Source organism: Rutilus rutilus (genome assembly GCF_951802725.1).
Source record: "Rutilus rutilus genome assembly, chromosome: 24".
In the NCBI taxonomy this organism is placed as follows: Eukaryota; Metazoa; Chordata; class Actinopteri; order Cypriniformes; family Leuciscidae; genus Rutilus; species Rutilus rutilus.
In genome coordinates this window covers 25,097,827-25,169,915 of record NC_140228.1, presented here as the reverse complement: position 1 = coordinate 25,169,915, position 72,089 = coordinate 25,097,827, and the positions used below count along the sequence as shown (strand labels likewise).

The following is a 72,089-nucleotide window of genomic DNA, read 5'->3' as shown; positions in this document are numbered from 1 at the left end:
TTTAATTTGATATAGTAATTTGCAAATCACTAAAAAATAACATCCCCAATAGTTATCATTATTTATTTTTTCACCAGGAAAATATGTTAGATACATTGTAAGGTTTTGGTTTCTGTTTGATAAGGTTTAGAGTCATTTTGTGTCCAGGACCAGTATTCCAGAGAGATATGGAGCTGGCAGCTGTTGGACAGATGACTGTAAAAAGTAAACCCTTCAAGCAGAAAGAGCCTCTCAGGATAATGTTCTAGCTGCAACTCTGAAGTGTAAAGTTCACACTCTATCTCACGTTCCTGAACTCCTGAACTCCTGAACAACCAGATGGTAAGAATGGGATGCTGTTGATCTGAAGTGCAACACTAAAATCAGGTGTAAACAGGGTCAACTTTTGATCAAACTATCACTCAAAAGTTGATTAGGACCACATTGCCTTTTTAATGTAATAATAATCAATCCATTCTCACTCCCAAGGCTTCAATAACTGAAGCATCGACACACGCCTTTAGTGTCACTATTAAGATCCTAGAGCTTCCCCTAGGTCTCTGAGAAATCTTTGGCATCAATATACAGACTCGAAGGGCATGGGGATTTTTGTCATCATTTAATTATATACTGAGGTATATATATATATTTTTTTTTTTTTCATTATAACATACAATATATACTGGGCTATGATTTAAACAGGAATAATTGTATTGACATTACACTGTTTAGACATGTTTTGAGCACCGAAACCTAACTATTGTCAATATAAAACAGCATAAAACAACACGCAGGTATAACAACAGCCACTATTCAGAAATTACAAATATTCCATGTCTTCCAAGACCAAACGTTTGCTTTGTGGGAAGAACAAACCCAAAAGTGATAACCATCTCTATCTGCCGAAACGCTCAAATCACAAAAACGTAAAAAAAAGTGCTGCCTGAAAAAGCATTACATCAGCTTTGATTGCTAATTGATATTGTCTTAATAGCGACACTAAAGGCACTTGACCATACTTAATTTTTAGATGCCTTGGAAGTGAGAATGAGTTGTAATAATCTGTCCTGATGCCTCCTGGACAGCTTGTAACATGTTGAAGCAAAAACGGGTTTAAACATCAGAAAAGAGCATTTTAACACAATTTATTTAATTATAGCTGCATAGAATTGACTGAAATTTAAGTTTTATTTACTGAAAATCAATAAATGTTGCATATAGTCCACATACTGATTCAGAAATGACGTGACAATAACTGATGTCATATTATAAGCACTGGATGTGATGTTTGGTAAATACACAGACATGTATGTACAGTATATACAGTATATACAAAATCTGGATGAAAACTCGTATGCAAGCTTTGAGGCAAAAAAGTGACATCGCCAACTACAGCGGATCCGTTTTGACAACGTTGTCGTCTGTAGTCAAGCCATCTTTATTTATATTTGGCGCTTTTTACAATACGGATTGTTTTAAAGCAGCTTTACAGCGATAACAGGAAAATAATGCGACAAAGTTTGTTTCTAGAAGAAAATAGAATCATAGTCTAGCTTAAGTGAGTTCAGCGATGGTTCATTTTTGTTGTAAAAAGTTATTTATTTAGTTCATTTATATACCTAGCCGCTCTGGAGAAAACCGTGATGTCATTGTCCAGCTCAGTTCAGTTCTCACATAATGGTGTCAATGCAGGTAGATCAATAATATTGTTGAATATTAAATGTCCCCAACTAAGCAAGCCAAAATCCAAAGGCGATAAAGGTGAAAAATGCAAAGGAAAAACCTTTCTGTTTTTAGTACATCACTGTTGAGTAAACAAACCCTTAGTCTGGCAGATCTGTCACCTTTAATGGCAACCAACTAAATATTAAGTGCAAGAATAAAACTATGGTGGGACCCCTGCCTGTTTAATTTGCACACTATTAATCCTCTTTTACACACTCTGACACACTGGGCACCGCTTACAAGAATAAGCATACTGATCTTATTTTGATCAGAGTATTATAATAATCTTCTCACATTCCTGTGCTTTTGACTCATTTCTACAGTGGAATCCATTAGTGCTGTTAGGGGTAATTATTATGACAATATGAAAGGTTGAACTGATACCAGGACCTTTCTGAATGGCACTTTATCAAAGCCTGGCCACACTGTAATGGAGCTCTCTTTCACAGACTTTACACAGACCACATCTCTTTCTTTGACCCGCCATGTAAGAGGATGCCTGTCAGAAGGATGTGGGTCAAGTGAGCTCCACCCAGATGATACCATCAGGCTAAGTGGAGGGTAAGGTCTATTTCCTGTCCAGTCTTTGACAGTAGATATTTGATGTTAGAACAATAATAATAGCATTTTCTTTGTGGTTTAAATATGTGAAAATGGCTGAGTAAACTATAGGCAATGTAATCAGAGAAGAAAATGCACCTCAGGGACATGGCATGTTCGAAATAGCACACTACCATTGCACACACACCAATTTTGCAGTATAGGTAAGTGGTGTCCTGCAAATCCTAGGGAACTGCCACCAAACCCTAAGACAGGGCCCCATCCATAAGTAATAATGTGAGAAGTGCTAAAATACAACGTTTCAAAACATTGCTAGAGTACAAGCTAGAACATGGAAGAAAGAAATTGTGAAACTATAGTGTTTTTGTTGTTGTTGTTGTTTTAGATCAATATTTTTGTATCATATCTCAAGACCAAGATCACAATTTTGAAAATGACTTGCCATCATGTTAACTCATTGACAAAATTCTCCCCATAGTACATTTTTCCTTCTCTCACCTTTGCATTAAGGGTCAAAAGACGTGACTGTGTAAGGTAACAAAAACACTGTATTACAAGCAGAAAGAACCATCCCTCTTGGTAACATTCAGATGCATGCTCTGCTGCTTAAAGCTGATTCTCTATACTGCATATACAGACAAGCAGATGGGCTGTAGTGACCCTGTCTAACCCTTGGATTGACCTATGTTCACAATGACCTTCAGTGGAGGATTTAGGTAATCCAGCGAGTAGCTGGTTTCAGTCATGACAGTGTGTGACCCACATTCACTGCATGTAATCCTTTTGTTCCTAAGTTCCTGATCTAATCCTTTGTGTCCATATCTAGTGGGCATCATCTCCACTTACACATGTAACAAAGAATTGCAGGTTTAACTACTGTTAGCTAAATATTTTTTCAGCAAATTTTATGTCATCAAAATCCCATTGTAGCAAGAACCCAGAGAGATGAGAGATTATCTCCAAAAGCTTAAAGCGTGACATCACAATGCAAGTCTACTTGAAGCTAAAAATATTTTCTCAAATGGACTCAAAAGGAACAGGAAGATCTGGAAGGCTTGGCAGCACTACACACAAAACAGTCTCAACAAATGTATGTCCCCCTTGCAATGCAGGAGCCACTCAGACAATATTTATATGCATTGAGGACTTCACGCTCCACTTTGATGGCAACCAGGAGTGGTATAGCAGTTTCACATTTTCATCTGCTTTTCTGCTAACAGAGATTCCCTTTGTGGTAATAGCATGGCACTGAACTTCTGAAATCATCCTTGTATTGAGAGGTGACAAAAGTTTAGAGAACGGGACATGCTTCCCACCGTCTGCCCAGCAGACATTTACCCTGCGAGAGCACAGAATGAAGTAGAAAGACAGGAAGCTCAATCACTGCAGAGTCAAGATGCATTAATGGAGCAAATCGAGACCTCCAACTTCACATCATCATCACAACTTTTTAATCTCAAGAGTAAGAATTCAGTGTCCAAAGCTAAATCTTCGACACGCACAGTTTATTGTTCAACTCTCAAAGAGCATCACATGTATAAGCCGACAGCACCGAAACAAGTCTCATCTTGTGGTGCAAGAAAACAACATTACCAGATCTTTCAACTGAACACTTTTTGAGGTGCCAAAAACATTTTAGCAGCAACCGTCATTGCATATCTTCCCTATGTGCCACTAATGGATGGGAAAAACTACACTGTTATGGTGCAAGACTCCTAGGAGGACACCAAAGGGGGTGCTAGGCAGATGTGAAAAGCATCTAGTGTCCCTCTGGCAGGCATACCATTTGGGGTCACATCAGTGTAAATATAGCCCAGGAGGGGTGTGAGGATGAAAGCCGTATGGAGCTTGAGTGTGAAAAGGGGCCGAGGATGGGGTGCACATGGTGAATGCTGCACAAGGCCAAGTAAAGGGCAGCATACAGGGGTCAGGGGCCTCTGCTACATTTCTCCCCTGCTCCAGCACTTTATTGTCTGCACATGTCTGCAACATCTTTTCCCTATACATTTCCAAAACCTGCAAATACAACATAGCTCACTGACTAGCCAGTGCAGGTAATGAGACCCTTTGTAAATGTATCTTCCATAGATTAGCTCTGCCACAGGATTTGGTTACCTGCATTTCCTTCATTGTTATTCTTCACATTAGTGTGTGTTTCCTCCAGTGTGAGCATTGGATCATATATTGTTTTTGGCTGTGAGTGAACACTCTGGATAAGGGCACACGCTGAATAAACGATGTTTATTATAATGAAGCAGGGTGTCTGCTAATGTGCCTCGGGAGATAAGCGAGGGAGCAGGAGATGGGGGAAGGGGGCAAGGGGGGCTCAAATCATCTGTCTATCCAAACCCCTCCGGTGTGGATGATAATGTGGGTTTAAGCTGCAGTGCGGGTGAGTAATGGAATTGCACTAGGGCCTGTGAACCCCTGCTGGGTAAGCTTCAGACCTCTCCCTGACAGCTAGCCGGAGCTGGAAATCCAGGATACGGGATGGACAAAATCATCTCAGAGGTGGGGAAAGTGAGGTGTTGCTGGGGTAACGAGCGCAATAGGGAAATCATTAACAAGATAAAGCACCTAGTGTATATGATAGAAAGTTGTTTACAATGGGTTCGTTATTCAAACTAACAGTGGATGGAAGTTTGAACAGACCTGAGCTCTGTTTAAACCCTAGTGAGCTGCTCCTCTGTCTACTGTCTACATAAACCTTCTAAGGCAGCAGAAATGGAACCTGACAAAAAATGCTCCTTCTGGCTCAGCAAGGACTTCAACCAGGGGACCATCTTGCAATGTCATTGCAAAGTATTCTGGAATTGCCTAATCTGGAGATGGTGTTATATGTATTTTTTGGGGGCAAAATGAACTTATATGGCTGTGTAATTAGTGATGCTTATACTTAGGGTTAGAAGTTTGTTCAAATTCTTTACAAATAACTCATCCGTTTTGTGTTGCCGACACAAATTCTACCAAATAAAAATAAAAACTCATACGGCTTGTTGAGGAAAGGTATGCTAATACTTTTCTAAGTGATCATAAAAAATCCTGTAGACATACTTTGAATGAGGAAGTCAAGCCATACATTGTGGCAGAATATTAAAATGGTCTTTTGATTTTATGACATTTGGTATTGACAAGAACTAGTCATATTTTTCATAACATGCACAAATCTAGGTTTGCTTACTACTGTTTGGAAGCCTATGGTGCCAAAAAAGCTTGCTTAGGTGAGCAGTCACTAGGTACAGAACTTTTATTTAATGCTTTTAGCATTTGTATACAGTCAGGTGACCTGGCTTAAATACCTCTACTTATAAAATACGTGGGATGTCATCATCAGCTTCACTTTGAAGATGACCACTGATTACGGCTTTCATTCGTTGTTTGACCCTAACCTTTCAAAAGGAAAGATCATTTACAAAAGCAATCATTTTACCACTGGCTCGGTATGTCACCCCATCAACTACTGCGTATCCTCTGTTAGACCACAAGACCTCATGCACTGCCAAAACACATACATAGATGGATTTAGAATAGAACATCAGAGTAAATTCTCCTTACCGGCCTTGACAAACATCACAACCTTTCCTGAATATGCTGGCCAAAGTTATTTCCCAACAAATACACCCAGAGTTCTCTAAAAACGCTTTCTCTCTAGTGCACACACACACTCTCTCTTTCTCTGGCTCAGCCTGACAAGTACTAAATAGACTTTTTATCAAGTTAGCAGAGCAACGGTGAGCTGGGAACATTTCCTTTTGTCGCTGTTCATTTTTCTTTCCGTTCTGGCTCCGTAATGGAAGCCAGGGAGGTTTCTCACTTTCTGGTCTAAATGAGATATCTGGGCCTTAACACAAGCCCTGCTTTCTGACAGGCAAAGCTGGAGTTATGTTAAGATTAAGATAACATATCCCAGAACCTTACCAGCATGCTTCTTATTTAAAGTACTTCCACCGATAAGCGAGAAATACGTGATTCAGAGGTGGGAGATTTGAGTTGCCCTGTCGTTATTGCTGGGGTGAGATCAAATGACAAGCAGAACATTTACAGAGGTGCAAATCATATGGCTGGCAACACAACCAGACTTTTGACTGCTGGCATGGAGGCTGGTACACTTTGTAGATTATTTTGGCCAAGAACCGCAGACTTAGACAGAAATACGTGTGGTTTAGGAGCGCCTCATCTGAAACAGTTGATAACACAGTAATACACCACATTGGAAACAACAAATAATCACACAGCAATCTGTGGCCAGCAATACATAAAACACAAAAATAGTGAAATGTGTTTTTGACTTTGTAATAAAAATGTCTGTCCATCTAATGTAACATGTATTAAACTGTTAAATTATTATTTTACACATAACACATATAAGTGAAAAGGGCAGTTGTGCTAAATTTCCTCAAACAAAAGTAAGATACTAAACACTATCTTTCAAACATATTAAATCACCTACCTGACAAACTTTGACAAATCTGAAGATCGGTTCCTCTAATGTAGTCTAGTACTCTTTCAAGTGCATTCTAAATAGCATAAATGATGCCTACACAGGGCACTACAAAGGAAGAACATTAACAGCAGCCATCTTTAAACCTTTTATCTTTAAACCCTTTAAACATCTGTATATGTATTGCTTTTTTAACTAGCCATGGCTGCTATTGTTATACTCTAAATTAGTTTGAGCAAAAGGAGAAAAAAAAATTAGCATTATTAATAATTAATAGTTTTTGTTATTACAATTTCACTACTAATGTCTTAACTGATAAACAATTATTAATTACTTCTCAGGGAAAAAGCTGTAATAATTTTAATAACATAAAAATACAAATTTGATTGGTTGTCCACAGTTACAATACCTACCAACCACATAACCACATCTCTTTAAACTTGAAAAATATGTTCAACCCCTACACACTTGTAAGCCCGTATATCGGTCAAAATGGTGGTCTCCAATAATACGGGTGAAGGTTTTTGCGTGTGACTGTCTTTCCTTTTACGCAACACAACAAGATTAAATGAAATACATTTTCTCATATGTATATTTTACCCGTTCCAGATTAGGAAACTATGTCGCTCAGAGGTCTTCACGTCTTCTGTTTAACGCGGGTCTCTCACGTTCACAAGCTCATCAGTTTTGGTCACAGAACAGAGGTATTTGCTATATACCTGAGATCGGTCACATTGCATACACTTGAATTTAACTTAACGTTTACTTCAGTAGAGGTATGGCCACTATTACAGATATAAGCTAACCAACATTACTTCTCTTATAATAGCTTTGGATTGGCCATGCCGTGGTTTCCCACGTACACTAAAGTAACATTAAATTAAAACAGAGGTAAGACACACCAAAATTTAGATTGGTCAAGCAGCATTTGCTGTTCTAAACGGAAATTCACTTCTTGTCTTTGCAAACCAAGTACACTTTAATCGGTGCCAAATATTAGTCGTCACTAATCTGACGCAAAACTTGCGGGAACATACGAATCCGTTCAATCTACTTGAGAAAACTATTTCTGAGTCAGTCGGAATAAAACCAAATGTAACAATTTATTATGTCAGGTAAATGTATCATGCCAATTTCATAATCAGTTCAAAGATAATCAATACAATAACATCAAATGCTCAGAGACAAAGAGTAAAAGATGTAGGTTAAACCCGACATTTTGAAAATACACAGGCTAATTTGAGCTACAAATCACTACAAGCCTTCTGTTGCATGTCTTTATATAGACAGAAACTTCTTTCACATGGAAACATTTGCTAACAATGGGAATTTGCATTCAGAGTTTTCACCTTTTGGGAGCAGGATGTCGTTTGCCTGGAAGGCACTCCTCTGTGTGCGAGTTATCTCTAAACTCTTAAATACCTTATTACCTTTTGGTTTACTTCATTGGGAATGAGATCTTTGTACCAGTCACACTGAGACATTTCAAATGATACCAAACGTGTAATACTGTATGATAATTATTCACATTAAACCAAATCGATTCTTGGTTACATTTTGGTGACCTCAGCATGAGAGAGAAGGAATGGGGAAGAGAGAGAGAGAGAGATGCAGATTAGGATGATTCTGAGGTAAGAATTGCGTCTCGAATGGTGCACAAGAGTGAGTTCAAATGTTCATTTCCTTTGTTCTCTCAAAGAGTTGCCCCCTCTTCCAGTTTTTCCAGTCTTACACACTTCTATCACACAGTGGAATTGAACACACCCCTTGTAAACACGATTTCTAAAAGCCTGTGAACCCTGATTATCAGCCAGTCCATCAGATATGGACTTCTAGATCAGAGACTATCCAGAAACTGGGCTTTCTGGACAGCTGATCATGTAAAAAAGTGATCATGTATCACAGATCATATTTAAGGAATAGAATTAGCCATAAGAACCATTCTGAACGATTCTCTGAGATACCGTATTCGACTCATGGGAGACAGCAGGAGATTTTAAACTTCCTCTCTTCCTGTGCTCTATCGATAAAAACACGCGGGCCTGAGTCATTTCAGGCTTGTGTTTATTTCAACAAATGAGGATGGTACAGGCCCCTGGAGTCAGATCCATTTCCTGCAGTGCTCCCCTGTAAGCGCACACTATTGGAATTATTCTGCTCCGTAAGGCACTTTAAGAAGACAATTTGTGTCTGAGTGTCTGTTTTATGATGAATACCGACAACAATGTATTTGTCAAAACAGAGAGGCATAATTATAGACTGACAGACAGTTACAGTACGTCCACATCTCTCTCTCTTTTCTCACACACTCACAAACACATAATTTAGCCACTTAGCAGTTCCACCCTCTATATGCATTGAGTCTGAAATGTGTTTTGGCTCAGGGGATCAAGTAATTCTTTTAGCCAGTGAAACATCTTTGAACATACACACAACTTCTGAAATGGTGATTGCTATCAGAGGAGCTGCTGCAGTAGTAATGAAGCTGATCTTAATAGCTGTCCGACTCTCTTAGCTGCAGCACAGGGACTCATTTCAGCCCGTATATGCTTCACATTAGCCAGAGTTTCCCATCCCCAACAGAGATAGAAAAGGGAAGACCATTTGGATGTTAAAAAAAAAAAAAAAGCCCAGTGTGCACATTAACATATAAACAAGAGTTTAAAAAAAGTTATTGTCTAATGTAAGGTTACATGTCAAAAAAATGTATTGTCTAATGTAATTAATAATGTTAAGGCAGGTGCACACTGTACGATTTATAATGGTCCTTTACAACTGTTGCTTAAGCTTTATGAACATGCTGTCACACTGTAGGATATCAGATGTCATTAATGTCAGACTATACGGCAGTCAAAAACAGACGCATGCATTAAGACTCACATCAGTCAATCATCATCAATCTGTGACACGTTCAGTGACTGTGAGCTGCATTTACATGCGGGCGAGAAATTGTGGCTAGCAAACAAACAATATCTAGCATTCATTTTTATCATAGCTTTTCCTAAAAAAAAAAAAAAGTGAGATGTGGTGGTTCGTTGTTGTCTCACTGGTTCTGCGCTCCTATTGGTTTTTGATATGATAGTTGTCGTAGGAGAAACTACTGTAGGACTGTGCATCAAAACCTCTGAACCTGCCAGAATTTCGAAAGGCTGCTCACTGCAGAGTCATGGGTGGAGTGTGAAGGTTCATACTCTCTGAATGTAGTTTGGGTGTAATGGGTGGAGCAGAGCTAGAATATCCAACCACACCTTAACCCTAACTCCACCCATGACATCTACAGAGGTGGAGCTGGATGTCATTTGGCTCTGCAGTGACCACCACTTGAGAATTTCGTCTGAGGTCAAATTTTATCACAAGTTTCATTAATCAGCTTTCGCAAACTTGTCAAACAAGCGATTAGGATTCTCAAAATATCTCAGACAGCAAAATATTGGCCAAAATTGTATGCAAACTCGTCTTTAGTCCTGTGATTTTAAATGATTATATAAACAGAATTTCAGACAATTCTTATAAAAAATGTGCTCTAGGAACGTATAATAGCATATCCTAGCAGATGTAGCAGTGGCACATGATAAGAAAAACAATCACCTGAGACAGCAATACAGGATGAGTGACGGAGTATTACATTTTTGCAGTGATTTCTATTTCTACAACCTCGTAGATGACAGCAATCTCAGGTTATTATGTGTTTAGTATAGTATTAAAATGGATTGATTTGGGTTTGAATATCATTTTGAGTGAAATTGTGCTTAAAACGCTTAATGAAAGCGGCATAGAATAATTCACCCCAGATCTTGAAAATAACTTAAAAGAAAACCAGAACGTTTAAACTGTGAATTCTTTATGAGCAAGTGTGTGTCCAATGGCAAATATGTAATATAATATAATATAACATAATATAATATATAATATAATATCATTATATCAATATTATATGTGAATAATATATATATATATATATATATATATATATATAATTTTTTTAAATTGATTTGGTTTTATACTTACCCAAAGACTGTAAAAAAAGATGGACGATGCACCTTCATTCTCTTCCATTGTAGAAAAGTGAAGCTGCCAAAGTCCCAATATGACACAGACATCTTGCGCTGATTTGGGACCTGATTCTGTGGGCAGTAGTGAACGCAGTCCCACACTCTCGCAGAAACTTCGTTTAGAGAAGGTGTCAATCACAGCTGTCAGTCATGACGTCAGATTCCCGTTTTTTATAGCATCAAATAACTTAAAGCAAACTTATTTAAAAAACAAACACTTAAACTTACATCAGCGTGATAAAAAAAAGTGCCTAAAATGACAGAAAACATATTTTGAAAAAAAATTATTTGAAGTGTAATTTGATTGTTTAGTTTCCCTCGCGTCCCATTGGACTACATGGATAGGGCGGGGTTTATGACCTATACTAGTACCAACCACCTGGGGGCGATCGAGACACTTTGGCTTCACTTTTCAGGACTTGTGCGGCACGCTTTTATCCATGTCTTTGCGAGTTCGAGACAGAAGTGCGCTTGCAGAGAAAGCCCCGCACACACGCTCTTCTGATTGGCTATGATTCGTGATTTTTTTGAGGTGGAAATAATTAAAAAATGTCTTGAGCCAGCATTTGAAGTGCAAAGTCTAGTCCAAATGTTTGATGTGATGGGCGCTTTCGAAACACTGCTTTGTGAAGCTTCAAAACCTTTGCGAATCATTTGCGTGTTCGTTAAGTCCACAAGACCGTAGGGTGTCCCATTTGTTATTTCAGGTTTCAGAAGGGTGCTCACTAGCGCCACCTTTACGGCCGATATGCAACTTCGATGCGTACTTTTGCAGAGCCCGCAAGCCCACGAGCTCCACAGCAGACTTCTACCTGGCAGTCAAAGCTGAATTACGTCACAAACCTGTGGATTTGGAGGAAGATCGCCAGGGCTTATACGTTTGGGACAGGGCCAAAGTCACATGATTTCAGTAAATGAGGCTTTGTTACATCATAACTGTATGGAAATTTCAATAGAGAATGTGTAGCTACGTCATGCTGCGTTGCATGCTGGGGATGCACCATAATTTGGGAGGGGAGGATCGCCCTCTGCTACTTATAAATTCATACCAATAAATCTGCTGACATTTTGTTTAGTTTTTGCCTTGAGAGTGAGTATTCACATTCTTCATGGTATCGTTTGCAGGAAAGAGAGGCTATTTTATCGCACTGCATGATAATGTGATGTTTTCACCATAGTTTTGCAGAATTCAAAGCTTAATATACCAGGTGAAACAAGCGTCACGTGCTGGGTGCTCGCTGCTGCTTCATCCATCATATGGTAGAAATGTCCAAATAAAAATAAATATTCACTTTCACCAACAGTTTTTTTTTTTTTTTTTTAATACTGCCTTAAACTCACTAGCAGAAAGACAGTGTGATCCTCACAGTGTGGCGTCTAAACAACAGAGTAAAACATAACTCAATAAAACATTTGCAACTGATTTGTAAAAGTTTTCCTGCATGTTTGGGTTGAGTTTTCGTTGGATTTACACCATTCTGACCAGTAGGCAGCAGGCATTTGTTTCTCCCATCACTACGGCAGATTGAATATAAGAAATGAACCAGAGAATATTGCTCTGTTCACACCATGTCGTAATTATGAGATGACAACTCGCAACGTTCTACTAGCTGTGACTCAGAATTAGGCATTCCTGTGGCATATGCTATCAACAGCAATATGAATCTGCAGTTGTCAAGTTGTACAGTGGTCATGTGGTACTAGTGGGAGCTCTCATAAAATTCAGTTTATAAGATGTAATTACGAGTTCTATGAGGACGAGAACGCTTACAAGATTCCGCTTTACAAGTCGGAATCTCGTAATTACGACATGGCGTGAACTCACTTTATTTCAACCTCAAAGGCAGCGGAGCTCAGCACACACTTACCTGATTACATTATTGCCACAGTTCCAGTGGTAGGTTGAAAATGTTTATCAGTTGGAGCGAACTTTTCCAGAGAGTTCACTTTAACAAGCTGTTTTGAGCCCATGAAACAAACTCCAAGCAAATTCCTTTTTTGGCTTGATTTTGTTCAAAATGAAGCCACACCAGTTTGTTCTTTGATTTCGCTTTAAGTATATAATGGCTTTACCAATCTATTTTAAAAAGTGTCTCTACCTATTACCAGTGCATAGCAATCATTAATTAGAGTAAAAAAAATTAGTCACGTATCCTGTGTGCCACATTTGAGTTTCTTCTCATGAAAAGTCAGTCACTCAAAGGATTAGTTCACCAAAAAATAGATATTCTGTCATAATTTACTCACCCTTATGTTGTTCCAAACCTGCATTAGTTTCTTTTTTCTGATGAACAAAACCAGACAGTTGAGAGAGAGAGAGAGAGAGAGAGAGAGAGAGAGAGAGAGAGAGAGAGAGAGAGAGAGAGAGAGAGAGAGAGAGAGAGAGAGAGAGAGAGAGGAGAGGAGAGGAGAGAGAGAGAGAGACACACATACATATATTGGTTTATTTGATATTTAAACAGACTAAAAAGTTGTAAATACAACTTCTGAATGAAAGGCACAGTAAAATCAGACATGGCTGAAAAAGAAGTACAGTACAAAAGCAGACAGTTACTTATGCACGCGATAAAATCTCTCACGTGCCAACACCCAAAGAGAGGCCATCCAGTCACTGGTTTAGATTTGACAAGAGCAGAGGGATCTTCAGTGATAATGGCTGATCGACGCTTATTGCTTTGACTCTTCAGGGCCTGACTGGCCAGAACCCAAACATGGAAATAAAAAGATTAATTTTAATTAATTTCATTCATTTGCTCTGGCAGAAACATCAAGTTGAAAGTGATTAGCTAGCTTTCAAAATCCAGGCTCAATGGAGTGATGCTGTCAGTCAAGCGCTAGCGTACTTCATTATCTAACGCATACTCATTAGCATACTGATCTAATTCATTGGTCCACCAAGTGCAAAATCAAACTAGGGAGGGGGGAAAAAAACAGCAGGCTGATGGCTTAAAGGTAAATGATCTTAAGTGTTAGAGACATTTGATTAAATTTTGATTAATTCAATTGCAGAGCTGTGAAATTGAAATGTTAAGATGGATTTTAAAGATAGAAAGTTAATTTTAGCCTGTGCAGATGCATGTTCAGTTTGATAGTGCTGCATCACACCATGTGCCAGTACATTATTTATAGTTAACGGCCGATTAGAGACCTGGACCTCTCTGATTCAATAGTGCCACCTAATTTGGATTCATTGTGGCCCTCTCTGGACTTTGCTTGATTAATACAAACAAATCTTTGTAACAAGTCTAACCACATTCATGAATCTGCTCTGGAGTAATTCTGATGGTTTGACAATGCAAAATTTTTACTGAAAGGCTCTGCCCTTTTAGTTCAGAGGTTTGAGTTATATAGAACCAGACTCTTTGGTATATGCAAAGCAATTCCAACTCATTTCCCCTCCAATCTGCTCTAATTATGTACAGATTTCCACATCCTCTCTACCATCTCAAAATTATGCTTTATGCCAAACTCATTCTTTCTGGAATGTAAGCGATTCAATTAGGCAGAAGACGTTCACTAAAACGTTTTGGACAGAGTTAATGCTCGTGTACTAGCATTCCCAAGCTGCCTTTCCCAGTGTCACCATTTTGCAAGTAAACCTCCAGCGAGAAACCGGAGGATGTTGACAATGATGATGTAACCGCTGCCTTTATTGCAAAATAAACCATTGAATAAAAGCAATGAACCCAAGTCTTTTCAATAATTTAAAGATTTAGAGAAACAAAATGTACACATAACAGATTGTAGTGATGGACGATTGGTCTGAGATAGAGTTACAAAGGACAGAGCTTCGTCAGACCTTAAGTCTCTTTGTCATAAGTCTAATGGGGATCCCCAAACCCTAAAGACATCATCGGACATTGATGAGTGAACGTTGAGCATTGACAGGTATGGGCGGTCATTACCTAGCAGTACCGCTGAGCTGGGTTAAGTACTCGCGCAGTTCTTTAGCTGCTTGGAAGCGGCCATACCGCTTTTTGGGGTTGGCGCACTCATCCAAAAGAGCTTCAAGCTGGCCGTCTTTGGCTATGTGTGGCGGGGGGTCATGAAGAAGTCCACCGGAGCTGCCCCGCCATGTAGCATATCGTGAAAGCAAATTTTGACAGATGGCGTAATAGTTGTGGTCCACTGTGACCCGTGAGCACAACATGTCTTTAGAGAAGGAAAGGCAGGCCTCCTTGTCGCACTCCTCAAACTTGCTCTCGTACCAGACGTCGTAGTTCTCAGGCTTATCTAGAGGAAGATGACAGAAACATGAGTAAAACTGCCGCAGTTGATGAAAATGTAAAGACACTGAATTTGCTCTTTCATTTTTTGTAGGTTTTTGTAAAGAATAAGTTTCAAACTAACTGGGACAATTATGTTTTTTATCTTTAACTTTATATATATAAAAATAAAAAAATAAAAATAAAAATACATGAATGCAATTCAAACATCCAATGACTTGGTGATACATGTCATCTTAAATAAACATGTTTTTAAACACTAAATAAAATTTCATGTTGATATCTGAACAAAAAAATGTGTCGGGGTGATACAACTGTCCTGAGATCATAATGGAAAATTGTATATCACTCTTATCATTTCTTAGATTTTGTTTTACAAAACTACTTCTGGAAAACTACCACATCTTGAAAAATATTAAGCCTGGGTATTGACATAAATTTCACAATTTTATTCGATAATTTTGATTCAATTTGGATATATATCAGGTATAGTAAATGACAAATTTTCTCAACTAATGGTCCCTTCACATACTACGTCTGTTTCTCAGTCAGATAACCTTATTGATGCAGTTGCTTTAGCTCTTCTTCAATTATGTCAATGGATTCCAAGAATATCGGCTTGTCCAACGGTCTATAAAACTCCCCATCCTGCAACTGCCGCATAGCCTCCCTAAATGTACTGTTCCCTGTTCATCACTACTACCACACTACCCTTATCCGCTGGCTAAATTACAATTGTGTTGTCCCTCCTCAACCCTTTCAAGGCCTCCCAATCCTCTCTGTACAAATTACATTCTTCTCCTGCCTCTGTCATTCCTTTGACCACCCTCTCATCCTCCTCTACTATCTTCCACACCAATTCTGGCACCTGACTCTTTCTCGGCTCCCACCCCCGGAGCTGGTTATAAATGGCGGCTTCACTCCTCCACCTTTCCCCCCTTCCTCCCCTTCAAAGATGATGTCGCAACAGTGACATTTCATCTTTATTAAGCGCTCTTGTTTTGGAGAGGGTCACCACTGTACCATAACAGGGTACCTCTCCCTTAGCAGTTTGAATGCTTTGCCCAGTGCGGCCACATCGCCTCTCCTTCACTTGTTCCTGTACCCCGGTTACTTGGTCTTGCATCTCTTGTTCTTGCTCGACCTCCTCCGATTGTTCTCCCCTCACTTGTTCTCTTTGCTCTTGTACCTCCTGTGTGATGTTGTTCTCTTGCTGTGATATTGCCCCTTGTTCCTCTTGTTCTGGTCCTTGAATATTCCTCAAGTTTCTTCTGGCCCATCTGCTGGCCACCTCCAACACTCTCTCATCCACGGCTGGATCCATCCTCAACAGCTGCGCTTGCACTTCCCCCTTCACCGTCAGATATTGCTTCTTCAAAATCTACAGGCTCTCGCACAGCCATCTCCTCCACCGCCATTAGTTGCCACCCTGCCATTGGTGTTGGGGCTGCAGGAACAACCGCCACTCCCAGCCATCTTGCAACCTGCTGCAAGGATCTTTGACCGGTTCTTCTTCGGTCTCCCTCAAATTTTTCAGATGATGGACCATCTTTATTTACATATGTATCAGCCATATAAGTCCCATCTCTATCCATTTTTGCAGTCTAAAACAGAATAACTCCTTTAGTTCCATCATCTCTTTAAATAATTAGATATTTACAAATGAATTACTACAATCAAACTCATACTATCAATATATATTATATAATGATTAAAATACCAACCATATTCATATTTTATCCAGCCCAAATCTCACTCTATGAACTTGAAACTGCAAAAAAAAAATAACCCTATAAAAAAATAACCCCATATCCCTTCCCAGGAGTACGAAATTTTCAATATGAATTTACTCCAGACCAGCAAACCAAACCATAACCCCAAGAGTTACGCTCGATAATCCTGGGCAAGTACCGTACTGCCAAGAGAATGTCCTCTTTCTCAGCTCTCCTCTATGCCTAACCTTTACATTATTGAATTCTAATTAAAACGGGAAACAGGAAGTGTGTTATAACTTCTGCATTCATTGACTGATTTTGATTAAACTATATCTGTATGTTCACTGAAGGATGCCAATCACATGGATGTGACTATTGTGAGTCCAAGTCATAGTGCCACCAACTGGCAGCGGGAAGTTTGTCATTTTCACAATTCTTTGAAATCGCTCTTATTTTTACCCAATTTACTTCAAACTTCATCAGAATAATGTTGACATGGAAAATGTAAGACTAGTGAAAAGATTTTTGATATCTTAAATACAGTGGTGTAGCACAAATCCAAGGGGCCCCCCTGCAAAACGCAAGTCCTATGTGGGGAGACTCGGACTTGCGGTTCGCAGCGGATCGTCACCAAACTCGGTCAACATGAAACAAATTTCTATTTTTTATAGTCTAATATTTTTTTTCTATAAATATTTTGTAGTTTGGGGGAAATTCAAGGCATTCAACAATATTCACCTCTAAATTAAACACCATTTACTTTTATATAAAATAAAACATCTATATAAAAAAATAAAGTTTATTCTATTTTTTAAGTAATGCAGCATATTCAAGTTAAAATAGGCAGATTGGTGCTACCTGGAAGAAATAAATTAAAATGGAATACATAGTATAACCATAGGCATATTTTAAATAGGGTTGAGCAAACTCTTGTTGCTGAGAAAAGTATTTTCAGACATAATTAATTACTTTTATTAGCTATTGTAGGGGTGGGCAATAACCAAAATCTTATATCACAATAGGAGTCATTTTATTTTATGATAATAATATAGATCTCAATCTAGTTTTTTTTTGCTTCAAATAAGGTTGTTGTGATATCAACATTTTTGAGACCATTGAAATTTTATAAATTCCTCACCATTTTCTATATATATATATATATATATATATATATATATATATATATAAATAAAAAAACTAATACTAGCCCAAGTAAAAAAATAAATACATAAAAAAGTGTCACACTTACTGAAGTCAAGTAAACTGTGATAACATGAGTATAAACTAAAAAAAAAAGAAAAAGAAATGGCTGAATTGTGGTCAGTGGACGAGGTGCAGACGTTCCTCTCGTTGGTTGCCGAGGAGTGGATGGGGAAACACGGAATGAAAAATTTGCATTTAATATGATGATGTCATGGTAGACGGCAACTATAACGATCAGTCCACTTTGAAGCGGTACTAACTGCAGTGGAAAAGCAACCGAGCTAAAGCGAGCCGAACCGTGCCGTACTGTGTCGAGTCGTACCACGCAGTGGAAAAGCAAAGCGAGCCGAACCGTTCCGTTCCGTTCCGCGCCGAATCGAACCGTACCGAGCCGTACCATGCAGTGGAAAAGCGCCATAATGCTGTCTGTCATTAATCAAAGAACAAAGGTAACAGAGAAAATTACTCACTGCTCTTGACTAAAGACATTTTGTAGCTTTAATAAGGATGAATCTATATTTAATTAAAAAAATAAAATTTCTGTATATTTCATATTACCTGTTAGACAGGTAGGAAGGACACAGGTAAATATGACATTTATTGCGGGTTTATTGTGAGGATTGTTTTAAGTTCACTTAAATTAAAAGATGTTATTTTTTTTAAGCATAATATATATATTATATATTATCGGCCAGAGCCATTGAAAGCTATAATGTTTTTATATATATAATGTGTGTGTGTGTGTGTATTATATATATATATATATATATATATATATATATATATATATATATATATATATATACACACATATATTATATTTTTATAATATATATATATACACACACACACACACACATTATATATATATATATATATAAACATTATACCTTTCAATGGCTCTGGCCGAGCGGTGATATAAACTAAACGCTATAGGCTATTTAAAAAAGGGGTGGAGCTGTTCAATATGTCCCGCCCTGTCTTTGTTTCAGTGGAAATTACGTCAATGCATTGAGTAATGCTGTGCATTTCAAGTTACTTCAGCGGGCCTTTAAAATTGAAAACATTTTTGAGTTTTTTTATAAATCATATTTGAACACACTCATTCAGTTTGAACACAATGAAAATATCAGTCGGTGGACCAAGAGAGCAATTTGTGACTTAGCACAGAAGCAATCAGGTGGACATTTCTGAAGTACAGCATGTTCCTTCCTTAATAAAGGGACACAAATTGGCAGTTTTCTCTACCCAGAACACAGACCACATACAACCTTCATCTCCACACTTATTTTTCAAGACCCTGACAACCAGGGCAAATAAATAACATACTCTATGATGAGAAACTCTTTGGAGTTGCATTAATGATCAAATTGATTAGAGTGAAACAACCCAGGAGATGCCAACCCCTAATCATGTTTGAGAAACAATGCACTCCTGCCACTCCTTCCTCCACTCCAATGACTCAATCTACGTTTCCGACATCAGCCTCAGGCCCCAGACCATTGCCTAAACTCAATCACCGCTCAACACAGATCTACAGACTCTGAGAGCCAAGGTGAAGAGATGTCATTTACTCTGGTAGACGTCGGTCTGCGTGACTGATGTGTGATCAGACCCTGTTCTTGCCTCTAAATGCACAAATCGGTTACATACGTCTTTGATATAATATCAAAAAACAAATGGGGGAAAGAAATGTGCGATTGTGGGTCTGTGTTTTTGTGCAAGTTTACATAGGTTTAATATCCACGGAAGACTAAGCTCTTAAATGATTATGCCCGGTGAGGTACATATTAAAATCCATGTACAGTCTCTGTTGTGTGCTTTTAATTAGCTCAGAAAAATGTTTTTCTGTTTCACTTTTCCCCCATATGCATTAATACCCTTACATTAGAAGCCAAGCAAGAAAGCGTGCAGCACCACAAATGAATGCTATATGCAAATATGGACACAGGAAATTACCATTATTATTACATATATTGTAGAATATATCCTGTGGAAGCGGAGAATACAGTGCTTTGGGTGATTATTATAGCACTGGATTTTTAGAACACTGAAAATTCAATTAGCAAAGCTTTGACCTGTCTTTATTTTGTCAGAGATATGTCTAGACGATACATTTTATGCAAACTGGACAAACTGTCCCAAACGATTCCTCCATTTTTCATGTTGCAAATGTTTTGTTAATTGGTAGATTGTTAGTTAATACATTAACTAATGTAAACTAATGCAACCTTAGTACAATGTATTAACTAACAAACTAACAATGAACAAAACATTGCTTACAGTATTTATTAATAAAAATTGAGTCGTTCATTATTTGTTCATGTTTTTGATTGTTTGTTGATTTTAATAATGTATTAGTAAATGTTGAAATTAACATTAATGTTGATTAATAAATGCTGTAGAAGTATTGTTCTCAAGTTAAACCTAATTAAACCTTATTGTAAAGTGTTATCAAATGTTTTAAGCTGTATTTTTTAATTATTAATTATTAATATAAATAAATATTTAAAGGGGTCATGACACGAGAAAACATTTTCCATTTTATCTTTTTACATCGCAAACCATAAGTAAACAATTTCATAATGCTTTGTCTGTAAATAATAGCGAGGGGACAGTGATATTTTTTCATGTCTTGACACCTTCAACAGTTATTCAATTCATTTTTTCTACATCAATGTTTACTTAAATGAAAAAAACATTTGACCGCTACATGAGCTACAATGCATTATTTACCAACAACAGTAGCTCGAGAAATTGTGTGTAACTGGTAATAAAAAAATAAAATAAAAATTAATATCAGAAATTGATATCAAATTTGACCAACAGCATGCCAAAGATGATAAACATTCAGTTTAATTTAACCTTGAACATTATTAAAAATAGACAGAAAATGATCTGCATTCAAAGCAGTTCCCTATAACTATATTGAAGGTTGTTCCTCTGAATCCCCTCCCTCTCTTCCCTTCTCCTTTGTCTTTACAAACACATCATCTTAATCTGTGCTGTATTATGTCTGGACAAGACATCCGCCCATTGCAAGGCTTGGAAGGAAGCTACTTGATCATTTTTAGCAGGCCAAGGAGACAAATGTGATTGTGATGTGGTGCGGAGCCGTGCTTCAGATCGAAATTCATTTTAGGCAGTGGCTTTCCCTGCATCGCTGGTCTAGACACACATTCTGTTTCCAAGACTTCTGCTGGGCTCTCTCCAAAGCACTGCAGATAATTTCATTACAGATCTGTGGATCAATGTTGCTTTGTGCTCTTTAAATACTGCACTGGTGAACTTGCAGCCTAATTGACTGGCCTTTGCACCATCAATTGTTCATAACAAAGGGTCTTTTTAGTCGCAATCTAGTTGCACAGCTGTCGAAATGTGTTTCTACGTCAAATTCTTGCTGCAATGCTAAACTTCCTGTTGAGTCTGAATACAATGACTGGAATTTATAATCAACTGTGCATACACACTTAAATGTGTAAAATTATGATTCATCAGTAAGTTGGCATTTGAACTGGATTTGATTAAAAACATACAATAAATAAACAAAGCAAATGTAATAAATACAAAAATAAATATAAATGGATAAATATAGCAGATAGATAAATAAAAATAAATAAAAAAATATAATGAATGGATAAATATAATGGATGGATAATGGATATATAAAGGATAAATAAATATATGGAACAATAAGTTTCTTTATTTCTTCTTCTTCTTCTTCTTATTATTATTAACATCAATAACGAGGGTAACGCGGAAATGACATCATTGACAGGTGATGCAATGACATGGGCCGTGACACTGGTTAAAATTGCTGATTTTTAAACATTGTTGGAAACATTTGGGATAATGCAAGTACACAAGTCAACAAAACATAACGGTGTTCTAGTGGTTTTTGGAAATTTTTATCCAAAAATCTAACATATTGTGCTTTTAAAGAAAATGTAGACAATGTTGCTTCTCAGGTAAATTTATCTTGTTTTAAGTGGGTTTTTTTCTTCTTACTATTAGGGTTGTGCAAAACAACCAATTATCATAATCGACTAGTCCGTGTTGAGGGAGCCTTGTATAATTAATTAGGCTGCGTCAGGTCCACAAAACCCCATTCAGACACATTTTTCATGGATATATGGACACTAAGCCCAGACCTCCAACGAGATAAATCAACAAATAAGCAAGCACAATAACTATAACCATTTGTTGTACACTATCAGAATCAAAGTCCTCTCAAGAACAGCTCATATTGAGATTGGCGCAGAGGATGCAGAATGATGCACTTCAATAATCTCAGCGCTCCGACTCACTGGGTGATCAAAGAGAAGATTTGAAGTCTGACACTGAGTGTCTTCATTTATTGTTTTAGGCGGTGTATTTATACACAAATGGTGTTTTGATGGCTGTAGCGGTGCTGCTTTAAATGAGATGAATTAAGAGATGAGAGGGTTTTACCATGCTGACCAGCATTTCTTACAGATATATTTGATTCATTTAAAAACATCTGTGACAGAATAAAGAACATAGACGAACCATACTTTGTCTTGTATTTACTGGATTTATCTTTCATCTGTTAAAGTGTTTCTCACTGTTTCTGTGTAGATGGATGAACAGCAGCATGCTATTATTCCTCTATGAAATCCTCTGTGTCATCAAGGACATTATATCCATCTTTTCACTCATAAAAGCACCTACTCATAGAAATTTAACATCCATGATAAGACCTTATATTGAGATGGCTTGGGTGTGTGTCATGCTACTATTATAATAATACAAAATCAAATGGATTTGTATCATTTTATTGGATCCGTGCATTCAATCTTAAAGTGACAGCGGCAGGAACATTTGGCTGCTGTCACTTTAAGATTGAATGTACGGATCCAATAAAATGATACAAATCCATTTTATTTTGTTTATATTATTATAATAGTAGAATAATACACACCCAAGCCATCTCAATATAAGGTCTTATCATAAATGTCAATGTTATTCAAACAACAAAATGCAAAGTGAAAATCACTTTTGTAGCTTTAACAAAGATTAATTATATTTAATTTATACAGTGAAGGCTATGCAGTTATTTTACATTTGATCATTCAATTTCTGTAAATGAATACTGTTAGATAGGCCCAACAAACAATGCACTGTTTCACTCAGTTGTATCTTGGTTCTATTGTATTTATGTAATGCTTGTAATTTGTAAAAAAAAAAAAAAAAAAAAAAGTTTATTATTTTCTATGCAGATTCACTCCCCAACAAAATCACCTTGATCTTTCTAGAATGATTAACTCTTTCCAAATAGAGCCATTCAAATCATCTGGTGAAGGAGATATATATATATATATATATATATATACACACGCAACAAAATTATAAACGCAACACTTTTGTTTTTGCCCCCATTATTCATGAGCTGAACTCAAAGATCTAAGACTTGTTTTCTATGTACACAAAAGGCCTATTTCTCTCAACTATTGTTCACAAATCTGTCTAAATCTGTGTTAGTGAGCACTTCTCCTTTGCCGAGATAATCCATCCACCTCACAGGTGTGGCATGTCAAGATGCAGTATGATTATTGCACAGGTATGCCTTAGGCTGGCCACAATAAAAGGCCACTCTAAAATGTGCCGTTTTATCACACAGCACAATGCCACAGATGTCGCAAGTTTTGAGGGAGCGTGCAATTGGCATGCTGACTGCAGGAATGTCCACCAGAGCTGTTGCCCGTGAATTGAATGTTCACTTCTCGACCATAAGCCGTCTCCAAAGGCGTTTCAGAGAATTTGGCAGTACATCCAACCGGCCTCACAACCGCAGACCATATGTAACCACACCAGCCCAGGACCTCCACATCCAGCATCTTCACCTCCAAGATTGTCAGAGACCAGCCACCCGGACAGCTGCTGCAACAATCGGTTTGCATAACTTAAGAATTTCTGCACAAATTGTCAGAAACCGTCTCAGGGAAGCTCATCTGCATGCTTGTCGTCCTCATCGGGGTCTCGACCTGACTGCAGTTTGTCGTCGTAACCGACTTGAATGGGCAAATACTCACATTCCATGGCTGTACAGGGCAGATAGTGTGTATGGCGTTGTGTGGGTGAGCGGTTTGCTGATGTCAACATTGTGGATCGAGTGGCCCATGGTGGCGGTGGGGTTATGGTATGGGCAGGCGTATGTTATGAACAACGAACACAGGTGCATTTTATTGATGGCATTTTGAATGCACAGAGATACTGTGACGAGATCCCGAGGCCCATTGTTGTGTCATTCATCCACGACCATCACCTCATGTTGCAGCATGATAATGCACGGCCCCATGTTGCAAGGATCTGTACACAATTCCTGGAAGTTGAAAACACGTTCTTGCATGGCCAGCATACTCACCGGACATGTTACCCATAGAGCATGTTTGGGATGCTCTGGATCGGCGTATACGACAGTGTGTTCCAGGTCCTGCTAATATCCAGCAACTTCGCACAGCCATTGAAGAGGAGTGGATCAACATTACACAGGCCACAATCAACAACTCTATGCGAAGGAGATGTGTTGCACTGCGTGAGACAAATGGTGGTCGCACCAGATATTGACAGATTTTTCGGACCCCACCAGACCCCCCCAATACAGTAAAACTGCACATTTTTGAGTGGCCTTTTATTGTGGCCAGCCTAAGGCACACCTGTGCAATAATCATGCTGTCTAATCAGCATCTTGATATGCCACACCTGTGAGGTGGATGGATTATCTCGGCAAAGGAGAAGTGCTCACTAACACAGATTTAGATTTGTGAACAATATTTGAGAGAAATACGCCTTTTGTGTACATAGAAAAAAAGTCTTAGATCTTTGAGTTCAGCTCATGAAAAATGGGGGCAAAAACAAAAGTGTTGCGGATATAATTTTGTTCAGTATATATATATATATATATATATATATATATATATAAAGAAAAAACAAAATGTCGCAATGTCAGTTTTTCCAATATAGCACCTGTTGTGAATTCAGTGAACATTTAGCATGAGGATGTTTTCTACTCGCATAATTACGCAACTTAAAAGGTAATTAATTGTGAATGAAACCCGATGTCCTTAAGCTAGTTTGTAAAAACAGTGCTTTAGTACTTCTTCAAAGCTGAGCTAAAACAATTTAAATTCATCCTAGCTGAGCTGTTTGACTGGTAAAAGGGGACACCCTCCCCTCGAGGGCTCGCTCCCACTTCAATGACAGAGCTTCTTCTGTGAGGCTTTTGGCACCATGACAAGTCGCCATTTAAGAGAGAACCAACTGGCGTCATTCTGTCCTCACGTGAGAGTCTCTCGCACACACACACGCACATAGACATGTATTCTATCTGAGGCTTTCAGGAACAAACCTTGTTCTCTGAATAGTGTTCTATCTGATGTTGGGTATCTCTCCTGAGATTCTAGGCTAAAGGCACATGTCTCTGTGTGCTGGTGACGTACTTGATATAACAGCACTTCTTCATTCTGAGTTCTACAGGTGTTTAGCAGGGTTTACAATGTACCTTGAGCAAATGATTGTATGTAGAACTTCAGCACAACTGGTTACTGCCTAATCATCATTAATGCAAAAATTAATGAGACATTTTTAAAAAAAAAAATTATATATATATATATATTTTTTTTTTCATCTTTATTTTATTTTATTTCCGTAGTAATAGTATTACGTAATCATTTTTAGTAGTTTAAGTTTTAGTTAAAAATAGTAACACTGTTCCAAACTTATATATATGCATTTTTTTATGAACACAAAAGATGATATTTTGATAAATGTCTGGAAATGTTTTTTTGTTTTTGTTTTCGTTTTATAGGTCTCATTCCGTGTGTACGATGATTCACAAGGATACACAACACCACAAAATTATCACAGCAGTAGTCTGTATGCATTGAAAATTTGAAATATAGTCTGTGCATTAAATTTAAGTCTTCTGAAGTCATTTTACAGCTTTGAGAGTAGAACAAACCAAAATACTGATGCCTGGTTCACAAAAAAATAAAATAAATAATAATTATTATTATTATTATTATTATTTCGAGCCTCAAGTTTTAACTAACAATGTAATCCATTGCACAGAATCACTGACTGTTTCGTCTCAAAATCAACTTAGTGTTCTAGTGGCAGCAGTTAACAGCTCAATGGAGAGAATCACTTAAAATGTTGGTTTGTTCTGCACACAAAGCAATCGTATGGCTTCAGAAGACTTGGAATTTAGCACTAACCGTACTGACTATTATGGTGTATCTATGGAGAAAGCTCCAGTCCCCATTAATTGTAATTGCATGGGGAAAAAAATGATCAGTGGATTCTCTAAAATGTCTCCTTTTGTGAAAGAAAAAGTAATTAGGGTTTGGAACAACATGAGGGTGTGGAATAACAACATTTTTGGGGGAGAAAATTAGAGTGTAGGATGCAGTTGTAACTGCGGTAAATCAAACACTGTGTGAAGAGAATGAGATTTACTGAACATGTAGGAAAGGGGCAATCTATTTACTTACTCTGTTTTATCAACCTCTTGTCAGCCACCACAACATTCTCCGCATCCACAACAATGACCTTCCCGTCCCGCGGGCCCACAGCGAAGTTGTCAAAGCTGACGTCCAGCAGGTAGAGAGCAAAATCGAAGTCGTTGTTGGTAAGCTGCTCAGCAATGTCCATCAGTTGCTTGGCCAGGTCTACCCTCTTTTCCCAAGGAGCATTGAAGAAACTCCACAGCTCCTCACCCACGTAGTTCACTGCCACCATCCGCCCACAGGCACCCAGGTACTTCGCAAATGGCCAGCCTTCGTCTGAAGGGAAACTCTGAAAAGAGCACACAAGGGAACGATTTGGAGTTTATGTACAATGACAGTTAAAAGACCATACTGAGTGAGTTTTCAAAATTCCCATCGTACCCCTTCAACAGTCATCAAGTTCAAATGAAAACGTTTCTTCGGCCAAACTAAGTTGGCTACTTACTCCATATGAACTTCAAATACCTTCATAGAATAACAGTAAATTGGACTACGGGGAATTGTGATTGGTTTCAACGCTGACGGTAATGCTTCTGGTGTCCAGACGTCGGAATTGAAATGTTTTGAGATGAAAGCTAACAGCTCTGGTAGGAGGGCTACTTGAAAGAGGGGGGAAAACACGACATCAATTGCATGCAAAACAGCAGGTTATTATTTTAATATGATGCTTGTTTTGTCTGACTCACATCGAGGCAGGAAAATTGTGGATGCTGGGGAGGCATCTGTCAGTTGTGACTTTACTTTGCTATCCTCTTCAGATATACACAAATGAGGCAAGTAAAGCAGCTGTACCCCAGTAACTGGGTTGGTCTCTCAGGGCCTTGAGTGGGCACGTCTCATTACAGCGACTCTGTCTATTCCATCTACCGCAGCATGGAAAAGCAGAGTCAATTAGATATGAAAGAGCACAAATTAGAGCAAAACAAAAGGAAAAACCAAATACATTCACTGTCCAGAACACAACATCTGGTTTATTCAATCAGAGTGCCACTCTATTTTAATGATTCATATTTGAAATGTACAAAACCTTCATCTGGTTTTGCTCTGGGAACTTCGTTGATATTCAGCAATAATGTCACCTGCTTTATTTTTCCGAGCTACTCAAATGACTCACACGGGCTTCATTGATATTGACAGACAGCGCTGCGCAAGGGAAAAAAGGCGTACAACTGCAATTGGATTCCCTTTTATTTCACAGTCAGAGAAATTTAATAGTCTAGTTTAATCTGCCTCAGAATCTGGTTAAAGTTTAATGTAGAGTCTCATTAATATTTCACTATACACATATTATTTAAAAACATACAATCAGTAAAAGGACGCAGAATAAAGCGGCTGCAGTTCAGTCCGAGAGCTTTTTGTTACACACTCTTAGACTGGTAATACAGAACGGTAGAACACAAATGGTGCATTCAGAATGCCATACTACCACACTGCTTGAGCTATTTTTGCAGTATGAAGTATGTTGAGCACAATATCTTAATTAGGGGCCAAGCCCCGAAGGGGATAGCTTTAAGAATTTTTGTTGGTTTTGAAAATTTTAAATGACTCTAAAAATGTCATGTGGTGTAACCATCAAGTAAAATATATTGTCCTCATACCTTGAATAGATGTGAGTGTTAATGTTAACCTAATTCATAAATATATAACACCGAAATTAATCTGCAGAAGTCAGGTGGTACAAGTCGGATCTTTAAAGTTGTTTACATTCATCTCAATAATAGTGCCCGAGATCTTTTAAAAATCTTAAAATGCATGTGCCAATTTCTAAGAAATCTTTCATAATTTTTGTATTTATGTTGGTGTCATATGGTTTTGAAAATTTTACCTTTTTAATGACTCTAAAAATGTCATGTGGTGTAACCATCAAGTACAATATATTTTCCTCATACCCTGAATAGATGTGAGTGTTAATGTTAACCTAATTCATAAATATATAACACCGAAATGAATCTGCAGAAGTCAGGTGGTACAAGTAGGAGCTTGAATAGATGTGAGTGTTAATGTTAACCTAATTCATAAATATATAACACCGAAATGAATTTGCAGAAGTCAGGTGGTACAAGTCGGAGCTTTAAGTTGTTTACATTCATTATTATTGTAATGTTCGAGACATGAGGTGTTTTGGAGGAGGTGTGGCTTTGGAGCATAACAACGTCATGGCAACAATGTAGCCCACTACTGTATGAACCTGTCTTGTGACCAAATGACCAAACACATTACATTGCACTTGCTCTCAAAGTAACAATGTCATTGTCCCTCATCAGTTCTTTCGTGTCAGAACCTTGTCTTCCTCTCCATCAGCAGTGTACATGCAGAAAGTAGACAGCTTTGATTATTGCACTAAGCCTTTGACTCTTTAGCCGTGGCCTCTAAGAAGGGACATATAACATAAGACTCAAACTATCAGGCCGCGCTCCAGTTAGACCAACAAATCCATGCGGTAAACACACACTCCCCCTCTAATCAGTGCTAATACCGTGCCAACAATTTCTACAAATTCAATTTGTTCCAAAGCACTATAAAATGGAGTGTGCAATAATAACAATATTAGCCCACTCTGATATTAGTAATTAGCATGAGGCAGAGCTGAAGCGGGCATGCAGTCTGCGAGTAAGGGCGGTCAATACTCTTAGAGGACTGGGTCAATCAACAGAGAACAGCCCAGCCTCAAAGCGCTGCTCACTCTCAGCACACTTCCTGTGTTTGTTCGATCAGGGGCTCTCCAGAAGGAAGGGGGAGAAATCCATGGAGAGGGGAGGAATACACCTCCCAAACCTCAAAGAGAAGGATTTGAATAAAGAAACAGCAAGCCAGTAGCTTTTGTGTTGGGATTTGTTGAAGTCTTGCTCTGTTAATGAGGGTTAAGAGTGGCCTTTACCAAAGAAAGACATACATAAGGAGGCCCGGAGGCTGTTCAGCAATACAGCATATACAGGCGCATTTACATAGCTTAGTTCATGCAGCAGCAGCAGCATCTGTCAGTCTAGGATTAATTAAATTGATCAAAAGCAACAGTAAAGACATTTACATTGCATTATATTGCATTGCATATAATGTGTGCTGGTCAACTAGTCTAAAATTAAGAAACCCCTAGAAAACAGTTTAAAAAAAAAACAACAACATGGGAATATTGTGTGTACATTTAAGATAGGCTACTTAATTTAATTTTTCCAATATCCAAATATGATACTAAATTCCACAGAATAAAGGGCTTCTGTTTTTGACATGCTGTCTTTGCATTTGAACATTGCACATTTTAAACAGGACACGCATTAGCTGAATAAATGTTAGCCAATACAAACATATTTATAGAAAACAGTTGACAATGAATAGACAGGAGTCCAATAATAGCAAAACGAATTACTTATTCTAAAAAGAATATCAAATAGAAGTTAGACGAATCCGACATAATGAGGGCTGTGTTAACAGTAAAACGTCTGTCATTTAACAAATTTTAAAAACACGGATGGATAATACAAAATGTTTTGAGATTTTAATAGAAAAAAAAACAAAAAAAACAAGCAAGAACAAAATTTAAACTTAGCCCGTCAATTTTCATTTTAGGCTACAATTATCTTCTCTCTGTGTGTGCGCGCGTGTCCGTGTTTGTGAAAGAGAGCTAGCGCAGCACTGATACAACGGTACTGTTTAATCCATAAGTAACTAACACGCTAGTTTTCATACAAAATAAATATGTAACATAATTAGGTACTTTAGCTATTATTAACACAATAACGTAACATGCAGTCTACGTTTCTCAACAATGAGAAAGAATAAATAAACGCCTGTTTCTCCAGACTCGCGCTTATCAGTGATCCATAAATCACAGCACTTTCATAATCACTAAGCCATAGCGATATCAAATTTATTTAGATTTATTGTTCAGCATTACTTGAGCATTTTATAATTTGCATGGCTGAATGATGTCTTCCTCTTATCTGAGTCACCATGAATAACGGAGTATTTTAAGATAATTCATGTGATCACTCCCGTGTGATCATCAAATCCAGAGGATTAAGTTAACTCAATATTAAGAAATACAATATTTCAACTTTCCACATCCACCCCAGGCCGTTTACCTTCAGGAGTTAGAAGTACCATGACTACTGTAGCCTACTGTCCTCGCTTATGAAATCAGTCAGACGGCGGGCCAAGGGAGTGGAAGGCGGATCGAGCGGGATTCTTTATTGGTGTCGACTTTCAGTCTCTTTTTAATGATAGGCCTTACGCATCTGTCAATCATCCCCGCTTGCTATTTGGGGAATGAACCCAGCGCTATGATTGGTCGAACTCTTCTTCTTTTGCTGTTGGTTGATTTGAGGACTGCGTGCACACAGGCGTCACCAGGTTTTTGCGTAGTTTAGAGTGACATATCGTACCAGCGTCAAAATGCGTATCCACTACGCAAAATGCGTACAGGTTGGCAGGTCTGAGATTAACCGTATTTTTGATTGAGAGTTGTCATGATTGATTATGCATTTATTCAAAGTAGTTTTGGTGTGTTAATGAATATAGCAATGCAAATGTATTAGGTCTGCAGAGCAAATATGGACTAGCTACTGCCATTAGATACACATGCACGCTGCTGCATATATCCTGCATGAATAGACGTTCATAAATCCCATAGCAGGTGGAGCTGGGGGAGGTAGAGGGTTACAGAGGAACTGTCTAAGGACTAGCAAACAGCAAACAGACTATTTAACAAGACTATTTAAATAGTCTGTGTTGAGCAAGCAATCGCATTGGCTGCTGAATCAGCAAAGGCCAATCAGCTAGGTAATGGTGACATGGCTTGCATATTGCATGTAAAGTTTCATGAATGAACTAAATATTGGTATTGTAACTATTATAATTATTATAACAGCTTTTGGAAGAATGACGTTATCTTAAACGTTGCCACTGCCATGATGATTGGCACATATTTTTATCTGCTGGGTATCAGAATCAACTGTGTTGATGTGATACACGGTGAAAAGTATATTGAATACTGTATAGTTAAAATAATGAAAAATACAGATTCAAAACAATACTTTTGGTTAGTAAATTTTCTCAATTCACTCATTAATTGATACCCCTAACAAACATTTAAATAATTGGGGAATAATTTAGTGAAAAGTTCAAGTAATTAATCATGTTCAGTCCATGAAGAGCTAACAAATGCTCTGCTTATTTGATGCTCCCCCAGTGCACTTATAGCTCTAATCCAGAATCCAGGAGTTATTAACGTTAGCGATGAGGCGTTGAAGTGGCAAAATAAATTGGAAACTGGGGTCTCATTTAACATTGACTAAACTCTAATATTAATAAAAAGAGGTGCTTGGGTGGAATTATTTCCCTTTATCTTTTTTTAAGAAGCATGGTTATGAGATAGAAAGATGTTAATTCAGTGGCATTCAAAAGTGCTGAGGGAGCACAACTCCACCTGAAGCGAAACTGTAGCCACTCAGAATCAGTGGGAAATTTCCATTCTTATCCACATAACAAGTTCCTTCCATTCCTTACCTTACTGTACCTTACTCACCTCTAATGTGGTTTATTTTCAAAGGAGCCAAAATCAATTAAAAAATCAATATATAATAAATTAAAAAAACACTGGAAATTTTAGTCAAGGTTTCTCACCAAAAATAATTTAAATGACTTTTTCATATGCAAATAAGCTCCATACTAGGGACACATCTTATATCAAAGGCCATATCGGTCTCGGTCAATAAATGTGAAATAATTGTTAACGTCATTGTTAATGGTCGTTTAAGAAAATTAGGTCATTATAAAACCGATAAAATATTTGATTATTTCCTCTGGTTAAAGCACTTCAGATACATGCTGCTGGGCTGGCCATGAGGGTTTTGATTGGTGCCTTTACCGTGACACATTATGCATGCTTTAGAAGAGTTTATGCTAGAGAGAAGACACAATGTCGGTGGTGTGGGAATTTTTCAATGTGAAAAAGAGGACATCAGAATTGCAGAAAATTTTCCGTAATACAGATGTTTATTTTGGTCCTAATTTTGATGATAATGTCCTTTAAATTTAAATGTAGTAGCAGCTTACTAATTATTTCAGTTATAACATTATACATGTAATTAAATCATATGTTATATTGAAAATGTACAACACAAGAGCACAATTACTCATTCAAATCGAGTAATACCTACACAAATCCCAATTCCATCTGACTGAAATCTTAGTCCTGTTAATAACTGTTAATGAGCCCAATGTCATTTATAAATATAGCTATATAACTAATATCACAAGAAGGTATTAAGTATTTGTGACTTATATGGATAGTTTTTTTTGTAGGGCTGCCCCCTAACAATCAACTAAATGTTAGTTGACGAGAAAAGGCTTCTTTGACTAAGCTTTAATCAGTCGGATAAGAAAAATAATTCACAGGAATTTGCGAAGTCACGCAGTGACAGATCTCTGAACACGGACAGACAGAACACGGCTGGTCCATGCGGTATTATGTCAGGCAAAAAAATCCAAAGTGTGGGAACATTGAGAGGGTAAAGAATGACCACAAAAAGGTGATGTGTGACCTCAAACAAGACTTATTTAAAAAATGTAATTATGTAAGCCACTTTACACAAGTGTTCGTGTGGAGCATGGAAGCTAAATTAGTACTGCACATATATATATATATTGTGTATTTATTTAATTTTTTTGTATGCATTATCTCAGAAAAGTTCATGCCTCGTGTGCTGGAACGCTTTATATTTGAAATGCTCATTATAGTATTTCTCCCCGATTAATCGATTAATGGCTTAAATAAATGACTAACAGTCGACTAGGAAAATCTTTAGTCGGGGGCAGCCCTATTATTTTGGATAAATGTCACACCTTAAATTAATGAACCATGTAAATGCTAAAACCAAGAAGATAAAAAAAAAGAGAGAGAGAACAAAGAAGAGAGAATGAGACCGTGTGCCCAGCCGATCTCTAGAGAATCCACCCTGCTGAAAATGAAGCTTCAGACAAATGGCTTTCCTCCATAGGAGAAGATGAAAAGTAAACCTGCAGTTTTTACAATGTCATGCCCTTCCAAACAGCGTCTCACACGAGAACAAGTCTGTTGTGGGCACTTGTGTTTGTAAGAGTGGACTAGGAAGAAATCTGTGGGTCAGATAATTATTTGGTAACACTACATGTGCAGAGTCAGATGGCGGAAATCACAGTGAATAATCAACAATGAAGATGGAAAAATGTGTGCGAAAATTTCTGTTGGCAGAACTAGTGGTAGTGCATGTGTATTTTTATCTTGCAAACTGAAAATGTACGTTTCTGACATTTATTCTATTTTACGTTGTTGAATGTGCTTCAGAGTTATTTTTTTCCATAGTGCATTACGGTTATGTTTATATTCCCATCTCTAAATTCACAAAAGTATTTCCATTTTGCAAAAAGGTTCATCCTGACAGCAAGCGAATCCCTATTAAACATCAAAGACTTCATAAAATGAGCGAGAGCATATGTGCATTAACCACAGACTGCAACAGAGAAAGGGAGCGCAATAATTTGGCCTGAAATATTCATTTTGATTAAATATTTGTTGGTTTAAAATTCTAGGCTACATGTAATGGAAGTATTTATATTTTTATGAGAACAGTAACTGTAGTTGGATTATAACATGTAATCAAATATAATTGCAAGTGGAGAAACAAATGACAGAATCTGAATGATAGCAATGTTTTAACAGAATACACTAGTATTTTAAATACAGTTGTTAACAGCATGAACTGACATGCTGTAGTTGAAAATAGTCACTTAAACCACAATTCCCTTGTAACTCCAGTTACTATGCTGTAATGACTGGCTCTCAGATACGGCTAGAGAGCGTGTACCGAAGTTCAAGACTGCCTTGTGATACGTGACTAAAATGCCATTAATTATTCCACATGAAATGCAAATATAGGTAAAATGTCAAAGGTGAAATTGGCTGGAAATACGTTCTGATGTTTAATTTAACAGTACGGCATGAACATCATTACGAAGTTCTTATTAGTGCTTCATCTTGTCCTGCACTGGATCAGTCACATTATTAATTTGTTTGCCAGTAAAATTAATCACAAACTTGTTACTGGCTTGTCTGACTGTCTTGTAGTTGCAGACCACCTGCTTACCAAATAAACGACACTAACACATAAGAGTCCAAGTACTTTATATTTCTAGGTTTAACCTCCTCCTATGTCACCCAGAGTTCTTTATTAAACACTTCTATAACAAGAAGAAACAAAATATATAGGTGCACACTTTATCAGTACTAGGGATGGGTACGACTACTCGAACGTACCGCGAGCATCGCGGGTCTGATTGGTTAACGTTAGCAGGCCGTCCAGAGACTATACAGACCAGACAACTAAATTGAAACTATGGCTTTGAAAACGTGCAGTGATGCCTGGAATCACTTTGAAAATTAAAACACTAAAGTGTAAGATGTGCAGCGCAGATCTTCCATAAATTCCATTATAATGAAAACACTAATGTAATAGAATGTTGTAAATTCTTTGTGCTTTAGTTGCCTGTGTTTCAGCGTTGTTGTTGTTGCGGGAAGAGCACAACGGGAGTTATACATTCAGACAAGTACATCAAGTTCACTTGGGCATTCGCGTCCTTTTGTGAGGTGTAAGTTGTAATCAGAGATGGAACCTCGAGTCGCACTTAAGTTGCAAAAAAAAAAAAAAGACTTGTGACCTGACAAGACTTGACTTGGACTTGAAGAATCTGCATTTTTGGTACGGCATTCCCGATTACATTTTCTCTTTACTACCCCACACGAAAGAATCTAAAACCACATTTTACCATCCATTCTTTACAGTATTAATATGTGCTGCAGAAGCAAATTTCACCACAATTTATTTCTAAACACTCCAAACAAGCATTATTATATGCACACCTGACACATCTGAAGTCACACGTGTTCATCATCCATTGGAAAAGTGCTGTTATATGAATTTAACATCAAACAATCACAATATAGCCAAGTCTTACCTTGTGATAATCTATGTGTAATTTAATTTGAAAAGCAGTCTGTTTATCCAAAGGGTAGATGCGGTGATGCACAGCTGTCAGAGGCTTGCTTGCTGTCCATTTTCAAGAAGTACACATGTTCCCCCAGAAAAACACTGATGGTGCATTATTAATAATAACAAGAAGTTATCTATTTTCTTGTCATTTTTTCCATCAACAGTATGTTGTAATTAAAATAGTTTCATTGTCGTAATCAGGTGCATAACCCCTAGTGCATAGTAGTAAAACGTCTACTATAAGATAATGATATAATACACAATTTGTAATACACAATTACTTTTAGTAGCCATCAATGCGGAAATATGCTTTTTGCCAGTAGAATTGTAGTTACACCTACCAGTCTGGGCTAGGGTGCGGGATAAGTTCAATATTCAGAATTAGAGATCTCATTACCTTGGAATCAAGATGTTTGCTTTTACCAAAATAGATGTTAGCTGCAGCCCTAAACTGAAGCTTAATCTGTCTCATTAAAGACAACAGTAATTAGCAGCCAGTGTTTCAAAAGAAACTGTCACTAACCACCTTTCTCATGTAAAACGCTTTGCCAGGGTGTGGTGAAATTCTCCACATTATTTCAAGTCATCAATCCCTGAAATCCATAACAATGTCAGGACAAGTGTCTAGCACTGGTTTAGATGAAGAGTGATGAAATGCTACAGTAAATGCAAAAAAATTAAAAAGACATATGGAGGAAAACATCCACTCACCAGCTGTGAAACATATTACACAGTCTGATAAGCCAATTTAAAGGGCTGTCGAGGAAGAACTAAACATAAGTTGTTTTGTTCTTCGCATTAAACGGCTGCCCTTTTCCCTCAAACCCCGTCGTTGACCTACGGTCCGTCACGCAGGCGTGGAAGCAGAACAGCCCCCGTCTGGCATTTTGCTTGGCCATTAAATTTTAAAACCGAGTCAGTCTACAGAGAGAACTCGTCCCTGCAGGGTGCCGTGCTTATTCTACAGCTTGGCAGACTTTTCTACACCCCTTCCCCCAAAATCTCCCTCTCTGCATCCCATCTCAGGCTACAGACCACCAATCCACCAGCTGAGGACAAGAACGAGTGAAGAGAGAGTGAGATAAACAAAGCGCTGAAGGTTTAGGTCTGTGTACTGTTGGTCTATGTGAACAAGCACGGGCAACTGAGGTTTTAGAAGTTCATGCAAGATATTTAAACATATATAAGAATGACACAATGGGTGATGCTAATTTGGTGGGCATAACTAATTTTAATTATTTTTCGGCCTTATCTCGTCACTTATGAGAAAACTCTTCCCTTGCCATTGACAGGATTTTACGGCTTTCAGTGTTATCACTGTTATAAGGTAGAGGGTGCTATTACGCATCTCCTGAACGAGTAAAGAATCTCCAGCTCAAATACAGGCAAAGAAGCAGCAGAAACGAGCGATCTCATATGTAAGCAGATGCATATGAAAAATAATGCGATCATCAATAATTAACAGCATATAAATCAAAACGGCCTAATTTTACAGAGTGAAATGTCGACCCAGGAAATGGTTAGGACTGTGCTAGTCTCAGCCTCAGACGTCACGCCCACAGACCGTTGACTGAACGTCTGATGCATATGGCACACTTAACTGGAAACACTTCAGGATTTTTGAAGTCGTCATCTGATTGGTTAAATTCTACAGAATGTCCGGGAGACGCGTGTCGCGTTCATTAGCGGTCCGTCTGGAAACAAAGTCGTTGTTATGTCAAACTCCTTTGTGGAAGAAAGCTGTAGTGTTCACAACTGTGAATGAGCACTTACCAGAGTCAACTAAACGCTGGAAGCAAGTATGTGAAGTTTGCGGCTCCATTGTTGCAGTAAACTTGCACAACATTCTTGAATTAATAATTTGTTGGAAGCATGCAGGTTTGTTATCGTAGGAACATCGACTCTACATCTCCAGGCACCTAAACATGACGCGGATCAAAGCGAAATGTGATTGGTTGCATTACATGCCAGTCAAACGTCCTCTTGGGCGGTCCTTGGCCAAAGAAAGCTGCGATGGAGTCCAGACCCTCTGCCGTCAGTCTGTCGTTTTAAAAGCAGAGGGTCTGCTATTTTTATATGTGACTCCGTGCTGGCAAAACGAGTGCGCACAGGCTAATTACGAGCTACAGGCAAAACAAGTTAAAAAAAAAACTATTTTGTCACATACATATACATTTTTTTTTTTTACTTGTTTTGCCTGTAGCTCGTAATATATATGTATGTCTGTCAACACACACACAGCTCTGGAACAAAATTAAGAGACCACTGCAAAATTATCAGTTTCTCTGGTTTTACCATTTATAGGTACAGTGCCCTCCACAATTATTGAACCCCCTGGTAAATATGATCAAAATTGGCTGTAAAAAATAAATCTGCATCGATTATCCTTGTGATCTTTCATTCAAAAAATGTGCAAAATTCTAACCTTTCATTGAAGTAAAAGAATTGAAAGTGGGGGGAAATCACATTATGAAATAAATGTTTTTCTCCAAAACATGTTGGCCACAATTATTGAAACCCCTAGAATTTTTTACGAGTAAAATATCTCTGAAGTATATTCCCATTAATATTTACCTTTTTTAGTACACCAGGGTGACTAGGAACATGAAACTGTCCAGCTATGACTTCGTGTTTCACAGAAGTTTAAATATGAGGAAACACAAAGGCCAAATCCCCTTAATCATCCATCACAATGAGTAAAACCACAGAATATAGTTCTGATGCGTAGCAAAAGATTGTTGAGCATCACAAACTAGAAAGTGGCTGTAAGACAATAGCTAAAGAATTGAAAATCCCCATTTTGACCATCAGGGCAATAATTAAGAAGTTATAACCAACTAAAGATGTTATGAATCTGCCAGGAAAAGGACGTGTGTCTATACTGTCTTAATGCACGGCGAGTATGAAAGTTTGAGTGGCCAAAGACTCTCCAAGGATCACAGATGGAGAATTGCAGAGATTAGTTCAGTCTTAGGGTCAGAAAGCCTAAACATTTTTTTTATCAAACAACCCCTACATCCCCACATGTTGTTTGGGAGGGTTTAAAAAAAAACCTCCTCGCTCATCCAAAAACAAATTCCAGCAAATTTAATTGTCAGACACGACTGGATCTTCAAACAACACAGGGTTCTGTGGTCAGATGAGACTAAAACAGAGCTTTTTGGCAGCAAACACACTAGATGGGTTTGGTGAACACAAGGATAAAAAGTACCCCATGTGTACAATTTAATATACCATTGGATCTTTAATGTTGTGGGCATATTTTTCTGCTGGAGGTCCTGGACTTCTTGTTCAGATACATGGCATTGTGGATTCTATCAAATATCAACAGATAAAAAATCAAAACCTGACGCCTTCTGCTAGAAATCTTATAATATGCCGTGGTTGGATCTTCCATCAGGACAACGATCCAAAACAAACATCAAAATCAAAACAAAAATTTGTTGTGGAGCACAAAATGAAGCTTCTGCCATGACCGTCTCAGTCCCCTGACCTGATGAGTGGGCTGAACTGAAGAGGAGAAGCACCAACATGGATCTGGGAATCTGAAGGATCTGGAGAGATTCTGTATGGAGGAATGGTCTCTGATCTCTTGTCAGTTATTCTCCAAACTCATCAGGCATTATAGAAGAAGACTCAGAGCTGTTATCTTGGCAAAAGGAGATTGCAAAAAGTATTTAATAAAAGGGTTTCAATAATTGTGGCCAACGTGTTTTGGAGAAAAACATTTATTTCATAATGTGATTTCCCCCCACTTTCAATTCTTTTACTTCAATGAAAGGTTAGAATTTTTCACATTTTTTGAATGAAAGATCACAAGGATAATCGATGCAGATTTATTTTTTACAGCCAATTTTGATCATATTTACCAGGGGGTTCAATAATTGTGGAGGGCACTGTATGTATTTGGGTAAAATTAACATTTTTATTTTATTCTATAAACTACTGACAACATTTCTCCCAAATTCCAAATAAAAATATTGTCATTTAGAGCATTTATTTGCAGAAAACAACTGGTCAAAAGAACCAAAAAGATGCAGTGCTGTCAGACCTCGAATAATGTTCATATTCATTTTTAAACAACACAATACTAATGTTTTAACTTAGGAAGTCAATATTGAGAAATTCAGAAATCAATATTTGGTGGAATAACCCTGATTTAAACCTTGTAAGTGGCTTGATTCATGCGTCCTTCACAAAGACAAAGCTGCCCGATTCCAGCCTTGCTGAAGCACCCCCTAAACGACCATTAGACGACCAGGTGTTGGACAAAGCTGAAAATTGATGATCTGGGTGTGCTTCAGCAAGGCTGGAATCGGGCAGAAGCACCCCCAGATCATCAAGTTAGACGGAGACCTGGAGAGGGCTACAAGCAACAGTGTCTCGCACCCACTGTGAAATTTGGTGGAGGATCGGTGATGATCTGGGGGTGCTTCAGCAAGGCTAGAATCGGGCAGATTTGTCTTTGTGAAGGACACATGAATCAAGCCATGTACAAGGTTGTGTAGGCCAATTAAGCAACATCCATATCGGCTCAACCCAATGAAGTGTGATTTAATGAGAAAAGTAGTAGAATATTTGTTATAACATGGTTTGGCCTTTCCTAGTCAAAGCCCATGGAGCTCACCCTGTATTTTAGTTCCAAAACCTGACTCAACGGTAAGATTTTGTACTGATTACTGTAGGGTTAATGATGTAACGAAACCAGACTCCTTCCCCCTGCCACATATGGAGGACTGTGTAGATCGAGTAGGCTCTGCTCGTTACATTACCAAGCTCGATCTCCTAAAGGGGTATTGGCAGGTGCCTTTGACCTCACGGGCCTCTGAGGTCTCTGCATATGTCACCCCTGATAACTTCCTGCAATATTCTATTATGGCATTCGGGATGAGAAATACACCAGCAACTTTCCAACGCCTCATGCAGATGGTTTTGTCAGGGGTGACCAATTGTGAGGTATACCTGGACGACTTGGTTATTTACTCAATGTCTTGGGAGGATCACGTAAATAGCTTGGAACTAGTTTTCAAAAGGTTGGCTGAGTCATCATTGACCTTAAACTTAGTGAAGTGTGAATTTGCTAAAGCTATGGTCACCTATCTTGGTAAATAGATTGGACAAGGGCAAGTTAGGCCGGGTGAGGCCAAAGTGTATGCCATTAGCTGCTTTCCGACCAAGTAGTTACAGGAACTTAGTTATAGGAACTGTCCACTTCTAAACAGTTCTATGAACTACTCTCCCCCAAACTCGGTTTTGCTGTTTGCGTTCGCACTGGCCAAGTGGCCATAGGAACTAGTAGGAGGGGTAAGGGAGTGACGCAAGCACGGCGACTTTTAATTTGACGGAGCGACGGACCTTTATTTTGACAGCGCTGAGAACGCCAGAGCAAACAATGCTCGCATTCTCTGTGTTCATTAGTTAGCGATCTGTCTAACAGTACTGTTTAACATGTTATTAGATAGAATTGTTAAAGAAAGTACACAGTATATGAAAGTTATTAGCCTATGCCATGTGGTTGATGTCCAGTGTTGCTAGCTGAGCAGAAATACATAATCATGTTTGACTTGGTCCCCTCAAAGTTGCGTTGGATTTTCTCTTCAGCATAAAGGTTTAGAGGCCCATCTATCACTGTTTTCCATGTTTGTATCTAGTTTCTGGAGTAAATATATAGGCTATAATCTGTGTGTTTACATATAGCTGTTTTAAAAATGGCAGGTGCTGGTGTTTTGCGTGCGTTCGGTCATCAGCGTACACTAACGTCACGGGTAGTTCCTATAGTGCTAGTTTAGACCCTACTCTGAAGTAGGAGCTAAATTAGTTCCTCCAAATGGAGTTCCTAGAGCTAAAGTTGTTCCTAGTCGGCATGTTCGCACCGCAGGAACATACGGGTATTTTAGCCAATAGTTCTAGGAACTGTGAAAAGGTTCCTCCGGTCGGAAAGCGGCTATTGTTGATTTTCCCACCCCAACCAACAAGAGAGAGCTCCGACGCTTCCTGGGGATGACTGGATATTAACGTGGGTTCTGTAAGAATTTTTCATCGGTAGTATCCCCACTAACAGACCTACTTAATACATCCAGAAAATGTGTGTGGAGTCCTGAATGTGAACAGGCCTTTAATTCTGTGAAGATACTCCTTTGTAATGCACAAGTGCTATCTGCTCCTAACTTTTCACTTCCTTTCAAGATACAAGTGGATGCCAGTGCCTGTGGAGCTGGGGCTGTGTTGCTGCAGGATGATGACTCTAGGGTTTAACACCCTGTAGGTTACTTCTCTAAAAAGTGTACGAAGAGTCAAAGAAAATATAGTACCATCGAGAAAGAAGCACTATCTCTGTTGTTGGCTCTTCAGCATTTTGAAGTATATGTTGGTGGAAGCTGTACTCCCATTAGGGTGTACACGGACCACAGTCCCTTGGTTTTTTTGTCACGGATGTCTAACTCAAACCAGCGTTTGATGAGGTGGTCACTCATTGTACAGGAGTTCAATCTAGACATTCATTATAAGAAAGGAGTTGAGAATGTTGTTGCGGATGCTCTGTCTCGTGTTTATGATGGTGAAGTATAAGGGAGTACTGTCTTGTATTATATACAAACCTCTGGTTTGTAATTAAAGGGTGGGGGTGTTACGTCCTACGGTGTAATTTTATTTTATATAAAAAAAAATTGTATGTTGTGTTTCAGACCACTAGGTGGCAGTAGTGGTCGCTTCTCCCATGCCTTTTTCTGTGCAGGTAAAGCCAGGTGAAGGTGATCTCCTCCACTGATGACGGCTCGTTTGGGGATTGGTCTTCTCCTCAGGGAAAACGAGTATAATGCCTCACTGATCTCCAATTAAAGGAGGCCTGTTGTTTACTGCTGGTTGAATTTGTTGGTAGTTTCTAAACATTGCTCTTGTTCAGTTGTGACTGATTTAAAAACTTTCTCTTGAAAATATTGTAAATATACCTAACTTGGAGGTTCTAGGGAGTGGGTGCCCTTTTATTTTATTTTTGTAATTCTTTTATCCTGTTTAAACTAGAGAGGGAGTCAGGGAATTATTTTGTTGTTTATTTCCTTAGTGTAGATTTGATCCCTACAGTTGCTATTTAGTTTACATATTTTCTTTATGCTTTTCCCCCAGTCCTGAAGTCTTTAAACTTCCTTACTTGTGTTACATCAATACATTTTGTTGTACCACATTTCTGTTGTTTTTGGTGTAACTTTTGGAGCCATTTGTTTTGTTAAAATTTTAGTTACTTTAATGTTGCTTTCCCTTATCCTAGACTGGGTGGATTGTAACACCTGGAAGGACAATGCTCCATGCCACACAGCCAGGTCAATCAAGATGTGGATGGAGGAGCACCAGATCAAGACCCTATCATGGCCGGCCCAATCTCCAGACCTGAACCCCACTGAAAACCTCTGGAATGTGATCAAGAGGAAGATGGACGGTAACAAGCCATCAAACAAAGCCGAGCTGCTTGAATTTTTGCACCAGGAGTGGCATAAAGTCACCCAACATCAATGTGAAAGACTGGTGGAGAGCATGCCAAGACGCATGAAAGCTGTGATTGAAAATCAGGGTTATTCCACCAAATATTGATTTCTGAACTCTTCCTAAGTTAAAACATTAGTATTGTGTTGTTTAAAAATGAATATCAACTTATTTTCTTTCCATTATTCGAGGTCTGACAACACTGCATCTTTTGTGTTATTTTGGTGGTTCAGTATAATTCTCTCCCTGAACAAGGAAGTTGTCTTACACAACTGCTTTCCCCAAACAGCAGCATCTGCCTCCGAAAGCAAGATAACACATTATCGTATGTATAACACGTTATGCTATATACAGTGGCTTCTCCTACTTTTCCAAGTTATATTTAGTGCCGCTTATCAGGAAGTGACGATTTTGTTCTCTTCGACTCTCTGGATGGCAAAGATGCTTTATTCACAAATGTTTTATACGATATTCCAATTTTGTGCATAAGTTAAATTCACAACTTTGGATGGAGACATAGCTATAAGCAATTGACTGGCTATGTGTGAAACCCTTTCATGTGTTTTTAATGCTCTCTTATAAAAAATAAAATAAAAACCCTGCCCTCATTTGACTCCACAATCCAGAGGGAGCTTTCAGAAGTAGCGGTTTGACACTTTTTCTCCAGCTGAACTCACAAAATATGTCAGGTGCAGGGAGGAGTGTCTCGACAAGCGGCCGCTCTGAAGGCAAGTGCTGCACCCTTGACTGCGTTAACCCCACAGGCCTGTCATGTCCTGTTGTCAAGCTGGCTGAGCAGGCAGAGCCTATGCTAACGCGGGGGCTGTTAACAAAGTACCATGCTCCTGGCTAAATTTGAGCAAGGTCACCTAAACCAGCCTCTACATCTATCGGACATGACCTCATGCATCACAGCTTCACAGACAGAAGATAAAATGCAGGGAACATTGGCTCATGAAAGTGTGAATTAATAAGAGTCTCGGCAAAGAATGTGGGTCACGGAATCTCTTCAACCTACTCGAGAAATCAGCAGAGAACAAAGCATAATGTTGTTTTAAAGGTTAAAATTTGGCTGGTTGAAAGAGGAAAATTTCATAGTTTATGTGAATAGAGTAAAATAAACAATGGCTGGATTCAGCATTTCACAGCAGGACTGTGGGCCTTTTAAAACAAAGGCCTTACATATCACATGCTATTCATTATTTCTGGCCATCATATTGCTTTCTAAAAATATTTATTCCTTTGGGATGAATTGCTTTCCACGTGACTTGCAGCACCATGATTTCGGCAGACAGAAAAGGGGAGAGTGTTATTGGCCAACCTTACAACAGCGCTGAGGATTGGTTTCCACTGACTAAAACAGGCCGGTTTCTCACACAGCTGAGAGAAAAGGCCACTTTACTGCCAGAAACATCAGAGTAGATTGGAAACTAAAGCAGTGGTGAAATGGCGTCATGGTATTTTACAAAAATATAAAGTGGGAGTGAGAAGGTTTGTGGGAAAAAAACAAGTTCTGCTTGAATTCATTCAGAAAATGAGGTGATTATTGATGGCTTTAGTTACAGTTAGGGATGCAACGATATAAAAGTTTTGGCAGATACCAATAATTCTTTATATTTGAAACCTTATAACTGATATATATTGGCCGCTAAATCTAAAGCTCACTTATGCTGAAGTGCATGTTCCAAGCACTTCAACATAAATCAAACATATACAGTACATTAGCCTAGTTTGAACCAGTGTAAGATAAACTATGGCCAACTTTACCAAAAAAGAAAAACAACAACAACAAAAATCTACTGCCTTAAAGTAATGCAAACAAGTTATTGGACAACATTACTTACATATAAAGAATCAAAATGCATGTGATATAAATAGAATAGCCAATGCACAGACAATAATTGTTTTAATTAAACCATGTTGTAGATAAAAACAGCATTGCTGTTTTAGCTGTGGGCGCTAGCTGTGAAGAGCTGAATGAACACCAGTAAACTGAAGCGCTTTGTTACCAGATTAATTAACTCAACGAAACGCATCCTTTTTGAGATGTATCAGATATTTATGCAACATAAACATAATATCACAACTTATATATACTTCACTTCAACTAATGTATGCACAAAAAGACAGTGAAGTTTAACTAAGTTACATAGTCAGTATGTAACTGCTGTTTTGTTACTGACGAAAGCTGTGTCTGGTAGCATGTGAAGTGAATACTGAATTGAGCTCTCTTTCACAACTTTTTGCACTTGATTGGACAATTTCACACAAAATTATGTCAAAATGCACATCTTGGCGAGTATCCTAACAAACATAGTTGGTTCTGTCTTAAATGTACATAAACAGTTGAGAAAGAAAATGCATGTGTATAGTATCAGTACATTGGATCCGTGCATTGTCTTAAATTGACAGCAGCCTAATATTCCTGCTGCTGCTGCCTTTGTTTTTAAATGTTGCATTAATATGTGTTGCTCTGTAAAGAAAGAAGCTTCTACTTGAAACAACAAAGAAACTCCAGGCTTATAAAACAAAAGCATATTATACGGCTTGGTATACACTCTGCATAGTTGCCATTAATTCTTTATGAGCTGGTGCACAACCACTCATTTCCTTCTATTCCTGAAACATTTAGGTGTTTCTTGTTTAAGGAACAGCTAAAGGCAATAAGCCACCCTTCAGGGTCTCCCGGAAGCTCCTTTGCTGCTTGGAGAGCTCAGGTTATCCAGTACTTCCAGGGGAAAGGATTCCCCATGCCAACAGTTCACAAGTTCAGCATAGAATTAACTATTTATGATTATTGAAAAACATGCAGGAACAGCTCAAACAGAATAATTATGTGCCCACAGATAGACGGAAGGAGATGTCCTGGAAAGGGACCTTAGGATTGGATTATAAATCCAATGGTGCGTTGAACTGATATGTAATGAAATTAAGACATTGATGGAATTATATAGATATCAGAAAGAGGGGTGCTGCAGAAAAAGCAACAGAGAGTGAGAAACAAACAGATAGACAAAGGAGGAGGGTGCTGAATGACAGGGACCACACACACACACACACACAACTAATCAGATTTTATAGATTGGGATGATCTCCCCTTTGTCTAGCAAATGCCAGAGGGTGCCAGGACCTTGTGAAAGATTAGAGGTCAGCAAGAAACTGAATGTCTTCATAGTGCTTGTGTTACTTTGTCGTTCTGGGCATTTACCACCTGTGGTCAATGACAATTGAAATTGATTGTCAAATTGTAAATCAGTATTGGAAAGTGGTCAGATAGTGGCCCTTATTATCATGTCAAAATGGGAAGTTGCATAATACATCAGGAGAGAATACACTGATATAAAGGCCAAATAGTACATAGCAAAATACCTTTTAACTGTGCTAATAGGAAAATCAGACTACTCTGCAAGGCAGATTTTGTGCTATCTTCGAGCTCTTATGGTGATAAGCAAAGTTTTAGAAACAAATTTGAAATGACCGTTAACAGTTTGCAGTTTTTAAATAATAAAAAAAAAAAATTAAATATGCATCAAGGCAAGACAAATCCATCAGCTTTGGACTATAAGGCTGTAATTAAACACTTCCCAATTGAGGTCCTTCAAGATTACAGGGGCAGGACTTCAAACTCGAGAATTGTGGCTTACAAAATAAGATGCAGCCAGGAATGGAAACAGAGAGGCAGGGAAAGTAGCACACCCTACAATTTACAGCGGCATTTTTTAGCCTATTTGCAGCCCACCAAACTGACAGGTTCCATTCCGCTGGCAGAATTATCAAGGGCAATTCAAGAGCATACGTTATGATCTGGCTTTTAGAACACAGACGATATATTACAGGCCTAGGGAGTCTGTCAGAGAGAGATGGGTTAGTAGACAGCATGAAAATAAAAAACCTACCTGAAGAACTAGGGGCTCCGGATTGAAAGCCAAGGTCATCAACAGCTGCATTCGTTCTGTGTCTTTAAGGTTCTTGAGAAGGAAGCTTCCAGAGTCCTTTGTCTCAGCGTACCTCCTGACTATTCTGTCCAGAAGTCTTTGGGACGGACAATGAACAAGGTCTGACCAGCCTTCCACGACGTCTGGAGTTAGGAGTCTGACGTCTCCATTAAGTCGGGCAAACTCAGTCTTGTACATGGCCTGGATGAGATCGCAACGAGGCCGTCCTGTTGCCCGCTTGCAAATCTTCTGGTCAATATCGGTAAGTTCTTGGTTGGAACCCAACCGCTTGAGTACAATCCTCCGCGTACCCTCGCGAGGCTCCCCGTACTGGGCGAAGAAAACGTTTTTCACATTGAAGACATCCAGGAAGCGAAGGCGACCCCAAGTCTCGAAAGATATTTGTCCATTCATGAACTTGCGACACCAACTGGTGCCAAAGCAGGCTGGGCACTTGTTGAGGTTGATGAACCTTCGGTCAGTGAGTTCGTTCTTTTGGAATGAGGCGAAGAGGTTGTGCGTGTTCATCAGCAAGATGACAAACAGCCCCACGACAAAGAGAAGCTTCAGACACCGGTACAGACGACCAAGCTTGAGAGGGAGGAAGCGCAGCATGTTCGTGCACTAGCCAGGCAGGGCAGGGGTAAAGGGTAAAGGGGGAAAGGGCAATGAATAGTGTCAGGGACAGGACTCAATGGATCCCCATCACTGGTGCTGACTCATCACCTGGAGTTGCCATAGGGGGAGGAACAAGCAGAGTCCCCCCTTACAAGTGCTCGCTGGGCTAAGACATTCTCATAGCCATTGCTCTGGAGCACACTGTGCCAATGCACATAAAAGCTTGCCTGCAAAAAAGCACACAGAAAGATCAAACATATTACATTAAGTTGCAGGCCAATTTCCTATTAAGAACAACTTTACACTATTTGAACAGCTACTATCCATTTTTCCAAACCTGAAATGTCTCCTTTCCAAGGGTATAAACCTCTAAGCAAAACCAAGATTGTGTGTTGTTTCAAAATGTTTAACAAATTGGAAATGTTCAAGTCATTTGAGCGAATACATTGCTTTCCGAACTGTAACGAGATGGATTTCTGCCAGACCAATAAACGGCGAGACACTCTGTACCAGACTGTGCTGGCTCATATTTCCCTCAGAATAACTCCTAACAACTACGGATAAAAATAACGCAAAAAAAAGAAACGGAGGTGAAAATCAGTGTTTTAAAAAGTGAGCAAACATTAAAAACAAAGATATGGCCTGCCCTCTTTGAAACAAAGTATGTTAAAGAAACCGTTTGTAATACTGCTCGTCAACAATAAAAGCAAATGCTCTGTGATTGATTTGCAGGTGATAAAAAACAAGTGAGACAGACTTTCTACTTTCAAAAAGATGCGCTCCTCTGTGTATCACCAGAAGAGTCATGCTGAGCATAGTTTAACCTTTGATCAGAGTTGCCCTGGTAAGTTTTAATCTCTCTTTGAAGATTTCTCTTTGAAAAAGCCTTGTGTCACCAAGGTAATGTGGGGAGGTGAAACACCGCTGTACAGAGCACCATGTGAATGTGTCTGACACAGGGGTGCCACTGATACTGATGAAGCACATCAACTGACATGCAAATCAAACAAATGAGGTGGACACCTGCAAGTAGTGCTATGCTAATACTCAGTCACTTTTATAGTATGTTAAAACAGGCTATTACATTACCACCCAAGTGTAGTTTCCACCCTTAGCACCAAATTCTTTATATGGCCGCTTACCATGCAAATGGACAATTTTCAATTAAAGCTCATTACACCATGCCTATTAAAAGCGATGGCTTTCGAGAGCTCTGCTCATTAGTAGACGAGTCAGTGTGATTAGCGAGCATGTTGACGAATTTCTGTGCATTTTAATTGACCTAGTGAGATCGGAGTTGCTTGGGGGGGGATCTACACCAGAAATTATAACTCATACTGTATCAGTCCTGAAACACCCTTATCAGACAGCAGTGTTTAAGGGCAAATCTCACTAAACCATGTCCTGATCATATTCCAACTCAAAATCAAAAACACAAATTATAATTTGCATTGTTTTGTACCATTAGGATTGGCATTTTGACTTCTGACAATTAAGAACATTTTCTCAGTACATTTTTACTGCCTGGATGTTTAAAATTTAATCTCATTTATTTGCAAATTTCATTAGAAAAGTTGAAGTAATGCAATGCAAAACATGTACTGCCAATGTGAAACATTTTAACGGTCCTACAAATATGCTTCATTTTTATGGAACAAAATGTCTTTTGTTTTTCTTCTTTTTGGTTTTATCCACCATTACACTTAAAGATCGCATGAAATTATTTGAAAAGCACAGTTTTCTTTCCTGTGCTGAGAGGGACATATTGAAGCCAATAGGCTTTACTGCATCACAGCCATGCTGCAAATGCTCTTGTGTTTCTGACATGTAACATGGTATATTTTAATGTTCCATGGGCATGAACATTGGATGGATATAACTGCAGGCTATGATGAGGACAAAACATAACTGAAGGGAGAGATTTATTTAGACTGGTTACGTAAATAGTAGCAATTAAGGGGTGGACACCTGGGAAGTAAGTCATTTGGAATGCAGTGAAAGGAAGAGGCTAACACAGATCTTGATAAGAAGAACATGCATACTGCCTATTACAGAGGACTAGATTTACTGAATGTTCATAAAACAACCGAACATGATATGATCTCTACGTGCCATTTAACAGAATGACATCCCCGGTTTTTCACTCACTGAGCAGAGACAAAGATAAACTGTGTGCATTTCTCTTCAGGAAAAATGAGGCAGTCAAGGAAAGCCATGCTCTATGTGATGCACTGCCGTTGGTTTGAGTACAGATTGGCAGAGCGAAAGCAAACAAGCTTCACTGCACGGGCTGCCTGCCTCACACCGCACCAGATTAAGGAGTTCTCGCTCCAGCAGTCAGGTCCATGTCCACCCAGTGTCATGGAAACTCAATCATAATATTTCAAGAAGCAGGGGCCTCTTTTAAATGAATGACATGTTGAAAGGTTTGGTGGGGAAAGCAAACGCATTTTGCAAAGGTTCCTGCTGATTCTTTCACTTTGACATTTATAGTGCTCATTTCAGACTTCAGTAGGATAAGCCTGTGGGGATATGATTCAGATCAAGACTCACGCAAACCGAAAAAGACAGCAGAATTAGATTTTACTTTTCTCAAACAGTCTTACAAACCTTCCAAGTGGGTTGTGTCACTCAGGAAAATGATTAACTTCACATATTTAAAGTGTTAAAGGCCACTAAAAGCCTTTAACACACTAACACATAAGAATAATCCCAAACCGTGGGTCCGTGTTCCCAAGGGGGTTCTTCTATAGTTCCAAGGGGAGATTTACCTTGCTTTGTTAAATCCATAAAACAGAAAAAAAAATCTAATTTTAAATAAATGAAATCACAATTATCACTTTTTGTAGTTAAGGCATAAAGTATGTCCTTTCTTAATCGCTGCATAATATTATTCCACATGTATATAAAATTCCAAATTCCAAATTCCATTTTTCACAATCCAATCAAGTCTCGGTGGATAAAATTATGTCCTACAGCTAAGCCCAATTTTATTTTATTTTCCTCATGGATTAGCCTGTTTCTCACAGAAATCAGTCAAATTACTGAAGTAAAATGAGTTACAAATGTCAATTTACATTGGCAACACGACAAAAACTACATAACTTTGTGTGAATATCCTATTTAACGACACTCTGAGGTAAATGTATGCAACTCGTTGTTCAATTAATGGCAATTCTAAATTATTTTCTCGTGTCTGGTTTGGTGTTAATGAAGGTGTATTTGAGCCATACTAAAAGGGGCTTTGGAGGTATACAAGACAACAACAGTTTGGGAAACAACAGTCAGCCAATTCACAAACAGACAAATTCACTCTAACTTCACTGATGAATTGTTTGTTTCCAACAAACCTCGTCCTGCCCACAGGCCTCTGTTTTGAATTACCACTCCATTACCCATAAAGTATCTACTCCCTCTCGTCCACCGCTCAGGCGGAGAAGGAAAGTATAGGAAGCCCAGCCCTGAGGGCCACTGAACACCGCTTTACACCAAAAAGCAGCTCAGAGTGTGCCAAAACAAAGGGTTGAACAGTATCTTAGAACAGTCAGCGCAAATAAACAAGCTGGCTTCAAGGAAGAACGAAGAGCGTGAAGAACAGATAATAAGCCAGCACTGGATTTTGCTCCCGATATATGCTACTTTGTGAATCTAGTGATGAATATATTTAATTTCCCCTTGAAGTCAGTGTAAAATCAAAATTGACTCTACTTTTTAAAATCACATTCCTGGTTATATTGTGAATTATGCATCAGTGCATATTATTCAAAATAAAATGAATGCTTCCCTTTAGAATCAGAATCATAATAAGGCTCCACCCTATAAAGTTTTTTTGGCTGACATCCCTAAAGCCTCTTACTTTCTAAACCCCTATTCTTCAATCACCTGGATCCCATTCTGGTACAGAACGCCCTTTTTTTCACATTCCAATGAATTCCAAGTGGATAACATCAAGTCATATCATACTTTTTACATAGTTTCACTCTCAGAAAAATATACGATTTTCCAAAACTGTTAGCGAATGCCATTTCATGTTGACCAAGTTTCCTAAAGACTAGCGTCACAATATTTCCCTTTTTTCTTTTTTTTTTTGGTCGAGACAAGCAATAAGTTGGTGTTTAAACCGATGTTTTAATACGGGTAAAACTGATTTAAAATGTCACTGATTTAAATTTCAATAGCAAAAATGCTAGATTTGGTAAGTCTATTATATGTGTTTTTCACATTTAAATGTTTTAGTAAGAAGATATGTAGGTAATTATTGCTGTTTATTGTGAAATGAGTAGCCTATATATACATACATTAGTCGCAAATTGACTAAATGATTGGAAAAGTATGGCGTACATCACCGGAGCGAAATATGTTGTTTCACCAAAAGATCAAGATAATAAATTAGCATCATCATTATTAATATTATTATTGTAGGTGTATGGATGAATTGTTAACAGTAAGATCAATAACATGCATTTAGAAATTTCTCATTACATGCCCAACTGTATGAATGGCAACAATGGCTGTTTAACTAAAATGATAGTTCCTCTGACTGAATGGGTAACAAATATTAACTTTTTTTTAAATAATTCAGATAAATGGAGATATTATGTTGAATATTGCTAAAATGCTGAACAGTATGATTTTTTTTTTAAGCCAGGCCCTAATCCATAACACTTTGAGTCCAAGTTTGAGACAGTACTGAATGCATTTTGTTAACTTTATTCCCATTACATTAAGCATTTCACAATGGCCTTGTCATTAGCTTTGCACATGCTGAGCTGCAGGCGTGAAGAACTGCAGTTGCCAAGGTTATCGACTGCAGGAGTCAATAATGTTTGATCACAAAAACAGTCATCCACAACTGAGCCGCCTCAATCCAGCAATCCGCACAGACAATGATTAATGGAAACAAATTTTATTTCACACACTAACAAATAAAAACCACTCTAAATTAATGATTAACCACATTCTCATTCAAAATTGACATATGAATCTTAAACGCAATGATGTGGTTACACCTCGAGTTTCTCTAAACGCTTTCGTTCTAGATATTCTGAAGCAACTACAAGGGAAATAACACTAATCCCAAAGTAAGCAAGTTCTTTAGGCAAATGAGTGTGCAGTAGAGACAATCGAACAAATGCTACAGTTTAATCGGATACAATGATCGCCTTGTGTTCACAATTACTACGCAACCAGATCTTTTTTTCTGTCAGCCACCAACTTGATGTCTTTACTTCATTAAGAGGGTGCATGAAAACTCCCATTTATAAAGTCTCGATGTCTTGTTTCTCATACTATTGGGGATTACGCCAGATGCATGTTGTTAAAAATAAGGCTTAATAAAATGTCTCCACTTGATGGTGAGTTTGATGTTGTGAGCTGTGTTTTATCATACAGGTGTGGCTTTCTCACAATCTGTGTCCTGACAGTAGGACTTCTCAGAAAGATGCTTTAAAAACATGACATGCAACAAGGTCTTCATATTAAACATTTTGTTTGACAGCCTTGTTTAATAATATTATTTCCAAGACTACTGTTAATTTGTCAGACTGCAGGATCATTTAAAACTAACTAGTGAAGTTAAAAAGACAATTAAAAACGGTGTTAAAACTTAAAAGAAATTAAGACCTGATACATGCTGATAGGTACTAAGACACCTTCATACATTTAACTTAAAATCTTTATATGCCCGTTTAATAGGATAAACACAACATGTACCCATTCATTTGAAAAGTCTTGGCTTAATCGATAAGCGCATGGGTGTCAGTGCTTAGTAAATTACATTATAATCCAGAGATCTTTCAAACTGCTCTGAGGTCAGCAGCTGAATCCGAACATGTTATTTCAAGTGTCAGATCAGTGCCAAGAAATCTGAAACCTACTTCATGATCTCCTGAGCGGTGCTGTTTCAGAATACAAGATGAGAGCAAGACATGATACATCAGTTTGTCTGCATTATAACTTGTCTTTTTAATTAGATTTGGCTCTAAGTTTTACATAAACCTCTCACACAGTTATTCTTTTTTACGAAACATCTTTTCTTTCTTTGTAACAAGAAAAAAAAGAAGAAAAAAAACAGAGAAATTTTATTTTGCTATGTGGCCTCCCAAATCTTTTAACCAATGTATTTCTCTGACTTTCCAGGTGTTTGTGATTAATGCACTGTAAAAAAATATTTTCGTGATTTATCACAACTTTTTTTCTCTTTTTAATGTGGTTCAGATAAAATAATATTTTGAGCTTCTGTTGATTTAACCAATCTCCTTTATATTAATCAAATGTTTTATTTCAATGAACTCAAAATTGTAAGGCAACCAGGTTACTCACTTTAAGTTAAACCAACAATTATATATATACCGACATGTTTACACTGCAGAAATACTAAATCACAAATGAAGAAATTTGTGTGGTTTTCCATGACTTTGAGACAGAAAATGAAGACTGTGTCCAGAAACAAGAGTTTGTTTTAATTCAATTCACTGCAACTAAGAAACTTCCAAGCTGACTGGACAATTGACGTTTTCAACAGGACAGTGAAGAAAAAAAGCAGGAAACAAACCTGAGAGAGAGTTTCTTCAGTCAGTCCTGCAGGAGTGAGTCTCTGGCTCGGTTACTCTGAATCATTGTTCAGGATGGAGCGCTCGCGCTGCTATCACTCTGTAGCGCGTGAAACGCTCCGATAAAAGACACACGAAAAACATTGTATCCAGACGCTCAGAGGCTCACATACTCACATCAGACAAACTCAGATGTTCTTTCCATTAGGGGATCAGCCAGTTAGCAACCTAGCGAGAGACATAAACAGTGGTCAAGCCTGTAATTCTCAATTTCTTATATGAATCACTCGACTTCACAAGACTTCTGGAGCAGGACTCTTTTTCTTTTCCCGGTCTTCTGAGAGCTAGAGTTTGATCGAGCGCGGTCTCCACACACACTGCTGCTGATCTCCAGCACTAACAACGATCCACAGCGACCGACTCTTTCCAACATCGAACCGTCAGTATTTACGACGTCCTTCATCGCTTTACGTTATTGGTTTGAGGGCGTTGTCATGGCGCCCGCTCCCGCCTCCCCTTACTGTCCTCGTTTTCCATGATAGGTGAATATTGCTTTGCTCTAGTCTAAATAAATATTATACATATTTAATTATGGAGAAGATTAATTAAGGGTCAAATTAATTTAGAAAGAAAGAAAGAAAGAAAGAAAGAAAGAAAGAAAGAAAGAAAGAAAGAAAGAAAGAAAGAAAGAAAGAAAGAAAGAAAGAAAGAAAGAAAGAAAGAAAGAAAGAAAGAAAGAAAGAAAGAAAGAAAAAGCATCTTATGGATGCGTTTGAGGGATATGGATGACATTAAAGTGGCCATGAAATAATTTTGTCTTCTTTTTTATGGAACATTGCAGTATTTATTATAAATTATTTATCAGGGCACATTATTATTATTTATTTATTTAATTCAGTACCCTCATATTCTTTAATCAAAATAACTTCCTTTTCCGCCTGCAGCGACATCTCTTCTCTAATGACGTGTTTACTGTCGTGAGGGCGGGGCAACCTGTCACTCACATGTTGTCACTCAAACAATCACCATCCAATCAATTCCCAGTGGACAAAAATCAAGTCTCAGCCTACATTTTTTAATTGTTCGAGAAGTTTCACTTAGAAAGGCTAATAGAGAAAAAAAGACGATAGCCTACTTTAATGAAATAAAAGAGACTTCATGTCATTGGGGTGATCTCTGGCTTCCATGTGTTGGGGATTGTGAAGAAACGAGAGCTTCTTTTGGTAAATCGCCCAACAGAGTGTCACTTTTGAGCCGTGCCTGAAATCCTTTTTATAGCAAATTATGTCTGTAAAAGCATGTGGCCATATTCCTTAAGGACGACTGTGGGCCAAAGACTGGAGAGCCCAGTGGCTGATCTGGACTCATTCCCAAAAACACACAATCATCTGCTGGAACAGAGGAAAAGGAGAAGAACCGGCACTGAATTATTAATGATTTTACAAGCAACAAGCAAATGTTGTCCCTGTATAACGCCGTTAAACCCACTTAATCTTAAAAGCATAATTTAGACAAATATTATGGCTTGAAATTGCACACAAGAATAACAGGAACATATAATGTTAATAGCATACTCCACAATAAATGTCCCTTCAGTAAAAATTAATAAAATAATTATTAATAAAAATACATTTGTAATGGAAGTAGTAAGAATATGCTTGTATGCAGATGGTTCCACTGTGATGAAAGTTCATGATCGACGGACATAATTACAGCAACAAGGTTTTAAAATGCCAACCAAAAGAAATCCTTCTACAATACCGATGAGGGAAAATGTTTGCATGTGCTTCCACCTAGTGGCACATGAATAAAAATGATTTTTCCCTGACATTTTTATGTGGGCGTACATAGCCTATATTGTATTAAAAATGTGCACACGAAATATTTGATAGGATTTCATGTTGAATGCATGTTAATTGCAATGAAATGAAAATGTATTATAGTGTAAATTTATATTAAATGAACTTAGCTGAACTTTAGAGTGCTTTTTATATCATTTACTCACCCTCATGTTCCAAACCTGTATGAATTTCTTTCTTCTGCAGAACACAAAAGAAGATATTTTAAAGAATGCCGGTAACCAAGACAGTAATCAAACAGTTGATGGGCACCATTGACTTCCATTGCATTTTTACTATTTATCAACTTTTTGGCTACCCATATTTTTCAAAATATCTTATTTTGTGTTCAGCGGAAGAAAGAAATTCATACAGGTTTGGAAAAAGGGTGAGTAAATGATGACAGAATTTTAATTTGTGGGTGAACTATCCCTTTAAGTAGGACATCTTTATTTTATGTCATACTTCTATTATCTTTGAAATATACTAATAAAATATACTTCAATGTAATTTCTATATAATTGTCCTGTATTTATAGATACTTTTTTTAAAGATACATCATTACACATTTGTTTAAATTGTCTAAATTGCATTTAGTTAATTTAAAATTAGAAGTAGCATACTTTACATGTGCTTTAGTTTGATAGTCCACACATCAAATACTGTAGGTGTAATTATTGTAATCATGACACAAGTTTTTTTTTTTTTTTTTTTTTTTTTTTTTTTAAACAACATGATATAAAATGTACTTTAAAGTTAAACTTTTAATTTGACATTATTACAAAGTTCATTTTTAAAGAGTGTAAAAAAAATATATATTCAAAATGTACTCTTGTACTCTAAGTACACTTAAGTGGTCTTTTATTTAATTAAAATGATATACTTTAAAAATTTGAAGAACACTACAAGTGAACATTCAAAACAATTAAGCGCACTTATTTTTCACAAGGGCTGGCACTGTTGTCCCCTTGGTAACCAAGTACACTAATTTCTATCTAGGGCAATATCTAGGGCAAAATTGTTGGTTGTGTTGAAAATGACACTAATCCAGAACTTATATATAAATCAAATTAATATGTTTATGTTTATGCTCATGTATTTCACGGATTGTGTTGCTAGAACACACATGAACACGAAGATGAAGGTAATAAGGCAGTCTTTAAAAAATCCACAGGTAAATCCACATAAAGAGAATAGCTTATCACACATCCAAACATTGCAAGACCTGACAGTGATGAACAGAAAGAAGGGAACTTAAATACACAGGCAAACAAGGATGAACACACACACCTGAACTGAGTGATGAATGACAACAAACAAGGCAGGGGAAACAGTGAGAACCAAAACAAACACTCTGTTCACAATATTATAGTTTTATGAATATAATGGTGTTTCATTATTTAAGATGAAAAGTCTTTGTCTAGAACAAGGGTTATACAATAAAATACAAGGTATTTGAAATAAAAATGTAAAAAAGCATGGTGAAAACCTTCCAAATCTTTATGTGAACTTCATATAACCAAAAGAAAAAAGTTGAAACCTGTTAGTTTTAATAAAAATAAACCACTGAGGCATAAAAGTCATTTCACAAAAGTCAAGATTATAAGGCACATTTTCTTCTTTTCTATCATCCAGTTCACGAATCGACGAAATTCCACATCATCTGCATTTTCTTTTAATAAAAATGCAAATGTTTCAGAATCAAGCAGTTTCACGGTCATGATGTAAACTCATTGAAGGTGCATTGCTCACTTCCCTTTCGCTGGCCTCTCTTAACAAGGACTGAGTGTTCAGGTCAGCTGGTTCAAAGCGCTCTCAAAGACGCCACCAATTACTCTGAATGAATGCTTAGCCCCAGTAAGCACGCTTCATTTAAGCTTTTATTGCAGGAGACTGCGGAACAATGAACTTGGCTTATTCTAAACGACGGCATTAAAATCTTCATTAATGCATGGAATGGGGAATGGGGGGTTGGGGGAGCTGCTTTTAGGTGTTTCCTGGCTGCTTAAATCTTGAAGTCATTAGGCCTATGAAGACAGGAAGAGAGGGATTTTAATGCACCACCACTAGATGCAGGGTACAATATTTGGTAACTGATTTACCAATGCTTGATTAGAAAGGCCAATTAAGCAAAACTTATGATCCATGATCCCTTTCTAAAACAGTAAAACTGTTAAAAAAAAAATATTTAAAAAAATATTACAGCCATATTCTGGGGTGAACTATCCCTTTAGGTACTATTCAATACATTTTTCACAAGGGATTTTGGTGGTCATACATCAATGACAAAAAACTGTATACGCCCCCCCCCCCCCCAACAAATATCTCTTTCTTCTAAGAAAAGTTGACCAGCATATGGGTTTGGATCAACATGAACATGAGTATATAACAGAATTTTCTTTTTTTTTTTGGCGAACTGTTCCTTTAGGAATGATTGTGTTTGTTGTTTATTGGTCATTTAAATGGTTTGTGTTAGGCTCTGTGCCACATGGATCATAGTGATTGTGAAAAGTAATTTGTGTTCAATTGAATAACGTTTTGCTTGCTAATATTACCCATTTACGCATCTGGCAGCTGTTGTCTGTTTCGGTGGCTGACTGCACACAGCCCTGAAGGAAATGGGATGCTGCATGTCCAGATTAGCATTTCTTCCCACAGGGAAATCCTTACCCCTAATCAGACGACCCACTCACGTCTGCCTTGCCAGTTTCATTTGACCACAGCAAATTATTAGTATAACCATTTCTAGCATTTCTGTGATGAGCTTTGAGCAAGGCTTTTATTTTATTTTTCATGCCAGTTTTCCACACGTCCAAAGAAACGATATTAACTGTACTAATGCAAATAAATGTTCATGTTTCATGCAGTAGACAGCGGGGTCAAAGAAAAGTCTAAGAAATTCATTTAAACCTGTTTAAAGGTCATTACATAACTCTTGCCCAGTAGTTTCTCAGTGTTCCTGAGTCTTTTCATTCAATAAAATGTCTCAACTTGTCTCAACTCTCTTTGTCTGCAACATTAAATATTAAGGCATTCAAATCTATTCTTTTTATTTGCTCAATGCAACTTTTCACTCAACTTGTTTGGGCTGTCAACGTTAACGCTAACGTTAATTAAATTCCTTAATGTGTTAAAATAATTGAACACAAATAAATTACTGAGGCACTTGAAATTGCGTCATTAACGTAATTTCCGTCACGCAGTTAGATGATCTTAGAAGTCGGGAGGTCATCACACTGAGCATTAACAATGGCGCAAGCACCTGTAACCCTGGTAGGCGGAAATTTCTGTTCTGACCCCTTAACCCATTTCCCTTCTGTGTTTGCAATCATTTTAAGCCGCTAAACTCTGGTAAAGTTTTCAGTCCAATGATCCAGTAAGCAAATTCATTCAACAATCAGTCCAAAACAGTGCTAATGTAAAGAAAACCAGAGATGGCAGAGAGAATAAAGACTCATGTTGCGTTTTCAGTGAATGTCTTTATTCCAGTGTGTGTTTTGCTTTAAAACACGAGCTCAAAATAAACGGAACGTCAAACATCCCACCGCTGTATGGCCAGATGATATGCAAACTATACGTTTTTGTGAGAATCCCCCTTCAATCTGATGGTTTACTTAGCTGGATATAGCAAACAATGACAAAATGAACATGTTAAACAAGTAAATGGTGTGTGCTTCATTTCTTTATACGTGTGCAATTAATCGCGATTAGTCGCACAAAAGGTTGTGATTAATTGCGGTTAAAATATATATATGTGTGTGAATGTGTGTGTCTGTGTGGATGGAATCACGCTGAGAGCAGGTGGATGGTCACTCAATATTTCCTTTTTACTGGGCCTGGGACAGACCAAACTGGGACCAAAGACTGGTTAGAGTCCAGTTTATCAATGTTGCACAGAAGTCAGCAGCGAGAGATGTGAGACTCTGCTGAATATACATTTTTACAAGGTGATCGTGAACATATAGTGCACAAAAACTCAAAATAAAGCATACATTAAAAAAATATATAAAACACTGTCTCTGTTCTCATTTCTCATCAATTCATATTAATATAGAGAAACTATAAACTTAAGTAACCATCATTTGACGTATTTTTGTATAAATTAAATGCAGAAAGGGAAAAAGCACAACTCTAAAATGGCGCAATGCATAGTTCAGCACATGCGAGCATACAACACATGTACTAAAGTGAATACTCAATTCGGCTAACAAATCTTACACAGAACATGACAAAACGGGATAAAACACATACCTGGGACAAAAACATCCCAAAAGCTGGTTAGAGTACAGTTAATCAACGTTGCACAGAAATCTTAAAGACCCCCTGTGGTGAAAATCAGGTTTGTATTGTTGTTTGTATGTCTATATGGTGTTTTTCAGAGGTGGAAAGTAACGGATTACATTTACTCACGTTACATAATTGTGTTGTTTTGCTTAGTCTTATAATAAGCAGACGAGGCTTCATGGATGGTTTCTTTATCTTTACTAGACAACTTGCACATCAACACTGTACCGTAGTGATGTTACATTTGACACTGAAGCTTCAAAGCGCGTATCGAGTACGCAGCACAATTTCTCACGAAGCTCCGTACCGGAGCGCATATTGTTTTCAGAGAAACACGTGATCATCGAAAAACGAAGCCTCACTTTCTTTCCAGTCACGTGAATGCTTTACTTTGCGTGTCGGAATGCTTGAACCCAGACCACTACTCTACAGGTTTTTGGAAGTTTAAGTCCATTTACTAAAAAAAAAAGTGAATGTGTGTAATATAGCCTATATAAATAAGCCGACAGCCTATGTTACATGATCATATATTCTGACACATAAACAGCATAGAAACCATAAAATAATTAGACAACATTTACTTGCATCAAGCAACTCTGTTGGTATTTTTATTTCTGTATAGTATTAATACAATTGTTACATTTATTTTATTGCCACACTTTAATATGTGAATTATATTATCAGAAAACTGAACATTTAGCGTTGTCAGGCTTTTATTTGTGCTTAATGGATAAAACAACGGCGCTGTGTACTCAGCTGCTCATAAACATGGCTGCTATAAATTTGACCTGCCACAAGATGGCGCTGTTTTCGACACACTTGGTGCTTCGAATCTTTTCCCGAATCATTCAGGGGAAAGCCTCAGTGCTTCATGAGGCTTCATTTGCCCATCCCTACTATACCGTGCTACCCGTATATCCACATGCTACATGCCCCCTCCCTAGACGGGCTTCTGCGCATGCTCCTAACTAGTGTGGCATGCTGGGTGATGTAGTTCTTAAACTAATGCACTCGTAACATCACATCTTTCCCCCTATAAAGAAATAATATTTACCCCTGTAAAACATAGCCATCTTAAAGTGCTCTTAATTTTTTTTTTTTACATTGTAACTTACTTTTTTTTTTCTTTTTTTTTTAGACAACAATAAAGTGCAACCTGTCTAAGCAGCAAAACACATTCTTAGAAACATGGCGACATTCAGTTTTGTTTTTCAAAGATATAGACGAACTTAAAAGTCCATGTTGCTCTTTTGTTCAGCAAAACAAACTAAAGAGATTTTAGCAACTCTCAGTCAACCTCTGAGGTGGCTGAACATGTCTCTTAGGTCTAGCCTGTCTTTCAGCAGTTGGCAATTTCAACAGTTTGGAAGGTATCACAGCAGCTGGTGACGCAGACGCTGCTGTCAGACCACTGAGCTGTAGTGTCCTTTTCAGTCGGCTGTAGTTGAAGATCCGTGCGGTTCCTCCTCAGAGACAATCCATTCTCCGTCTGGATCCTGTAGGAGCGTGGAGCAACTTCCTCCTCCACCTGTCCCTTTTGTCTCCATGTGCCTGTAGAGATGTCCCTGAGACGCACCATGTCTACAGGCTTCAGCCTTGGCAGGTGTTTTGCCGTTCGATCATACAGCTGTTTTTGTTTCGCTTTTTGTTCCACTGTTACGACCCTTCTTTGGCTCACAACCGTCTAGGTATTTTAGTTATATTTTTAATTAATATTTTACAAATTAACAAAACAAAATGGAAGGAGCAACAGGGAAAACAGGATTGTGCCAAACAAACAAAAATAACATAACTAAAAAGGAACTAACTAAACCATTTATATCTAATCCTAAACTAAAAAAAAGAAAGATCAAAGAAAAAGTCTTCAACGTCCGTGACGTCATAACTAAACTAACTAATAAAACAAAAATACAGAGGGTGGCACGAATCCCTAACGTAGTGTATATAGACAAAATCCAACTAAGTGTGTAAATGTATGTCACGTGACGATCTTATCTATCCCCTCTCCTCCTTCCCGCTTAACCCAGCTTTGAAGAGCTGTTTAAATCTTTCAGAGTTCACAATTAAGAAGTTTTTGGGGCAATCAAAAACAAGGCACGATTAACATGACACACTACATACTTAACAAAACTACATCAAGCAAAAGGAAACAAAACACATCATAAGACAGAACCAAACAAAAAGTCTCTCTTCTTGCTGGCAGTAGCATGTTCCTTAAGTAGGGCTTCTCCAGGTGTCAAGCATCAGAGTGATGAGGATCCTGCCTCACATGGCACACCCAGTCAAATCATTACGAATGACTGACAGGCAAAACAGCCAATCAGCGACGGCCTGAGAAAGTGAAAGTAAGAGAGACAAGAGACCAAAAAGAAACACAAAACACACCAAAAACACTATAAACATCCCTAAGGACGTAACGTTTTTGTTTCGTTTTTTTTCCCACCTTTACGTTTCTGACTTTGTGTGCACTTTTGGGCGTAAGCAAGTCCTCATTCACTGGTAGGTTAGAGCGAATGCATCTACCCATCAGCATTTGAGCTGGGGCATGTTCAAGTTCAAAACGGTGCGCAACGTTTTGCTACGGTTTCCGGGTTGAACGTCATGTTTCCTGGAAACGGCGTGCACCGGTGTGCAACGGGGTTTGAGAAAGTTTTCTCTTGTTTGGTGGGTGTGTCAGAACTGCAGTCCAATCAGCAGCAACATGTATATAAAGCACGTGGTATTAAAGTGAACTCGCACAATGGGTTCAAGAAAAGTAATTTACAAATGTGTTTGATGCAGCTCGGTATACGCTAAAACTGAGGATATTAGAAGACATGTTTGTCGAAAGTTTTATTGTAAAAAATATAGGATATCAACATAATGATGTAGTTGTTTATATTTTTAGCTTCATTGCAAGTGTATTGGTATAGAAATAAACAATGGTAATTAAGTGCTTTTCCTAAAAATGAGAAAGAAAATACAGGGTATTAAAACAGTATGACCTACAAATAAAGTCAGTATGTGAGGCTAAATAGATGTGTTTTAGTCTGAATTAGGTAAGATGTGTGCTTCCATTTCAGTTTCCACAAATCCCTTCACTCGATTGGGATGTTCTCTTTTGTTCTGGGCGGCAAGTGCAGTAACTGTAACATCGGGCATATTTTGTAGTATTAACCTGTTAGCGTTCCTGCAAATTCTGCCAAAAACACCTAAAAAAGGCCTACCCAAATTAAATTGCATGCTGTTCTTGAACCATTTGGAGTATATGCATGGTATTGGTCTCTTTTGAAAGGGGACACTTTGAGGTTTGTTCCCAAACAGTCAGAATCACTGTAAGTCTCACTGGTATTGAGTAATAGAACTTTGAACACACTAAAAAAGAGGGAAAAAATTTCCGCCTAACTTTTTTTTTGTAAAAAGATGCCTGCAGATAACTATAGCTGGGAGGTATTAGCTGGAAAACACAGTGGGATCACAGCATGAAGCCTTACCAAGCCCAATTTAAATGTTGATAACAAAACCTAAGCTAATGAGTGTTTTACACAGGTTTATCTAAGTTTATGTCTAGGCGCTCCCCAAAAAAGGCCACTTGGAGACTCCAAATGACACTTTGTAACCACAGACACATAACATGCTGCTATTCTTGAATGCTTTACTGTACAGGCAAAATTTTGGGCTCTAATGAAAGGTTACACTTAGAGCTATTCTATTCCTTATTCAGATTCACTGTAAATAATTGTTGACACATAGTAACTGAAGCATAAACACATTATATTGTTTTTTTGCCATTCTTGAAACTGAAATTTGTGCAAATAACAATACAAAACAAGTGTTATGGTATTAAAATATTATTTAATATTAGTATTTTATACACTACATATATATCAAACTATTAACAAATTTATGATTAGGTTTTTCTTTGGTTATTGAACCTCTCTAGGAAGGTGAAGGATAGGGTTCCTCTTTGATGTCCATCATATGGCTTTCTGCTGACTCTTCTTCATCCAGTTCAATGTCAGATGTTTTTCTGTGATATAAAAAAAGCAAAAAAAAACAAACAAATAATTTATATCTTTTATGTATTGTGTACTATTTTATATATATACACACACACACACACACACACACACACACACACACACACAGCCATGTTTATGTGATTTGTGAGGACATTCCATAGGCATAATGGTTTTTATACTGTACAAACTGTATATTCTATCCCCTTACACTGCCCCTATCCCTAAACCTACCCATCACAGGAAACATTCTGCATTTTTACATTTAATAAAAAACACTGCTTAGTATGTTTTTAAAGCCATTTGAAAAATGAGGACACCCAAAATGTCCTCATAAATCACCTATTTTCCCGAGTGTCCTCATTTGCAGGTGTGTTATCATAAAAATGTCCTCAGTTGTCATGAAAACAAGTACACACACACACACACACACACCCGTGCATAAAGACAAACAGGGACATAAACAGCGATTCACGCACCCATCATAACAATAACAAGAGCGCTAAAAGCACCAAACACACACAAACAAACACGGACAAACACAAATCCGTGAATAAAGACACACAGGGACATAAACAAACTGATAAATGTCCAACACAACAGTAACATGAGCGCTCAATGCACACATAACGTTACGCTTGAGAACAAGCTTAGCCATCACCAGTTAGCATTGGCCATCTCAAAACAGTGAAACACAAACATAAGATACTCAGAAAAACACGTTAAATATGTTATATTTGCATGTATATGTATAATAACACACTTACTTGTCAAAAGAGACGATTTCCCATCAAAATAGCCTTCCAAAGTCATTTGCTATAGCGAGCGCAGCTTTGCGCACGAGCGCACGATCGACAACAAACATTGCGCAACGTCATTGCTGACGCTGTTTGAATCCTTCCCATAAAAATTGCATATCAATGTCTTCAGGAGATCATTGGCTATTCAAAACGTCAATCATTTCTAACATTGCTCCAATTGGAGTAGCCAAATGTCCGTCAAAGCGAAAGGATGGACCGTGTCCCTAATGCGCTCTGACTGGCTCAGGCTGGAGGAAAAACCCCCCTTAAACTCCGTGATTCGCTGAAATCCGCTGTCACTCAAAAGTTCAGGGGTCAGCGGCCATTTTGAAGTCAAAATAGCTGTAATATTGACATGTAATTTGAAGATTTACCATAGTATGTTCGATAGTTTTGAGAGCTCTGTCGGCTAACTTGGAATGCTACTATTCACAGTAAGTGGATGTTTATTGATATATAAATGTGTTATGGACTAAATACTTCGCTAAATTGATTGTATGGAGCCTTTACAGTGTAACTAAACCATTGTTGTTGCAATGTAATGGATCAGTGGACGAACAGAAGGCTTTTTAGGCAAGTGTCTTCCACTTCCTGTTTGTTTATTTGGCTGTTGGTGGTCTGACAAAGACACAGATTGTACCCGCTGTGTTTATTGTATCCTAAAATGGCTTATATCGTTAGAATCACAAGAATCTCAGCTTTCCATAGATATGCGACTTGTAAAATTTTTTTTTTTTTTTTTTTTGTCTTTCATAAAGTTAACCCTTCAAATCACCCTATGTCCCGCGGACGACCCGTCGGAACACTATCTGGTACACATATTTATACCGACTTCATCAGGCTCAGAAAATTCTTCACAAAGAACACAAAGAATGGCCTTCTCAGCTGCCATAGTTGCAATTCTTGCGTCATCAGAACAGTGTGTTCAACGCATCACCGTTTCTGTTTAAAAAACGTTGTGCAACGTTTTGTCGGGGCTGAACGCAGCCCTGGTGATTAGAGTTCTCAACGGGTCGGGTCGGCCCGACAAACCCGACGGGACCCGCGGGTTCGGGCCGGGTTCGGGTCGAAAATATAATCAAATGACTCGGGTCGGGTCGGACCTCGGGCTTAATCTTTTCCGCTCAAAAAAATAAATAAAACATTTATTAATCATCGCTGCTGTTCACCGTAAAGAAAGTCTGGCTGATGCGTGTAACGTGCATCATGGAGAGGGGCGGGGGCAGACCTGACGCCGCTGCGTGCACGCCTTTAGCCTGGAGAAGAAGATGGAGTTGGTGAGAAGTAAACTTGCCGCAGGTGAATTCACCGTCGCTACTACAGCCTATTTATATATTTAAAGTAGTGCTGTCAACGTTAACGCGTTAACGCATGCGATTAATTTTTGTCTGGTTTAACGTGTTAAAATATTTAACGCAATTAACGCAGCATCCGTCTTTTCTGCCATCCGTTGGCTAGCTTTACATTATATGATCACGCTCTTATTCATTTAAATGCTTTTAAACATTTCAAGCGCGGCAAGACAAAAGAGAAAGCGCTGTCTGTGAATGTCTTTATGTGACACACACACACACACAATGCATAGACAGGGCGCCAGAATCCAGTTCTCTTTCGCGCTTGAACTAACAATAACAATCCCAAAATGTCAGTTTTGTCGATTATCCTCATAAGAGCACATGAGCAGTCTTAAATGATTTATATAAAGTCTAAAATGAACGAAGAGTTGTGAGAGAATGAGGCGCGCGTGTGAGATCCATAGACAGTACCAGGGCCGGCGCTAGCTATAGGCAGAGCAGGCGATTGCCTAGGGCCTCGGGCGATGAGGAGGGGCCTCCATAACCGTAACATCCCCTATATAGGCCTATATAGTCCACCAGTCAAGACGGACAGAAATACTAGCCTCATTGTTCATTGGATATTGTTGAATTGTCACTCATCTGCAGTTAAACCAATTAATGTTTCCGTTTCAAAGCTGGTGTCGGCTTCTGAAAGTTTGTGTAACGAACGCATCGATCAGGTGCTGCGAAGCAAAAGCCTAAATAGGCACTCAAAGAAGCACAGCTCGTAATGCAGGTGTGTGAGTTGTCGTCATCTATTTTGGAGTGATTGCAATGTATTCTAAATATAAACTTGTAGGCTACTGTAGATCAGCGTCATTTCTGGAAAAATCATTCACCGCTTTACGAGTTTAAAAGAGCGCGAGCGTCATTAACGTGCCCAGACGCGACGCTTTGAATTTGCGCGTACAATGAATAACATCGCGTCGGGAGCTAACTAGTAAAAAAGCTACAAAAGTAAAAGACAAGACGTTTGTATTCAAAGTTAAAAAGCCAACACACTACAACATTTTTAAATGTTTCAAATAAAGGATCTCATATCTATGGGTCTATCTTCTAAATTCTGCTGATGAGTTTAAAAAAAAACTTTTTTTCTGCTCAGCAGCGATCGTGTCTTTCTCTTCCACTTGATTTGTGTATAGCATATTTAAGGTAACAATGCAATACATAATATCATAATATCTGCAGTCAATATTGATTAAATGGGAGGGAAAAATCCTGCCCATACCGCAGCTATGAAAAAAAAATATAAAAGCACTTATGTTCATCTACTGAAGTGGTATTCTGGAACTGTGAATAAATTTAATAAAACAGCAAAATAACAACAAACATCTTCATTAAACAAAAAAGAGATTACGTTAGATAAAGTTTGATTAATATGTAGGCCTACATACAGTACCGGTAAAAAGTCTGGACCCATTACTATTTTTAATGTTTAAAGTTTCATATTATGCTCTACAAGTCTGCATTTATTTGATTTAAAAATACAGAAAAAAAAAACAAAAAAAACAGGAATATTCAGCAAGGATGTGTTAAATATATAAAAAGTGATAGCGAAGACTTTTTTAAAACAACTTTTTTAAAAATAAAAAGATCCTGAAAAAAAATATCACAGGTTATAAAATAAATATTAAGCACAATTTCTAACATTTGATAATAAATCTGAATATTAAAGTTTTCTGAAGGATCACGTGACACTAAATTCAGCTTTGCATCACAGAAATATATTTTAAAGTATAGTAAAATAGAAAACCATTATTTAATAATATTTCACTATATTATTTTTCTGTATTTTTGATCAAATAAATCCAGGCTTGATGAGCATAAGATAATTCTTTCAAAAACATTACAAATAGTCATTTGTCCAAACATATGTACTGTATAAGTAAAAATATACTACATTTAAAATTAAATGTTGTATAAATATAAAGGTTAGGAATCATATTTGTTTCAAGTGTTTTTTATTGGGGGTGGGGGGCCTCCAACATGAATTTTGCCTAGGGCCTCCTAATGTCTAGAACCGGCCCTGGACAGTACGGTATATAAACGGTGAGATCCGCGTGTCTGTCTGCTCTTAAAGGGACAGCAGCCAATAAAGCTTCCTGTCAGTAAAGTTAAAGAACAAAGGGAACAGAGAAAATGACTCACTGCTGTTGACTAAATAACTTTTGTAGCTTTAATAAGGATTAACTATTTAATTTATAGTTTATGCAGTGCAGACTGCATATAACTTTGATAACTTTATTACAGTATATTTCCTAACTGTTAAGACAGGAAGGGCACGAATAAATATGACATTTATTATGGGTTTATGTTAGCATTGTTTTAAGTTCACTTAAATTAAAAAGTGTTATATTTTTGAAGCCTAATAAATGTGAAAAAGAAAAAAAAATCAGTAGCTGTATTAATATCAGTAATACTGGCCTTCATTCATAAAAAGATGCCATTAAAAAATTATTTAAAATATACTGTCTTTATGTTGTTTCTACATTAATTTGATTAACTGTGAAATTATTACATTATAAAATATATTAAAAACGTACAAAAACATTTCTTTTTTTATTGCGATTAATTGCGATTAATCACAGAAAAAATGTGTGATTAATCTAGTTAAAGTTTTTAATCGATTGACAGCACTAATTTAAAGTTTATTGTTTCAGTTGTTTGTATTGTTAAAAGGTGTGAACATTAAAGGTTGATTTGAATTCCCGTCTGCTGGTCATGATAATACGTTTATGAGAGAAAAAAAAAATCCGACGCGGCGTCGGGCCGCGGGCCGGGTTCGGGCAAATAATTCATGTTTATGTGTCGGGTTACATCGGGTCCGGGCTTTAAAAGCCACGGGCCGGGTCGGGTCGGGTTGTAATTTTCAGGCCCGTTGAGAACTCTACTGGTGATAGTCCGTTCTGTAGAGGTGCACTCCTATAGATCAGTAAGCTTTTCTGAAAGTCATCTCTGTCCTGTGCTTTTTTCATCAAGTTTTTTACTGTTTTCACAGAGCTTTCTGCCAAGTCGTTGGACTTTGGATAGGTTGGACTCGATGTAGAGTGTTGAAACCCCCATTCTTTGGCAAAGGCAGCAAACTCACAGCTGGAAAACTGGGGCCCATTGTCCAAAAACAGTTCACATGGGACGCCATGTCTGGCGAAGACAGTCTTGAGGTAACTGATGACTACCTTGCTTGATGTTGACTGTAGCGCTCCAACTTCTGGATAGTTTGAAAAGTAGTCGGTGACCACTATGTAACTCTTTCCATCACAGTCAAATAGGTCAGTTCCCACCTTGTAGTAAGGTCTGTGGGGCACCGGATGAGTCATCAGCGGCTCAGCTTGTTGTTTTGGTCTGTGGGTGCGACAAAGTTCACATGACGCTGTTGTCTGGCTGATATCTTGGTTGATTCTCGGCCAGTACATTACTTCTCTCGCCCGTATTTTACACTTGACTTCTCCGAGGTGTCCTTCATGAATCTTTTGTAGCATTTGTTTACGTAGTGATGATGGAATAACAAACTTGCTCCCCTTCAACATTATGTCATCCACCACGATGAGCTCTGCTCTGCAGTTCCAGTAGTCTTGTATTTTCATGGGGCAGTCCTTTTTGTTTTCAGGCCATCCTGTCTGGACTGTGCGCTTGAGTTCTTTCATTGTTTCGTCTGCATTTGTCTCTCTCCATATTTGTTCTGTTCTATCAGCTGTTACTGGCAGAGACGTCACAATCATGTCACAAATCACAAAATCACAAAACATTGTTCCTGCTCATGGGACCAGATCCATTCATTCTTTTGTTCGAGAAGACTCCTTAGAGGTGCTGACTGTGCTGACAGCTGTGGGACAAACTTGGCAAGATAGGTGACCATTTCCAGAAAACATCTGACCTCATCTTTGTTGTTTGGTCTTTCCATGTTGTTGATTGCTGACGTTTTTCTCGGATCGGGCTTCACCCCCTCTTCACTGACAACATCTCCCACAAAGGTAAGTGTTTTCACTCCAAATTCACATTTGTCTTTGTTAAGCTTCAGATTCACTTCCCTTGTCTTGTCTAGCACTTGTCTCAGTCTTTCGTCGTGTTCTTCTCGAGTCGACCCCCAGACTATGATGTCATCCATCATTGTATCTACTCCTGGTATGTGCTCAAAGATCATGTGAATAGTCTTATGGTAGACTGATAAGATACCGTACGGCAGACGAAGAAACCTGTACCTGCCCTCAGGTGTGTTGAACGTGCACAGCTTCGAACTCTCCTCGTCCAGCCTCAGCTGCCAGAAACCTGACGAAGTGTCTAGTTTACTGAACCATTTAGCTCCAGCAAACTGTGCCATGATTTCTTCTCTGGTTTTGTAACTAAAGTGTTCTCTTATGATTGCTTTATTTAAGTCCCTTGGGTCCAAGCACGTTCTCAGACCACCTGTTTTCTTTTGCAGAACAACCAGCGAGCTGACCCATTCAGTTGGCTCATCTATTTTCTTGATGACCTCTAATTTTTCCATGCGCACTAGTTCCTCTTTCAGTTTTCCATGCAATGCAAAAGGAATTTTCCTACAAGGATGCACAACAGGAGACACACTTTCATCCACACATATTTTGTGTTCTCCAGGTAGACATCCAAGTCCTTCGAAACAGTCTTTATACTCCTCCATGAGTGAGTCATGATCATTTGCAGTATCTGATGATGTCACTACAAACACCCTTTTGACCAGATTGAGCTTTGTACATGACTTTAGTCCCAGGATTGGTTGTGCACTCATATCCACGGTCAGCAGCAATGCTCTTATCTGCTGGCCTCTGTGTTTGAAGGTTGCGATGCATCCGCCTTTAACAGGAACGCGTTCTCCAGTGTATTCTGTCACTTTTGTTTTTATAGGATGAGTTTTGCTTTTCACAGTCAATGTTTTGTAATCTTCAAAAGATAGCAGGTTTACGTGGGCACCTGTATCTAACTTGAATGGTATTAATGTCTCATTCACATCGATTGGCACCACATCCACAATGAACTCCTCATCATCCTCTTCTTCCTCATCAACTCCAATTTGGGCACAAGATCCTCTTCTACTTGTTCAATCTGTCCCTCATCCCCCGCTTCACTTCCACTGCCACTTGTAAGCCATCACACGCCGTAGCAAACTCTTTTAGCATGTTGCGTTGTTAGCAAGTTACCTTCACGCGACCGAAGACTTTTCTTTTCTTTTTCTTTTTTTTCCGTGGCTCACCCATGGCAAATCTTCTCTCCGTAACTGCTCACGGCCACTTCTGACACCATGTGTTGTTTTGCTTAGTCTTATAATAAGCAGACGGGGCATGATAGATGGTTTCTTTATCTTTACTAGACAACTTGCACATCAACACTGTACCGTGCTACCCGTATATCCACATGCTACATGCCCCTCCTTAGACGGGCTTCTGCGCATGCTCCTAACTAGTGTAGCATGCTGGGTAATAGTGTTGTTTTTGGCGGCCTGTTTTAATTTTAGTTTTAGTCTAGTCTTTGTGTCAAGCTGTCGTTTTAGTTTTTATTAGTTTTAGTCACGTTCATACTCTTTTTAGTCTAGTCTAGTTTTAGTCGACGAAAACTGATGACATTTTAGTCTAGTTTTAGTCAATGAAAATTGTATTTTAGTCTCTATTTAGTAATGCAATTCTATTTAACCCAGTCAATATAGTATTTCAAACAAGGTTATCTTTAGGGCTGTGACGGTGGCAGTTTGTTGGTAATGGACCAACTACCAGCGGTGGTTGGGGGGTTGTTTAAAAAAATAAAAACTCGTTTTATATTTCCACACAAAGACGCGTGATATAGCCTACC

General features: G+C 38.1%; 1 protein-coding gene and 1 long non-coding RNA gene across 7 annotated transcripts; both read right to left on the bottom strand.

Moving 5' to 3' along the window:
- Window positions 1–12,081: 12,081 nt before the first annotated feature.
- dipk2ab (divergent protein kinase domain 2Ab) lies at window positions 12,082–54,478 on the bottom strand. 6 transcript variants are annotated; one of them, XM_084399172.1, is made up of 6 exons: window positions 54,036–54,478; window positions 46,826–47,709; window positions 27,117–27,293; window positions 26,896–27,026; window positions 26,416–26,719; window positions 12,082–14,991 (listed from the first exon to the last, which is right to left on the bottom strand). In XM_084399172.1, exons 4-6 carry the CDS (start codon window positions 26,899–26,901, stop codon window positions 14,660–14,662), a joined length of 642 nt encoding a protein of 213 aa, XP_084255298.1. In that variant the 5' UTR covers window positions 26,902–27,026; window positions 27,117–27,293; window positions 46,826–47,709; window positions 54,036–54,478; the 3' UTR covers window positions 12,082–14,659. The 6 variants fall into 6 exon arrangements, with proteins under 6 accessions (XP_084255298.1, XP_084255300.1, XP_084255299.1 ...); XM_084399174.1 differs by having other exon boundaries at window positions 54,211–54,478; XM_084399173.1 differs by having other exon boundaries at window positions 26,896–27,029; window positions 54,036–54,431.
- A 9,491-nt stretch (window positions 54,479–63,969) lies between these two features.
- On the bottom strand, window positions 63,970–65,033 carry LOC311284416. Its single transcript, XR_014626208.1, has 2 exons — window positions 64,921–65,033; window positions 63,970–64,164 (listed from the first exon to the last, which is right to left on the bottom strand). It is a non-coding gene; the product is annotated as an uncharacterized lncRNA (long non-coding RNA).
- Window positions 65,034–72,089: the final 7,056 nt, after the last annotated feature.

Bases quoted from the DNA above. Each gene is read 5' to 3' on its own strand.
- dipk2ab (XM_084399169.1), bottom strand. From the start codon at position 47,479: ATGCTGCGCTTCCTCCCTCTCAAGCTTGGTCGTCTGTACCGGTGTCTG. The intron at 26,720-46,825 runs GTAGGTTTTTTA...TGCTCTTTTCAG, and splicing joins CGGAGCCCCTAGTTCTTCAG to AGTTTCCCTTCAGACGAAGG. The intron at 14,992-26,415 runs GTAAGTAAATAG...ATCTTCCTCTAG, and splicing joins CAAGAGGTTGATAAAACAGA to ATAAGCCTGAGAACTACGAC.